At 43.1% G+C, this 72,089-nt stretch overlaps 1 protein-coding gene across 4 annotated transcripts; it reads left to right on the top strand.

The window, feature by feature from the left end:
- Positions 1 to 20,474: 20,474 nt before the first annotated feature.
- Positions 20,475 to 49,716, top strand: LOC142385497 (NLR family CARD domain-containing protein 3-like). 4 transcript variants are annotated; one of them, XM_075472099.1, is made up of 11 exons: positions 20,475 to 20,676; positions 24,291 to 24,401; positions 24,486 to 24,596; positions 34,768 to 34,884; positions 37,906 to 37,984; positions 38,147 to 38,354; positions 38,502 to 40,296; positions 42,559 to 42,732; positions 47,369 to 47,542; positions 48,003 to 48,049; positions 48,176 to 49,716. In XM_075472099.1, exons 2-11 carry the CDS (start codon positions 24,334 to 24,336, stop codon positions 48,763 to 48,765), a joined length of 3,363 nt encoding a protein of 1,120 aa, XP_075328214.1. In that variant the 5' UTR covers positions 20,475 to 20,676; positions 24,291 to 24,333; the 3' UTR covers positions 48,766 to 49,716. The 4 variants fall into 4 exon arrangements, with proteins under 4 accessions (XP_075328214.1, XP_075328215.1, XP_075328212.1 ...); XM_075472100.1 differs by lacking the exon at positions 42,559 to 42,732 and adding an exon at positions 46,588 to 46,761 and having other exon boundaries at positions 34,771 to 34,884; XM_075472097.1 differs by lacking the exon at positions 42,559 to 42,732 and adding an exon at positions 46,588 to 46,761 and having other exon boundaries at positions 20,476 to 20,676.
- The last annotated feature ends 22,373 nt before the right edge of the window (positions 49,717 to 72,089 follow it).

Genomic DNA, 72,089 nt, shown 5'->3' on the forward strand with positions numbered 1-72,089 from the left:
CCGCCGGGGAGACGGTGACTTTTTTGACAAAAAGAGAGGCGCCTAATATCTGCAATCAGAAAGTTGAATCTCTAGCTCCCATGAGGTAGAAGGCTTCACTAGCCCTGGTTAGTTTAATTCTCATATCCACAGAGTTAAGCAGGAGTCTCTCACAGAAAAAGACATCTCCGTGGAGAGGACCCATTTGATGTACTTCTCTGGAATTAGCTGTAGAGGTTGTTCTCTGGTTTAATCCTCTGTTTGGACCGTTATTGGTCACTATCGAGTCTATAGATCCGGCCGTATCTTTATAGTAAAGACCGGCGCTGAACTGACTCTTTAATGCATCTTCAGAAAAGTTGAGCAAAGTCTCAATCATGGCTCTATAAGGATGAGTGGCGCTAGACTGTGAAATTATTCTATCCCCCAGAGTAACATCGCATTGACTGAAAAGTGTATTGAGAGGATAATTGATGAGACCCACTGCAGCATCGTTGACCAGGTCAGTTCCATCTGCATTGGTGATCTTCACGCGGAGATGTAACAAGGTATCATTCAGATCAAGATATTTTTCACCATCTCCCGGTATAAAAAACTCAATCGGACCATTCTCAGTAATGGCCGAAAGAGGCCTAATTTCCGTGTTGACCTTATCCTCGATAGAAAGCTGAGTCATAGGTACTGAAAATAAGTCCAGTTCTGCCAGGGTGCATTCCGGGGATTTGTGATGCAAAAGAGCCATGTTTTTATTCTCTCGCCCCTGCTCCTTCTATTTATGATTCAGTGAAATATATCTCTGCTCTGTGTAGACTTCCTACCCCTAGGTCTGTTTATCCCGACTGACTTCTTCTTTTTTGCCCTCCTCTGTATTTGTAACCCTCTCACACGTTCACCGGGCGGTCGCTTCCTTGGTCTTCGTGAGAGAACCATTATCCCTGACCCGTCTTGACCTCCCGATATTTTTGTCATGGCTTTACCTACAACATCTGAGGCTATGTTTGTGGCTGCTGTCTTAAGAAGTGGCTTGGCTATAGCGAAGCCTTTTTTAACTAAGGTCGCAACGAAACGGAATAATTTTGAAAATATAGACCCTATCCCGCGACCGTACATTACAGGTGCTCCATAAAAGCCGGGCAAGGTCCCGCCTACCTGGTTCTCGTAATAGTTTACAAAGCGATGAGGGTCATCCCTCATGTTCATCTTAACCATGTTGCTTTCTTTTGTTATCCTTTTTTCTTAACACAGGCGTCACCTAGGGGCTTAATGTTTGCTCAATGTCTTCCTCTCTCACTGATATCTGAGTGAATGACCATCATTTCATAACGTGCTGCGTTTTCACTGGTCGGAAATGTAATCTCACAGTGGTTTTCCCGTAAGTAAAATTTACCGGAACGTTTTGGTCCGTTTTAATCTCTATGTGGATGTTTTCAATATGTCTCTTGGCTACAGGAAGATAGTTGACTGAGTTAAAAGTATGCGTGATTATATTGCCAAACTGCCCCTCTACTCTAACCGTACGCAAGAGGGGAGCATAAGCATCACCGACTATCTGTGGAGCAACCACATAGCAGTAGCAATAAAACTGGTAGAAACCTGATCTTAAATCCATCGGATAATGGCTCTCCTTTTATCAAACACAATCCATTCACCAGACTCCACTCCTAAAATGTAGCTCAATGGTGGATAAAAGCGTAGATAATACTGGGCACCTGCCTGGTACTTGAGTTTATTTTCAAGCGTATCCACGAAAAAGTAAATATCAGAACCTATTTTTCTAAGCTGGTTCTCGATCTCTGTCTTTAGTTGAGTCATTTCCTTAAAGTATCCACATCCTATATTCTGGCGATGTATCTTTTCCACCCCAACCTTCTTCCACTCAAAATAAGCCTGAGTCTTTGGGACATTGTGCCATGTGTGTCGATAGGAAATCTCTGTCAAGGCCACTTGCCACGAACCTTCCAAGTCAATATGTTGTGCTAAAACCACACGAAAACTGGAGCTAGAATTATGCTTAAAGACGTCGAGACTGGCGTTAGAGGGCAGGGTGATATAAAACCCCTCGTCCTCTTCCGTTCAGTTCATGATGTAAAGTAATTGGTGGGGAGTAATGAAGGCTTCTTTTTATACGCCGTGAAGATCGCTGGCTCTGACCCAGCTGTTGAATTTCTCAGGACAATTTTTCCAGCAGACAAAGACCTGTTTTATACCTCTGACGGTGCGTCGTTTTAATACCTCCTCCACTTGGTACATCTTGTCTTTATTCAGTTTAACTTTTTGGAGTTCCTCGGCATAAAAGGAACCTTCAAAAGGCTCTCCATCAAAATCTTTGAATTTGTATACACGAGGAGATCGGGCAATCTGATCAGTCACTGTAAACACCTCGTCTGTAAAACTTTGTTCATATTTTTTATCAAACACACCTCGCAGTTTAGATATTTGTACACTATCGCCTATTTTAAATCTTATCCTGGAGTCTGCGCGTCTTTGACCTGAAGTACTACCGTACAGGTTTTTAAACACTTGAAGGGCATTTTCTAAAGTCACCTGCATAGGCATCATTTTTATGCTTGAATGGTAACTATGATTGTAACTTTTCACAAGATCCTGCAGGACATCCAGGTATCGGAGCGTGTTATTAGCGGTAAAAAAATCTCCACATTCTCGTTTTTAAAGTACGGTTAAACCTCTCAATCACAAACGCTTTTACTTCGCTAAGTGTAGCAAAATGTTCAATGCCATGGCGTTCTAGTAAAGCCTTAAATTTCTTGTTGAAGAATTCTTTACCAGCATCTGTTTGAAGTTTTTTAGGGGTCTTACTTTCTCTAAAAACAGATTCAAAAGCTTTTACACCTCTGCAGCGGATTTTCTCTTGAGAGCACGAACGTACGCCTTTTTTGAAAATATGTCAATGACGGTTAATAGGTATTTATAACCGTCATTATGTTCCTCCAGGGCCTGCATGTCGCAGAGATCTGCCTGGAATTGTTTTAAAGCGCTGGTGATAAAAACTCTGTTTCTCGGAAAACGGATTCTTACAGGCTTATGTAGAGTATAGGCGTCTTGCCCTGATAAAAACTATTGAACTTTTTCGTACATAACTTTCCTACCACTTTCATCCTGCACTGCTTTACGTAAACTCTTTACTCCCCCAAAACTACCTGGTCGACCAGGATCGTGGTAAACCTTTTTCATTAATCTCATTTCAGTCATCTTATCTTGTGCAGGTTCAGACTTCTACTGATGAAAAAACATAAAACGCATGTATATTTCAATCTTATCTTTATTATATACACACATACATAGATACATACACTTATATGTTCATGAACAATGGATAAATGGCAGTAATTTAAGAAGTAAAAAAAAGTTAAATGTTATAACAACATCTTACGTGATTACATCATTAGTCTAAATACTTATAAATTGAAAAAATGTTACATCCCTCTTCTTCAGCCCTCCCAAAACTTTGTCATGGTTTGAAGTTGTTTCTCAAAGAAGTTTCTCAACATCCTGTCCAATCAGGTGTTCGTACATGTCCTGAATAGCTGTATTGATTTGTTTCATCACCGTCAGTTCATACAAGTAAGCTTCCGCCACAGCCGTGACTCTCGCGTCATCCTCACGAATCCTCCGCGCAGTCAAAAGATGCTGAATAGAAGCAACGAATCGATGATTATAAAGTTTCCGCATCAGTCTGTAGTAATGGACATGGAAGAAGTCCTCCTCCATCACATCCATACATTGATGTTGTCGTAAACTAGGATGGTCCACGGTGCATCCATAGCAGCATTCTACCATGAATTTTTTGATGGTCTCATTCAAGAGGTGTAACACTGCAGTTTTTACAACTTTGATAAACCCCGAGTGTACCCATCCATCAAATTCATCCTCACCCTCATCCCCCTCTTCTCCTTCATCCACGTCCTCCTCTCCTCGGTCATCCCGAGTTTCAGCCGATGCACCCTGGCCTGGTGGAATCTGAGAGTCCTCCAAGTTGTCAGACTAAGCTTCCTCCGGTATTACGGCCATGGTGTTGATGCTAGATCCTACCCGGTAGAGCGTTACGAGGCTGTCATCGGGTGCCGTGGGGGAGAACTCAATCTCGGGAGAAGAGGATGGGAAGTACTCGGGTGATATTGGTCATGAGGGAGGGTGGTACGGCTCCAGGTCATAGTCTGGTGATCGACACTGCGGTGATATGGATGCCTTAGATGGACTCCCTGGTTGCACCAAGAGCGAGGGAGAAGTATCCACCGAACAGCAATCAGGGATCTCCTCGCACGTGGTCCTCTGAACATTAGTACTCATCCTGCTCTCGGTGTTGGTTGCTGAGTTCCTGACTGTGCTGGAATGTATCTTTATAAACCTAAAGGTTGGGGGTGTGGTTAATGTCTAGGGGGGTGGAGGATGAGGAGGAGGTAGTACTTGATTGGCGGTATGTCTATACAGTCAGTGTTTTCTTGACTGCCAGAATTTCAACCCAGTTTTGACAGGCCCCAGAGTCTCATCATTTTCGTCGAGCTGATACAGACAGAGCTCGCCTATTTCATACCTGAACACATAACCCCATTTTCCACGCATTCCATAAGGCTCCAGCGACCATTCTTCCTGTAGAGATTCAGGCAGAGGCTGCTGCGTTCTGCACAGAAACACCGTACACCTCTTGGGAGCATCTGGCACCAATGGAGGATCTTGATATAACGTTACCGGAGTCTCACAAATGAGAGAGCGCCGAGTAAATAACCTCTCCCCCGTCTGCGAAGATTTCTCTTCTTCTTTCACTATGCTTCTTGTCCTAATCATCCTGAATCAGTTATCTTCACACTGATATTGCTCTCTACATAAGGACTCGTTCAGGGTTTTATACATTACCAAAACCCCACCCTTCTATCATCTCATTGGTTCTCAAAGTCACGGGTTATACATGACTTAATTACTTTATTATATTATATGAGGGTCTGCAAAGCTGTCAAACAGCTATTTTTCTTCAACCCTAGTCCCGACTCATAGGATACTTCAAAATGTTGTCACCTTTGCTCCTAAAACTTAAACTTTCCCCCTATTCCGTCATTAAACACTCTTTCATTTATACACTCAATAAATATTTAGACTTACCTAATTACTTTATACTATTTTCCCCCCTACAGGGATCTGCAAAGCCGCCAAACAGCTATTTTTTTGTCACTCCTAGTCCCGACTCATAGGATACTTCAAAATTTTGTCAGCTTTGTTCCTAAAACTTAAACTTTCCCTATTTTGTCATTAAACAATCTTTCATTTTACACTCAATAAATATTTAGACTTAATACATCCCTTAACCACTCCCCACCTAAACTCCTCCCCATAACTCCCCCCCTATAGCCCCTCCCCCACACCACATGACCTGGGGTCACTAGAGTTCACCTCGTGACCAGGGGTCAACTAGAGTTCACCATTCACATCCAATTAACTAATTAAGTTTGACGAAAGGGTGGGACTATACGTGTGTACTGCATATAACTGTCCAGTTTACTGACTTCATTTGGATTTAACTTTTCAATACTACAGACCACTAGGGGGCAATGTGGTTCCATATTCGGGTTAGTCACTTTTCGTCATACTTCCAAGAATGATAATGAAAAGAGTCTTAAAATACAGCTTGTGCTTTCGCTGAGAACCTGAAAAAATTTGTACAAAGATGTCAAACACATTTAATACAGTTTTAAGATTCGGATGAAAGTGAATCTGAGTAAAGTGATTTACAGTTCCAGTCTGTCTCCCATCTGGCTGATGAGAGTACCTGTCACCTTTGAATCACTTTGTGCAGATAAGATAGGGAGTGAGTTAGTCTGGTTTTTCTCCGATTTACTCTTAAGAGGGTTCTTTGTGTGTTCAGCTTAAATTGTTAATGCATCTCACAAATGGAAAATTCTGAAAAATGAAAAATTCCTTGAAATGCTCAATGGCTTGGGTAAACTGTCAATGAATGCTTTCTAGGGGCAAGGGACACATGTGTTGACAACATTCAGTGAATAAATCATTTTAAAACCACATTTCTATATGATTTTGGCCTAATTTAATGCAAAAAAATTAGGCGTTTTTTCACTTTTTTGCAATATTTTCATCTTTACTTCATTGGCAATCAACTTTTTCCCCAAGTTATGACATCAGACAATATGCCATTCTTTTCAGCAAACAGTATACTGATTCCACAGAAAAAACTGTGAAAATCCAACCAAAATCAATGGATCTGTGGTGATTTCACTTCTAGTTGATCAATACGCCCAGTTTCAGGCTGCAATCAAAATTCTGAAAGGCACACTGAGTACTCAGTAATAACACACACACACACACACACACACACACACACACACAAGGAGTTGGGGATCCTACAATGATTTGCACCCCAGTAACATGACACCCATTTATCTCAGGTAAGTTCTATGTTTTGCCTTACTCTATGGCTATGGCTTAAATGTCATGAAATGTATGCCATATTTGTGTGATTAAATCTAATTTAAGTGTGTTTATTTACAATTGACATACTACAATTGTGTACACATATCACTATCTGAGCTACAAAGATACATCTGTTAGTTTGCAAGGTAATTAGCTAATGCTATTACAGCTGGACGAAATTAATAGCTTGGTAGTTTGAGGTTACTGAAACATGAATGTTTTAACATATATCACCTAAATGTCTCAAAGGAAGTAGTCAATTATTTCTTGTCTGTCCTTAAGTTAGCATAATATAGTTTAAGGATTAACTTAGCATGCTGAGGCTAGCTGATGATGGCATGATATTAATGCCAGGGACACGTGCAGGCGAAAGGAGCAAAGCGAAGAAAGGCGAAATCTGGTGTTCCATTCTGACAGGTCAACAGTCAACAGGTCATAGCAGCTAATCAAATCGATTTAACATTTATGTTGTTGATTTGATTGGCCACTGCAGGCGAAATTCGCTCCTAATGTGCATATGAATGAATGGCAAATTTCGCTTTGCTTGGCCAAATAGCTGCATCTGCATATTTGATCTGTGCTCATGAAAAAGGACTGGAGGCATTGGCTGCAGCAAGAAGAACAGACAGTGAGAAAGTAGCCCAAATTAAACTTCCAACCTTTGCGGAAAAACCAAAGAAGTCCATGTCCATGGCATTCAAAACCAAACAGGTCTATGAGGAGGAGAGTGCAGTTATGAGGAACCTGTACTTCGTTCATGACTTAGAGGAAGACAGGAAGGTGGAGCTGTTTAGCCATGAATGGACAAGTTGCCCTGTCTCCTTGTTTGAGCCAGATTCATCCCTTGACCAAAAGTATGGTATGCGCAAAGGAAACAAGGCAGACTACCTGGCTGCAATTAAGACTGACCTTGGCAGCTCATGGGGGGAAGTGGACACACTACCACTGTCTGACAAGCCTGTTGTAATGGTAGTTGATGCCATGGCGTTCATTCAACATTACCAGCATCTTGGGAGCAGCACCTTCTATGAACTGCAAGGAAAGTATCTGAGGCAGCTACTTGGAATGCTCCCAGACCAGTGTGACTGCATCCACTTTGTTGGTGATCGATATGATTTCTCTCCAGATGAAAGTCTGAAAGGTGAGGAGTGAGAGAAAAGGATGAAGACCTGCCCCAGCAAAATGAAGGAGTATAAGCCACATGACACACTCCCTGTACCTGAATCGAAAGGCTTCATTCACAATCCACAGAATAAAGCTAATCTGTTGAACTATCTGGGAGTAGCATGGACTGCTCAGAACAAGTCACTTCCTGCAGGATGCACACTTATTCTTGGTGGAGTCTTTAGTGATCCTGGTCGCACTGTGTTCTTGTCAGCAAATTGTCAGATTGAGCTTCCAGAACTTTCCTGTGAAAAACATGAGGTGGCAGATACAAGGATGTTTGCTCACATTGCATATTCAGTACAAATTATGCACCACAAACGGGCTGTGGTAGTTGCAACTGACACAGATGTAATCATGATGTGCATGTACTACATCTCTCACATGGTTGGGCTGCAGGAGCTGTGGGTGAAGATGAAAGGCAACTTCCTACCCGTTCATGCCATGACAGAAGCTTTGGCAGGGAAACATGACACTGAACCTGCAGAATTTACATCCATTCTCCTCAGCACATACATACTTACTGGATGTGACACAGTAAGCTACCTTTACAGAAGAGGGAAAAGGCGGGCATACACAACTACCATTAAACATTTGACAGACCTTCTGCCACTCTGCAGGTACGGTGACCCAGAGAAAAGCCTTGATGTTCAGGAAGAGGTCATCACCGCAGCACGTCGGTACACGGTGTGTCTTTATGACAGGAGCGATTTTATTGGGACACTGGATGCTCTTCGAGCCCATCTCTTTGTCAACCTCAAAGGAGACATGCGTTGCCTTCCTCCAACTGAAGATGCCTTTTTATTACACCTTCGCCGTGCTCTCCATCAACTAGCTGTGTGCAAGCGGGCGCACCTGGTTCATCCAAGCCACCCAGCTGCTACTGAGTTTGGGAGGCAAGTTGTGAATGGCAAATTGGTGCCAGTTATGATGCTGAAAGAGGCAAAGCCATTGGAAATCAAACTCAGCAAATACTGCAAATGCAAGAAAAGCATGTGTGCCCGAGGATGCTCCTGTGCAAGAGCAAATGTAAGGTGTGGAATTGCGTGTCTCTGCACCGGGGACCCCAACAGATGTTCAAGGATTGAACTTGCACTTGAAGATGGAGACGTGTAAGTTGACTGTGTGTGTGAGAGAGAGAGAGAGAATTTTAAAAGCGCTTTATTTTGAACCACAAAAGTAGGAACACTAACAGAGACCAACTAGCCCAAACAAAACCAAAAACAATCCGTCAGTTTAAAAAATGGGAAAACAAAATATCCTCCTGGTCTGTCACAGAACAGAAACAATCAAAACTGCACCATTTGTCTTTAAAATAATCCATTGCCCCAGTAAGCTTGAAAAAACAAAAGTCAGCACTAATTCTGGACCTAATCTTGTTCTTCAGAATAGATACAACATTATCCCCACTCCCACCTTGGATTTTGTTTTTTCTACTTAGATAGATCGCCATCTTTGCTTCACCAATAACAAAATTTAACATTTCACATTTCGCTCTGTGCCTTTGATTATAAAAAAAACCAATAACAAAAGCCTGGTGAGAAAAAACTACACCAAATGAAAAAAGCAAAATGCTCAAAAAGGAAAACAAAGGGACAAGTCTAGGACAGTCCAAAAAACAGTGAAAAACAGTCTCCCTGCAGGTGCAAAAAGGACAGGTACTGCTAACCCCAGGGTTGATTGTAGACTTAAAAGCATTGACGGCAACAGCCCCATGTAGGACCCGCCACTGCAAATCACCAGCTCTTTTCGGTAAGGGAGGCTTGTACAGCACCCTCCACACAGGCTTTTTCTCCTCAGCGAGCTCCAACTTATCCCGCCACACAGTATCGAGTCTACCCTTCAGGGTGTCTTTGTGCAGTACCTTGACCATATTTCTGTACAGCACCTTCCCAGTTGCTGAGTACACAAATATGCCATCACAGTCAGGGAAGGTAAGTAAAGGGCTTGCAAAGCCACATTCACTCACATCAGGTGTAACAAGCATATTGGGAAACATATCAGGTACATCACATACAGTAGACCCACCACCATACCCCCGGAGCAATTGTCTCTCCTGCAAATTCAGAAGCCCACTGAGTCTCCCAAGAAAATTTGTCACATATCTGATGGACCTCACACCCAGAAAGGAGGCCATCACTTGAACATTTTGCAGATCACATCCAGCTTTGCAAACAACATCACGCAATTGAAAAACATGTTTACTACACAATAAGGTCATGAGACCAGGTAGTTCATTACATGACACATCAAAACGTGACCCCAAAATAACAGGCTCCTTAAGCAGCCAGTGAATTGAGGAGAGCCCCCCCACCCATTGATGCCCAAACAGACTCCACACTTTGAATAAACTCTGATAAAACACTGGCAGCCCAGCAAGGTTGAGCCGCCTGGGATTCATGAGAAACAGTGCAGTGTCCAGACCCATTCCACCAGCCCCACGCAAGATGCTAAGGGCCAACAGTCCCCAAGCCTGGTCAGTGGAAGCAGTGAGCAGCCTCAAGATGAATTGAAGTCTGTATGTGTCCTTCCTGCTGACCAGATCTATGAGCCCCTGCCCTCCATCCTCCCTGGGCAAGAAGAGTACAGCCTGAGGCACCCAGTGGAGCCCGTCCCAGAAAAAGTCCACCATATCCCTCTGGATGCTGCGAAGTAGTCCTTGCGGGGGCTCAGCACAAGCAAGCTTATGCCACAGCGATGAGGCCACCAGGTTGTTGACGATAAGAGCACGCCCCCTATAGGAGAGCTGGGGGAGCAGCCACTTCCATTTATCCAGGCGGCTCTTGACTTTTTCTCGCACCCCTTCCCAGTTCTTTTGAACATATGTGTCATTCCCCAAATACACACCAAGATATTTCAGGCCCTCTCTTCCCCACAGCAAACCACCGGGCAGGCCAGTGCACCTTCTTTCCCATTCCCCCACCCAGATGGCTGTGCACTTACCCCAGTTTACTTTAGCAGAAGAGATCAAATGAAAATCATGAACAATTTTCTTCAACACATTGATATCATTTTCCCCATTAACAAAGACAGACACATCATCGGCATAGGCAGATAAATAAAAACATTCATTAGTCAAAGGCACAGAGATACCCCCTAAACCAGTACGCAATCTGTGTAGCAGAGGTTCAATGGCAATGGAATACAAGATCCCTGACAACGGGCAGCCCTGCCTAACTCCACGCAGCACCCTGAATGGAGCCCCCAGACACCCATTTATTTTTAGAGTGCTTTCAATATCACAGTAAAGTACCCTAACCATGTTAATAAAGTTGGAGCTGAACCCAAAGGAGTCCATTGCTGACCATAGGTACAGGAACTCTAAGCGGTCATAAGCTTTTTGTTGATCTACAGATATCAGTCCCACGTTAAGACCCAGCTTCTCTGATACAGTCCACATGTCCCTTACAACAGCAATGTTATCAAATATGGAACGGCCAGGTATGCAATAAGATTGGTCATGATGCACCACCTGGCCTATCACTTTTTTAAGCCTTGAACCCAAAGCTTTTGCTAGGACCTTTATATCAGAGCATAACAGTGAGACTGGTCTCCAATTTCCAATGTTTTGCAAGTCGCCCTTCTTTGGCAAAAGCGTTATAACCGCCCTGCGGCAGCTTAAAGGCAGGCAGCCCTCTTTTAAGCATTCACAAAGTACCGCTAGGAGGTCCCCCCCCAGACAATTCCAGAACGCTTTATAAAAATCTATAGGCAGGCCATCTATCCCAGGAGATTTGCCATTTTCCATACTCATTAGCGCACTCTCGAGCTCAGAGAGAGTCAAAGGGCCGTCAGTTTCAGCATGACTCTCCTCAGACAGCCTAGGCAACCCATCAAAAAAATTACTTGAATCTAAATTCTCTGGAATGAGTTCACAGTCATACAGGTTAGAGTAGAAAGATCTGGCATAAGCTCTCATTTGCGCTGGGTCAGACAATTCCTGGCCAGACTCAGTCCTCAAGGAGTGCATAAGTCTACTCTGGCCACGCTTTCGCTCCAAATTAAAAAAGAATTTTGAGGGCGTGTCCATTAAAGAGACACCTTGGAACCTTGAACGCACCAGGGCCCCCTGTGCCCTAACATCCAAAAGCTCAGCAAGTGTGCTCTTCTTCCCCTCCAGGAGGTCCCTGGCACACATGTCACCCGTGGATAGAGACCCCTGGAGATGCAAAATCTCTTTTTCCAAAGCCTTGAGTGATTTAACAATATCATTTGTGACATAGGAAGTAAATTGTTGACACAACACTTTGATTTGAGTCTTCCCATATTCCCACCAATCTCGTAAAGAGGAAAAAGAACATTTTTGTCCCCGAAAAGTTCCCCAAAAATAAACAAAAGTGTCCCTAAAATGCTCATTATCCAAGAGAGAGGTATTAAAGCACCAATAGGCACTTCTTGGTTTAAAAGCCTTAACAGATATGCTGCAAGTAACAGCAGAGTGATCTGAAAAACCAGTAGGCACAATGTTACAAGACTTAATCATGTTAAGCTGAAGTGTAGGTGTATATATTCTGTCCAGGCGTGCAAAGGAAACATAATTGTCTCTACTGTGAGACCATGTATACTGCCTCACCCCCTGATAAGAGGCTCTCCATGCATCAACCAAATCATGATTCTTAACTAACTGAATAATAGCTCTTTGAGACGGGACATGGGGTTCCATGTGGTTTCTATCCACTTTGTCGTCTTCAGTACAGTTAAAATCCCCCCCCCACAAAGAGAAGAGATTCTGAATCCAAATTCATGAGCACTTCATTAATTTTATCAAAAAAAGCCACCCTCTCAGGGCCAGTAGTAGGTGCATACACAGTAATAAAAACAATAACAGTTCTATCAAAATAGGCGGTCACCATGAGAAGTCTCCCTTCCACTAGCTCCTGGGCACAACAAGAAAGTGGGAGGGAGCTTTTAGATAACAAAATTGCCACGCCCCCTCTCAACGCGGACCCATGACTAAAAAAAATCTGACCATCCCATTCTTTTTTCCAGTCAACCTCATTAACTGCATCACTGTGCGTCTCCTGAACCATTGCAACACTAATGTGCTTTAAATTAATGAAGTCAATAAGCGCTAGTCTTTTCTTCGCATCCCTAGCACCATTTAAATTCAGAGTTGCAATGTTCAGCGTGTTGGCCATGACATATTATGGTTGTGAAGAGTTAAGCGACGCACCTTGGCGAATTTTTTGTCGCAGTTTGCCCAGATATTTACGGAGGCGCGCAGTCTCCTTCGAGTCAAAAGCCTTAACCCTTATTAGGCAAACTGTGTCATTAATAAATTGGCAACGGTCAGGGAAGAACTGTTCCACTGCAACTTCACGTTTCCCCTTTGTGTCGCGCAGAAACCGGCTTATGGCATCCGCTGAGTAATGTACCTCCTTCTCCCCACCAAATTCAGCGAGGTCACTCAGCGAACCCATCGACATCGTCGAACACACTGACTCATTATCGCTATCACAGTCAACACTGGCGGCGTCAATTTTCTTCGACTTATTGGGGTTACAATCAATATCAGTAGTCCTACTTTTTTTTTTAGGCGGCTTAAATTCACCGTCCGTGTCCATTACATCAACTTCTGACAGCGCATCCAAGCCCATGCTACCGGCAGCGCTCAATGAGACACCCACTTTACTCAGAGCATCAAGTTCTTTAGAAATCATGTCATTAACGGCAACGTTAATCGGGACAGGTTCAGATAAGGGCAAAACAACATCAACATCTGTGGCCATAGTGACCCCGTCTGTAGCAGATGTACTGGCCAGATTAAGATCACCGACAGCATCACCCGACCTGGCGGCCTCAGTCAGAGGCGAACTAACATCGGATGTCTGATCAGCAACAGAGGGTAGTGGGTCGTTATCAGTAGGTGTGGTAGGAAAAGGATCATTGGGGGCCGCAGGTGCGGTAGTTTGGGAAGGCACAGTCGAAGTACCCGCAGTGGAGACACCTGCTGCATTCGCAACACCCCTCTCTGGTTCAATCACACCAGAGGCCGGCTGAGCTCCACTGCGCTTTTTACGTGGACAATCGCGGATCACATGGCCTGGCATGTTACAGGAAAAACACACTAAAGCAGTGTTGGACGTTGCGTAAATTGCATAATCAAAGCCATCAACCCTGAGTTTAATGTGTAATTCAAGTGGCACATCACCTTGGTCCAACACCATGTACGTCTGCCTTCTAAAGGAGACGACATGTTTTAATAAGGCCGATTTACATCCCAAGGAAATCTTTTTCAAGGGGGAGACAATTCTACCATACCGTTGCAAGTGGGCCTCAATCAAACCATCATCAATGAAGGGGGGGACGTTAGAAATTATGACCTTCTTAGCTGGAGTACTAAGAGGCAGAACAGGTGTGAGCGTACCATTTAAGACAATGCCTGAAGCAATTACCTCCCGAGCTTTGTCAACTGACCCAAGAAAAACAATAACCGCGCTGTTCATGCGCGAGGCAGATTTAATATGTTCATGGCCAACAATTTCGCCAATAGCTAGGCTACAGTCCTCAACGCTCGCAGAGCCCTGAATTTTAACACCATGTCGTCTTGTGAGTTCCCCAAACTCCATTGTCCCCGCGGCGGCCACGCTGCCAACTAGGCTGTGGGCGCCGCAGAATGGAGAACTAAACAACCAAAACCACCCAAAGTATTTGGCTACGCCATACACCAAAAATAGAAAATAGCGCAGCAAAACACACAAAAAGACGCACAAAAAGTCAGAAAGTAGAAAAAGCCTAAGAGGCTGCACTCACGCTCACAAAGCGCTCCCCACACTCGAACCTCGCACATGCGCAACGAGAGAGAGAGAGAGAGAGAGAGAGAGAGAGAGAGAGAGAGAGACACAGAGAGACAGATCAAGAGAGAGAATGTTTGTTTGTGTGTGGACACGTGTGTACATGTGGAGGGGCATCTTTTTTCCAGCTGCTGTTTGACCCACCCTGTCCGTCTTGTTTGCTGTCTCATCAGGTGAGAGGATCTGCAGTGTGCCACCTCCTGATCAACCCGATTCACAAGGACCTGCACACGGACCCCAAATTTACTTCTAAATTACTTTGTTCTATTAAAGTTGTCAGTGAGTCAATAAAATTGTTAGATAATAGGATATATATTTTTTTAATTTAATTTAATTTAATTTAATTTTTTTTTTTTCAATTTAAATGTAAAAGTCCCTAGGCTATGATGTTAAGTAATGTGAACCTTAATTCAGTGTTAAGTGCACAGTATACCTTTCGGAATTTTGGGAGTGGCCTAAAATTCTATTGAGTTTCTGAGCCTGTTGATCACCAACTAGAAGTGAAATCACCACAGATCCATTGGGTTTGGTTGGATTTGCACAGTTTTTTCTGTGGATTCAGTATACTGTTTGGTGAAAAGAATGGCATATTGTCTGATGTCATAACTTGGGGAAAAAGTTGATTGCCAATGAAGTAAAGATGAAAATATTGCAAAAAAGTGAAAAAACGCCTAATTTTTTTGCATTAAATTAGGCCAAAATCATATAGAAATGTGGTTTTAAAATGATTTATTCACTGAATGTTGTCAACACATGTGTCCCTTGCCCTTAGAAAGCATTCATTGACAGTTTACCCAAGCCATTGAGCATTTCAAGGAATTTTCCATTTTTCAGAATTTTCCATCAAAAAATGAAGGGTACATACACTAAGAGAGGCACAACTTTTTTTCGCGATTTTTTCCGACAGAGCAGACCCTCCAATTATTTGTCCTTAGGGATACAACTATCAAAAAAATCACAAATAAAAAGTATAACAAGCCATGTCAGGTTCAACCCACTTTTGGGACTTTGGCTCCCCGACTACTGTGTCTCAGTCTTCTTCAGCTCTGAACAATCTGTAAGTTCAAACTTTCCTGTTTGTTTCTGCTCTGTGATGTTGGAGAACATGTTCACTTCTTATTTCAGAACAAAGTTTGATCAGTTTGTGGTTGAAGACAAATCTACATGATTATCAGATCATATGTTTATGTTTCATGTTTTCATTTAATTTAATTTAAAATATATTTATTACATTCATGACCAGAAAAATAGCCGTAAAATCTGAAACACCCCTGAGGTGGATCGTACCATTTTCTAACAGGTTTGGTGATTATTATCTTAAAGGAGCGACAGATGTGTCATGTACAGATATGTAAGGCTGTCATGTTATAGTCATATTGTAATGGGAGCAGACATAACACAGTGGCGGGCATAAAGCATACGGTATTTACGGGACTCCGCTCACACCCATCAAAGACATAGCAGACAGGCGCTGCCTGTCCAGACCCCACCAGATCCTCACAGACCCCACCCACCGCAACCATGGACTATTCCCCCTGCTGGTGTCCGGCAGAAGGTTCCGAAGCATCTTCTGCAGGACAACCAGATTGAGGAACAGTTTCTTCCTGCTGGCCATAAGACTGCTTAACGCACACCCATCCATCTCCCCCACATAACAACAACCCCCCCATTGGCATGGACAATTACTCGCACATCTGTACTTTACACACTTCTGTTTGTGCAATTTCCCTTAGGCTGAGTGCAATATTTTAGCAACACTTTTGCACTAAGTGCATTTTATTTATTTTTTTATATTTTTATTCCGAGTGCTGGCACATAGCACTTCCATACCGTTTTTATATTGTACAGTCTGTATAGCTTGAATATCTAGCGATGTTGACCGGAAGTCGAGGAACAATATTTCGTTGTCAAAACTCACTTGTGTTATTTGTGCAATGACAATAAAAGAATGTCTAAGTCTAAAGCTGTTATAACAGGTCAGCCATCTTAGCTGTGCCCTTATAAGGAGGGTCAGCTGTGTCATTAGTTGCTATGGAAACAGCTGTGTGTAAGAGCAGAGGAGCTCCGACTGACAGGGAGACCTTGGTGCTCAATACTCACGTTTGCCTTGAACAAACAGTCTCTGTTCAAAAACTATGAGTAATATCTGACAAATCCTTCAACTGTGAGCGCCAGAAGGGACGGCAGAAGCCACTGGTGTATTTTTTATTCTGCTCCTATTTACGGTATTTTTTTATGGCAGTTTTAAAAGCAGTCTTCACATTGATTTGATAATCAGATGAGGCGACCTGGTTATAATGGCCGTCAATGGCAGCCCGAGTGGTCGCTCTCTGCGTTCAGAGGTGATTTGAGAGAAAACCGTGAGGCCAAGCACAATGAAGGTGACTTTGGGTGTTGTACTGTTTGTGTAGAACACTGTTGGTTTCCATGTGGTTATCAATAGTCATTATTACTATTTTAATAACTACACTGAAGTATTTAAGTATTAAAAAAAACTAGGGCTGTGACTCGATTAAAATTTTTAATCGCGTTAACTACAGGCTTTGAAATTAATTAATCGAAATGAATCGCATTTTAATCGCATATACTTTATCCTTTAGAAAATTAACATTTTCAACAATATTTCAACAAACACAGAACATATCCCTATTTGAAATCTGAATGTAGCATGCATGAAAACACAGTATATAGAATCTTGGATGTTAAGCTGCTTTGGGCCCCCGTTAGCTTCCACGCTAGCTGCTACATGTCCGAGACACATAATGGCTCGGCGGCCAGCAATCGGATAAACCATTGAAGTGAATCAATCCTGTGAAAGAATGAAAACAAGTGAATGAAACCTGCACTCACCCATTATGAAGGTAACTCTACCAGCCCTTCCATAACCTGCTCAGCCAACTCCTTGACGTCGGGTATGGTTGGTAACGTTACGGCGGTTAGCATTAGCAACGAGGCTGCTAGGCTTGCTAAATCGGTAAGCATTAGGCTACTGAAGAAAGCTAGTCTTTTTAGCTACGTTATATTATCATCTTTCTTCTCGGCTATAACCTTTGTTTACGGCCACTGGCCCTAACCTGACGAGCTAGCTGTCAAATCACCGGAAGTTTTCACCGGAAGTACTCGCGCACACACAAAAGCTCTCTCCAGACATATCTTCCTTTCATGCCGCCCAGATGAAATTTAATGCCGCATGAAATATTGGCTACACAACGAGCCCCTCGTCAGCCCTCATTATCACTAAATTTCTGAGTGGGTGCGATCAGTCTTGCTTGACTTGCGTCCATCCGTCTGTATTTAAAAAAAAAAAAAAAAAAAAATTATAGTGTGCGATTAAAATGCGTTATTTTTTTAAACGCGCTAATATGTGTGTAGTTAATTAATCGAAATTAACGCGCTAAAGTCCCAGCCCTAAGAAAAACACATGAGTGTTTGTTTGTTTGTTCACTCTGAGCATCATGAGAAGGGTTAATGTCTTCAGATGTCAGCATCTGACTTTAACCGAGTCTGAGCGGTCCGACGACATATTTTCACACTGAAGAGATGAAGGTGTGGCTGTCTTAAAGATCTCATAGTTGGATAAACAAGGTTTAGACTTTACATAATCATCCTGTAACTTCAGTTATTCTGTAACTTTCCTCTATTTACTGTTAAATGAAAGTAGCTGCTGAATTCAAGCTCAAACTAACCTATGAGGCAGATTAGCTTGAAAGCTCTCAGCATTACATCATGTAATGATGTGATGTGTGCTAATCAGATCAACTCCTGGCTGTAATACTAACTGATGGAAATTGATCAACCTGCTTTCTTTTTGGCCTTGTCTCACATTGAAACAGAAGCTACAGAGCTCCTGCACAGAACAAATCCCAGTTTAAACCGTGGTTTTAATGTTTCTGATGGCGATTCGGGAGAATCTCAGAGAACATTCAGAGAGAACGGCTGAATAAATATTTTCAGATCAGAGTTTGTTGTTCAGGAACTTGGAGGCTTGTTTTAACATGAAAGCCACTGGTTAGACAGGTTCTATCTGTCCCGCCTCCATTACAGGTGGACTCGGCTCTGACTGGTTCCAGGAAGCAGCTCACCTGTGTCTCAGTCTGTGGAGTGGAGAGTCTTTTTCTTCAGCTCTGAACAATCTGTAAGTTCAAACTTTCCTGTTTGTTTCTGCTCTGTGATGTTGGAGAACATGTTCACTTCTTATTTCAGAACAAAGTTTGATCAGTTTGTGGTTGAAGACAAATCTACATGATTATCAGATCACATGTTTATGTTTCATGTTTTTATTTAATTTAATTTAAAATATATTTATCACATTCATGACCAGAAAAATAGCCGTAAAATCTGAAACACCCCTGAGGTGGATCGTACCATTTTCTAACAGGTTTGGGGATTATTATCTTAAAGGAGCGACAGATGTGTCATGTACAGATATGTAAGGCTGCCATGTTATAGTCATATTGTAATGGGAGCAGACATAACACAGTGGCGGGCATAAAGCATACGGTATTTACGGGACTCCGCTCACACCCATCAAAGACATAGCAGACAGGCGCTGCCTGTCCAGAGCCCACCAGATCCTCACAGACCCCACCCACCCCAACCATGGACTATTCCCCCTGCTGGTGTCCGGCAGAAGGTTCCGAAGCATCTTCTGCAGGACAACCAGATTGAGGAACAGTTTCTTCCCGCTGGCCATAAGACTGCTTAACGCACACCCATCCATCTCCCCCACATAACAACAACCCACCCATTGACATGGACAATTACTCGCACATCTGTACTTTACACACTTCTGTTTGTGCAATTTCCCTTAGACTGAGTGCAATATTTTAGCAACACTTTTGCACTAAGTGCATTTTATTTATTTTTTATATTTTTTATATTTTTTATTCCGAGTGCTGGCACATAGCACTTCCATACCGTTTTTATATTGTACAGTCTGTATAGCTTGAATATCTAGCGATGTTGACCGGAAGTCGAGGAACAATATTTCGTTGTCAAAACTCACTTGTGTTATTTGTGCAATGACAATAAAAGAATGTCTAAGTCTAAAGCTGTTATAACAGGTCAGCCATCTTGGCTGTGCCCTCATAAGGAGCGTCAGCTGTGTCATTAGTTGCTATGGAGACAGCTGTGTGTAAGAGCAGAGGAGCTCCGACTGACAGGGAGACCTTGGTGTTCAATACTCACATGTTTGCCTTGAACAAACAGTCTCTGTTCAAAAACTATGAGTAATATCTGACAAATCCTTCAACTGTGAGCGCCAGAAGGGACGGCAGAAGCCACTGGTGTATTTTTTATTCTGCTCCTATTTACGGTATTTTTTTATGGCAGTTTTAAAAGCAGTCTTCACATTGATTTGATAATCAGATGAGGCTACCTGGTTATAATGGCCGTCAATGGCAGCCCGAGTGGTCGCTCTCTGCGTTCAGAGGTGATTTGAGAGAAAACCGTGAGGCCAAGCACAATGAGGGTGACTTTGGGTGTTGTACTGTTTGTGTAGAACACTGTTGGTTTCCATGTGGTTATCAATAGTCATTATTACTATTTTAATAACTACACTGAAGTATTTAAGTATTAAAAAAAACACATGAGTGTTTGTTTGTTTGTTCACTCTGAGCATCATGAGAAGGGTTAATGTCTTCAGATGTCAGCATCTGACTTTAACCGAGTCTGAGCGGTCCGACGACATATTTTCACACTGAAGAGATGAAGGTGTGGCTGTCTTAAAGATCTCATAGTTGGATAAACAAGGTTTAGACTTTACATAATCATCCTGTAACTTCAGTTATTCTGTAACTTTCCTCTATTTACTGTTAAATGAAAGTAGCTGCTGAATTCAAGCTCAAACTAACCTATGAGGCAGATTAGCTTGAAAGCTCTCAGCATTACATCATGTAATGATGTGATGTGTGCTAATCAGATCAACTCCTGGCTGTAATACTAACTGATGGAAATTAATCAACCTGCTTTCTTTTTGGCCTTGTCTCACATTGAAACAGAAGCTACAGAGCTCCTGCACAGAACAAATCCCAGTTTAAACCCTGGTTTTAATGTTTCTGATAGCGATTCGGGAGAATCTCAGAGAACATTCAGAGAGAACGGCTGAATAAATATTTTCAGATCAGAGTTTGTTGTTCAGGAACTTGGAGGCTTGTTTTAACATGAAAGCCACTGGTTAGACAGGTTCTATCTGTCCCGCCTCCATTACAGGTGGACTCGGCTCTGACTGGTTCCAGGAAGCAGCTCACCTGTGTCTCAGTCTGTGGAGTGGAGAGTCTTTTTCTTCAGCTCTGAACAATCTGTAAGTTCAAACTTTCCTGTTTGTTTCTGCTCTGTGATGTTGGAGAACATGTTCACTTCTTATTTCAGAACAAAGTTTGATCAGTTTGTGGTTGAAGACAAATCTACATGATTATCAGATCATATGTTTATGTTTCATGCATTTTATTTATTTTTTATATTTTTTATTCCGAGTGCTGGCACATAGCACTTCCATACCGTTTTTATATTGTACAGTCTGTATAGCTTGAATATCTAGCGATGTTGACCGGAAGTCGAGGAACGATATTTCGTTGTCAAAACTCACTTGTGTTATTTGTGCAATGACAAAAAAAGAAAGTCTAAGTCTAAAGCTGTTATAACAGGTCAGCCATCTTGGCTGTGCCCTCATAAGGAGGGTCAGCTGTGTCATTAGTTGCTATGGAGACAGCTGTGTGTAAGAGCAGAGGAGCTCCGACTGACAGGGAGACCTTGGTGCTCAATACTCACATGTTTGCCTCGAACAAACAGTCTCTGTTCAAAAACTATGAGTAATATCTGACAAATCCTTCAACTGTGAGCGCCAGAAGGGACGGCAGAAGCCACTGGTGTATTTTTTATTCTGCTCCTATTTACGGTATTTTTTTATGGCAGTTTTAAAAGCAGTCTTCACATTGATTTGATAATCAGATGAGGCTACCTGGTTATAATGGCCGTCAATGGCAGCCCGAGTGGTCGCTCTCTGCGTTCAGAGGTGATTTGAGAGAAAACCGTGAGGCCAAGCACAATGAGGGTGACTTTGGGTGTTGTACTGTTTGTGTAGAACACTGTTGGTTTCCATGTGGTTATCAATAGTCATTATTACTATTTTAATAACTACACTGAAGTATTTAAGGATTAAAAAAAACACATGAGTGTTTGTTTGTTTGTTCACTCTGAGCATCATGAGAAGGGTTAATGTCTTCAGATGTCAGCATCTGACTTTAACCGAGTCTGAGCGGTCCGACGACATATTTTCACACTGAAGAGATGAAGGTGTGGCTGTCTTAAAGATCTCATAGTTGGATAAACAAGGTTTAGACTTTACATAATCATCCTATAACTTCAGTTATTCTGTAACTTTCCTCTATTTACTGTTAAATGAAAGTAGCTGCTGAATTCAAGCTCAAACTAACCTATGAGGCAGATTAGCTTGAAAGCTCTCAGCATTCCATCATGTAATGATGTGATGTGTGCTAATCAGATCAACTCCCAGCTGTAACACTAACTGATGGAAATTAATCAGCCTGCTTTCTTTTTGGCCTTGTCTCACATTGAAACAGAACTTGACTCTGTTAGTTTTCTCATCTGTTTTACTCTTATTTTCTAATAAACATACATGATATTTTCCTTTAAATGTTGAAGGTTCAGAGCTGCATGTGAAATATCTGAACAAAGAAAAGGAAACCAGCAGACACTGAAAAGTCATGGAAAGATCTCATCCAGTTTGTAGGAGATAAATCAACTGCAGTTTACTGTAAATCTGAAAAACTGTGGTATTCATGTCTCCTCCCATCATCCCCATCACAGCACCACTGTTGGAGCTGATACAGATACACAGGAGAGAGGACTTTTAACAGTTTATTAGTATCTGTTTCACACACAGACAGCTGGATCCAGGATGACTATGATTGGTGTGCAGACCAGAGAGATGTCACCTTGATGTGTTCACAGTTTGTCACATGTTGACAGACGTTTTTAGTCTACCTGCACACATCTGGTGCATCTGTAGCAGCACTAAAGCTACAGAGCTCCTGCACAGAACAAATCCCAGTTTCAACCGTGGTTTTAATGTTTCTGATGGCGATTCTGGAAAATCTCAGGGAACATTCAGAGAGAGCGGCTGAATAAATATTTTCAGATCAGAGTTTGTTGTTCAGGAACTTGGAGGCTTGTTTTAACATGAACTCCACTGGTCAGACAGGTTCTATCTGTCCCGCCTCCATCACAGGTGGACTCGGCTCTGACTGGTTCCAGGAAGCAGCTCACCTGTGTCTCAGTCTGTGGAGTGGAGAGTCTTTTTCTTCTTCAGCTCTGAACAATCTGTAAGTTCAAACTTTCCTGTTTGTTTCTGCTCTGTGATGTTGGAGAACATGTTTACTTCTTATTTCAGAACAAAGTCTGATCAGTGTGTGTTTGAAGACAAATAAACATGATTATCAGATTTTTAAAAAAAAATGTTTAATCAGATTATCAGAATATTGATTTACTGGAATCAATCAACATGATGATCAGATTATATGTTTATGTTTCATGTTTTTATTTTATTTAAGTTAAAATATATTTATCACATTCATGACCAGAAAAATAGCTGTAAAATCTGAAACACCCCTGAGGTGGATCGTACCCTTTTCTAACAGGTTTGGTGATTATTATCTTAAAGAAGAGACAGATGTGTCATTTACAGACTTGGAAGGCTGCCATGTTGTAGTCATATTGTAATGGGAGCAGACATAACAAGGTGGCTGGCATTAAGCTGTTATAACAGGTCAGCCATCTTGGCTGTGCCCTTATAAGGAGGGTCAGCTGTGTCATTAGTTGCTATGTAGACAGCTGTGTGTGTAAGAGCAGATAAGCTCACACTATGGCTCCAACTGACAGGGAGACCTTGGTGTTCAATACTCATATGTTTGCCTCGAACAAACAGTCGTTGTTTGAAAAGTACGAGTCATATCTGAAAAATTCTTAAACTGTGAGCGCCAAAAGGGACGGCAGAAGCCACTGGTGTATTTTTTATGCTGCTCCTATGTACGGTATTTTTTTTATGGCAGTTTTAAAAGCAGCCTTCACATTGATTTGATAAAGCGATCAGGTGACCGAGTTATAATGGCTGTCAATGGCAGCCCGAGGGGTCGCTTTCTGCGCTCAGAGGGGATTTGAGAGAAAACCATGAGGCCAAGCACAATGACGGTGACAGTGGGTGAAAGAGGACAACAATACCTACATTTTGAAGTATATTTTGTCAGGCTGCAGCAGATATTTTGGACGTGAGAGATGTTTGTTTGAGTGATTTTGGGATTAATTTCAAGCTGGTAAAAATAGAGTGTGAGACCCCAGGACAGCAGAGTGAGAGGAGTCCTGATTTTTCCTAAAAGTTAAACTGCTGTTGTGTCAAAGCTTTACAATATATCAGCAAAAACTTTAGTTCAGTTACAGTTGATCAACTGTCTTTCCTGACCCGTTTAAACTTTGAATGATATCTCTGTGATTAAGTATGGCTCCAAATGGGGCTATTTTGTCCCATTATACATGAATTTTAATGCATTTCCAAAGGGCCAAAATTCCCAAGTTTTGATTTAGATTCAATTTCAGCTCCTTTTTCTCAGTATTTAGACTTTTGATCAGCTTTATTAAGCTTTATCCCGTCATCGGGATCATGAGGTGTGTGCTGGGCTGTAGCTGTATGCCTCCATCTAGTGGACAGGTGGTGGAAGCACAGCAGCTGATGGCAGCTTCCTCTGCCTCAACACTCCTGTCTGACTGCATTCAGCTGACACTGATATGAAACAGAGAATCAGAGCCAATCAGAGGAGGAGGAGCTGATCTTTTTACAGCACAGATGATGGAAAGGAGGATGTGAGTTGATGTGCAGATGAATGATGTGTGTTTCCTCTGCAGATGAAGGTAGAAAGTGTGTGTGAGCTGATGTGAGTTCAGCAGCATGGATCAGTGTGAGGACACTAAAACCTCTCTGTGTGGGGAACATGAGAGCCAGAGCAAAGCTCAGAGGTGAGAGGACCATCTCTAACTGTCCATGACTCTTCTCCATGTCAGAGCTCAGCACTCACATCACCAAACCACCTTTATTCACAGGAACCCACCTGGATCAGCTCCTGAACCTGAACCTAGCTGTGTGTCCTTTAAGAGCGACAGGTCCAATCCTCGGCTCATTAATTTCCAACATGATGTTCCATCAGACAAACAGTGAGTAGCTGTCAGTGTTCAGTGGAGACTGCATCTGTTGTGGAGAAATTAGAGTCGAATCCCGCGTTGGTCAGCCGTCCATTGGGGAGTTTATTGAACAAACCGTCACAGCAAATGTGCATACAGAATGTACAAAATGTCCGACGAGCTCATCTGGTGACACCCTTTTATACCGTTTTATCATAACAAGTGTACGTGGCCCTCTCTAGAGGCGCCTAGCTTTCGCAGTTTATCATAAACACGCTCATTCTAACTATCAACAATATTCATATGAACCAGTCAACAAGGCCCAGGATGTAACTAGGCCAGAAGTCATGAGCATGTCATGACATCCTTCTCCCACATAGTCCCCCCTGAAATCACTTATCAGTGATTTAATAAAGAAATAATCTAAAATGAAAGAAAATCATCCCACATAGTTAATTAAGAATTAATTAACATAATCAACAATAAATCATCCAAATAATTCTACAATATCAATCAACGGGACCATTTTGAATAAATGAAAAGGAATATATATATGTGTACTCGAATCACATTAAATGATTAAATTAAATTAAACGATATTGAATTCACCAACACTACAAGTTTTACATTGCCATCACACTTGTCCACTGTTCGCAGTGCATAGGTGCGAAAAACCCACCGGCTGCTACTTTCGTAACTCATGTTCTTATCTTGGGAAAACTCACCTACGGCCCCACCCCACTGGCGACCGACCACTTTACCAAAGGTCGCACTCCGAACAGTTGACCGACACAACTGGCAATGCACATATTAGTGATCAATTTTGATTGATAACACACATAGAATGAATACACCACCATCAAATCAGTTAATCACCGTTTTGTATCAAGTACAATACATAAAATGATGGATTATCACACAACAATAGTAATAAAATGCAATGTAATGCAGCTCCTCCAGTCCCGTCCCATCTCCCGTACTCTGGTGTCGTCTGCTTCTGGCCGAACATCCGTCCGGCTGGGTCTGGAACTGCTAAGCTAACTCTGGGAGGAGAGGTCGCCAGTACGTCACTCCCAATCAAAGAGATCTTCAGCATCTCTTCTCCCTATTAGACTAACCTTGGTTCCACCCTCGAGGAAAGAATCATATGAACCGTCCGTTGATAACCTTCATTCGTTGACCCGCTCTCCCATGCGTTGGTCCTCAGACCTGGTCTCGCATGGTCATCCGCCTCCTGATTCCCTCCACTGTTCGTTTGAACATCACTTGCAGCAAACACCTTCTCAGAATGGGTATAATGCAACACACCAATAGGGAAACCATCCTCATTATCAACAATATTGCTATTCCCGCTTTAACTGTCATCGCTCCCCCTTCTCCCAAAATCCCAAACAGACCAGTCCACCACCGTTCGCCTCCACCAGCATCACACGTCAGCTCCTCTCTCCGTTCTCTGAACTCCTTCACGGCCGTTGTAAACGCTCCATGAGCTGCAGTGTTCCCGGGTATAAATGTACAACATTTTCCCCAACCATCTGGCAAACACCAATTTTCCCTTCTAATATCCATTCTAAAACTTGTCTGTTCTACCAAGCCATCATACTCGTCTCATGTAGTTGTTCTCCAAAGCCTGCAACCCCTTCACTCGTGTAATTAAGAATTCCCTGTCGGTTGTATTATATGTAATTAGTCCATTCCCCATTTTGTTAAATATGATCCACGGCAAAATAGACTCAAATCCAGCTGCAATCTCCCTGCGTGCTTTGACCAGTGCCCAAAGACCTATCTCCCTGTTGGGTAACACATTTAACATCATCTCCACACATCCAGTAACTCTCAGCTACCGATTGTGTCTGATCCCCAAAAAGATATAGCGTTAAAATTATCATTTCTATATTTTCGCATTATTGGTCCAAATAAATAAATCCTAATAAATATTGGTTCCATATTTGCGTGTGGAAACCAAGACAAAAACCCATGCGACCTTGCATTTAACAGTAGTATTACCTACGTGAGTTCCAAAAGCATTCAAACTCACAATCGTAATCTGCTCTATAATCAGTCGGAGGCCCATCCTGTGATGTACTCAGATTAAATTCAGCACAAGAAGACTCCAATCTGTGGCCCTCCCTTATTTTGAAAACAATTATGTAATTTATTTGGCCCAACCATCAATCTGCACTTAATACCACACATAGGAAACAATAACCATTTATCCTCTGCCGATGTGAACCTACCTTCTCTGCATTCCTGTTGCTGGACCACCGCACAGTCCCTGAAGGTGTGTGGCTCTGGAACAACAACAGACAATGCTCCTGGAGCGTCTGCACATATGAGACACTCCGTCGCTGTCAGTTCTCTCGTAGTGTACCATGCCCATCTATACCACATATCCTGTGCTGCCTTAACCCATTTTCCACAGTTGCACTGTTTTCCTGACTCCACCTGTGCATGTACACTCCGTCTGTTATTGGGTTAACATGATTATTCTGTCCTGTAGTGCTAATGGTATCAAATCCCCCTAGTCTTCCCCGAAAAATCTTTCTTTCCTTACAACCATTGTGAACAACTACTTCTGACCCGATCTGACATGATCTTACCAGATTGCCCCTTTGTCGCGGCGTCCAGAGGCGGTGATTTGGTCGTCTCCTCCTCCGGACCCATGATCCACACTTCCTCACACTTACCCATACTTACTCATACATACTTCCTCACACTTCCAACATCCTTTATCCCTACGTACTTAACTTCAAGCTTAACATATCTTCTTCACGACCAGCTCTAGTGTGTATTGCTGGAAAAGTTTGTGGCGTGGCATGGTCTGAGTGGGTGTGTATTGTTGCATCATACTCATCTGACCCAGGCTGGCTACTTCCCCTGCAGGGTGGCTTCATCACGGGACCCTTCCAGCCTCTCCTGGATGCGGGATCCCGTCCCACATCTCCAGGCTTCGTTCTCCTGAGCCCATGCTGTCGGCCAACACCCACACCTGGATGCTCACAGTGTCAGAAATCTTAACCTCTTCCTTTTGTTCATCCTTTCCCTCGGACTTAACTCCGTCTGTGTCTTTAGCCCGAACCTTAGTGCAGTGATTCAAATGGTACCATGTGTTGCTACCTTCCATTTGAACTGCCGTCGGCGTTGCTCGCACCATTGTGTACGGTCCTTCTCGTCTTGGCTCGTGCCACTTCCTTCGGAACACTTTGATGTGCACCTGGTCGCCTGGCACCACTGGCCTCTCAACCAGCTGCTCGAGACTCAAGTCTCTGGACTCCTCCTGTAGATAGATTGTTCTGTGGATTGCAGTTAATTGCTTCATGTAAGCTGTCCACTCTGTTTGCACCTGCTCAAGTGGGGGCCCTCTAAAGGGACCTCTCGACTGAGGTGCCAGCATGGGTCGACCCGTTAGCATTCTATGCGGTGTTAGTGCATGACTCTATGAGTCTGCATACGAAAGCTCATTAGTGCAAGCAGCAAAGCATCTAGTTAGTTTAGTTGAAGCACAGATTCAATTCAATTTCACTTTCCAGGTTCCTTTGATCCTCTCAACCATCCCTTGACTCTGTGGATGATAAACGGCCCCACAGCGCTGCTTGATTCGCAGCTGCTGCAGAATGCCTCTTGCACTTTTCTAAACAAACACTTAACCATTATTTGAGCTAATCTCTGATGGAATGACAAACAGATGAATCAATTCTCTTACCAAAAAAATTTACGACTATTTATCCAATATGTATGACCAATATCCTTGTGATGGCGCGACCTCTGGCTCCAGTAACACCATTGGTGCCAAAACAGCAAGCTGGCACTTTGATGCTACTCTCGCTGCCTCATCAGCCGCATTATTACCTTTATTGACCATTTTGTTACATTTACGATTATTTGACACTTTATCACTGCCAATTTTCAATTTTCATGACTGCAATCAGCTCCTTCATTTGTACCTCATGTCGCACTGGACTTCCGTCTGACCTCCTGAACCCTCTCTGCTTCAAAACTGCTTCAAACAAATAGCAAATATCATGAGCATATGCATAAACTGTGTACACATTCGTAACCTTACCTTTCACCAGTCAACATGCTTCCGTTAGTGCCTTCAGTTCAGCCAACTCTGCCGAACATGGCCGTTCACACTTCTCCGCTTTCACCGTCACAAAGTTTTCCACCTTCCTGTTTCACAACTGCAAAACCTGCATGATTACCCAAATGATCTCACAACATGAACTATGCACAACATAAGTGACATCAGCCTGCACAAGTGAAGTTGCTCCTAAGTCAGGTCTCAGTTTAATGTATCTCACAGCTCTGCCACACGCTCATGTGGTTCTCCTTCAAACTCACGTGGAATGACATCCACAGATCCCGATGTAGTACACTTCTGTATTCTCACATCTAGACGTGTCAAAAGATGCACAACCTGCAAACATCCTGCCTGAGTCACAACATACCTACCCTGATTTATTAGTTCTGAAATCTTATGGTTTTTATTGGAGACATATAAGAAAAAATGGCTTCTCATAGACTAGTGTTGGCCGTTTTGGATGACTTTTGCTAATTTCGTTTCAAACTTTCAAAGGCTAACTTAGCCTCGGTTGTCCTCTCCAGTTGTGCTTTCAACCTTTGATCTTTGGATTTTTCATGATTCCTTCCAGAGGAAGCGCATTTTATTGCATAATCCTCCCAAAAGAAGATCATACTTGTTGTATTTTAATTTTATTTATTTATTCATTAGTTATTTATTTATTTATTTTGGACATGGCGCTTTTCTTACTCCCTCCAAGTGGGATGGAGAGATATCAGTAATTCCCTATGGGCTAAATAGGTACTCTAATTTAGGCTATCAATGCTAAAAATTAAATTAGAAACTTTGTTCCGTTCAAATTTTAGAACTTCGTAATAGTGGCACATTTAAATTTTAAATTCAGAAACTTTGTTTTGTCCTAGTACCAGTGACCTATTTACATTTAAGTTTTAGAAACTTAGTCATAGTTTTGTAATAGTAATAGTGACATATTTAAATTCAAGTTTTAGGAACTTAGTAATTGTGACACATTTAACTTAAAAACTTTGCTTTGTTTTGTAATAATGACACACCTGAGGGCGGTTTTTAAACCCTTTTGAGTACGTCTGATGTAAGTGTACTTCTTACCTCTATATGTCAATGTAAACCAATACTGGGATTCCTCTGCCAGAGGAACGCCTTGGACCTGCCGGGCCACTTGCTCCGCCCCGCAGGGACTGGCCACGGTCCTGCCGAACACTCGGGTTTCTCGGTGCTCTCGGACAGCTGTAAACAAAGTGTCCCCTCTCGCCACAGGCCCAACATGCCCCCGAGGACCTTTGTCCTCCAGGTGCACCTCTTCTTGACCTTTGACAGGGTCGACGATGGACTTGCCCCTGTGATGGCTGTTCAGCGGCCCCCGCTGTTATGGCCTCATTTCGTACTTCTTGCTTCGCTTGCAGTTCTTCTAACTGCAACCGTGCAAGTTCCCTTTGCATATCCTTCTCCTGCTCCTTCCGTTTCAGTTCTTTTCTGTATTTGTTTACTGCATGCACCACGTGGTCTCGGAATTGTCCATGTGACATTGAATTCAACCCCACCACATCCTCCAGCCTCCCCTGAACTGGGGCAGGCAGAGCCTCTTTGATGGAAACTCTGAACAATGTCACCCAAGCTGGGCTCTTCTCGATTTCTCCCTCAGACTCTTGTCTCCATTTCTTCAATTGTTGTGCAATGTACACAGCCGGACTCTCTGTTCCTGACAGTGGCTCCCCCCTTAATGCTTCGAGGTCCACTCCCGCAGGAAACTCAGCTCGTAACGCTCTCCAGAGTGCAGCTCGATATGCATTAAAGTCAGTTCCATCAGCTCGGTGGCTCAACATCCAGTCATTCTCACTGTGTCTCAAAATGCCCTCCATGGTAGAAGTTCCAAAACACAGTGCCCACACTGCCTTAATGTGTCCAACAGTCAACAGTTTATGCACAGTCTCTTGTTCAAAAGCTCTTATCCATCTACTTGCACCTGTGTGAATGTCCGGCAGTCGAGCAACCAGCCCCCCTAGGACGAGCGTCTGCCACGGCACATACTGTCCCTGCGTCATTTCTATCAAACTCGGTGCTGACGCTGTTGGACTCTTATGTTCTTCAGAAGATGCCTTTTGAACTGGAGATGCCAGTTCTGGTGATCTTTGGTATTGTGGGAGCTGTCCCCTTGCCTGATCTGAATTACAGACGGCGTCTGGCTCAGGAGCTCCATGACTGCTTGATGTAGCTATTTGTGGTTCTGGACGTTCATGAGATATTTTATGATCTTTTATTTCAGAATCTCCTTGTATGTTTGCTGCTCCTGGCAGTGTTGGATATAGCTCTGCATTTTCAAAGAAATGTAAAACTTTTAATTCAAGCTCTCTTTTTTCCTGTCTCTTTTTGCTTTTGTCCTTTGGTTTGTAAGCTTTAATCTTACAGGTAGTTACATTGAAAGTGCCACCTTTTGGCCAGGGGGAGAAATTATTTTTTGTTCGTTTTTCCCATTTTAGAGATATCTTTTTAATATCTTTGGAATGTTCAGGATGTTTGGCGCTGATGGTTATTGTTGGTGTTACATCCATTGTTTCAACTAGTTAGTTCCCTTCTATTGACTTTTGACTTTTCCTTTTTATTTACTTATCTATTTTCTAAATTTTCCTTATTTATTATTCGTATTCCCCCTTTTTTTTTTTTTTTTTGAAAGTCACTTTAAATTAACTTAATTATTTAACTCTAATCAATGCTAATTTAATGCTCGGCTAAATTTAGCTTAGATGCAGCTAATTATTGGATTGGATATTGTCAATGCTAATGTTAAGGTTAGCCTATGTTAGCTTTAAAAGCTTATGCTCTAGGTTGTTTTTTTTTTAAATTAAACCAATGTTAATTCAATGTTAGGCTAATTTAGCTTTTTGACTTCTAGTTTGGAGTTCGGTTACTATTATTGCTAATGTTGATGTTTGCTAACCAATGCCAATTGCTGTTAGCTTCCTAGCTGTTGCTAATAAATGCTAACCTATTGCTAATTAAGATTTAAACCAATATTTGCCTTATTGCTATTGCTAATCAATGCTAATTGTATTTCTGATCAATGCTAATTATGGCTAACGAAATGCTTATTGCTAATCAATACTAGCTTCCTTGTTGACCAATGCTAATTGAATGCTAATTATGCTATTCAATGCTAATTATGCTATTCAACGCTAGTGATTGCTAATCAATGCTAGTTATTGCTAATCAATACTAATTATTGCTAATCAATACTTGCTGTATTACTAATGCTACCCAATGTTAATTTCTTGCTAATCGAAAGCTCAGTTAATGCTTACTCTGTTTGAAGTGACTCAGGCTAAAGGCGTTGCCCCAACCTTTGCTCACATCCGGATGCTTCCGATCCAATCCACACACAATGTCCTCCACCAATCCAGATGATCCAATGTACGTCACAGCTACGTCAATTCTGACCAATGAAATAAAAATCTTTTTTGACCAATGAAATCTGAACACACCTCTAAATCTATCTCCAATGAAACACGTCTAAGACACGTAACTTCTAACCAATAAAATATGAACACACCTCTAAGCCTGCCTCCAATGAACCACGTGAATTTCTAACCAATCAAATATGAACACATCACCACGTCTACTTCCCAGGCTGTTATTAACTCCTCCCAAACATAACAATTGAACCAGACATAACAATTGAACCAAACCCCAACTCAAAATGGCGTTTGTCACACTTTTTGTTACAAGTTAAGAAAGAGGAAGAAATACAAACTATCCAGCTGGACAGAGAAAAAAATACAAACCAAACGACACAGAAATAACAGTTGCACTATTCTTCACCTCCAAATGGCATTTGTTAGTGAAGAGAAAGAAATACACTTTAACGAGCTGTGAACAGAGAAAATACAGACCAAAAGATACAGAAACAATGCATAAGCGAAAAACTTCCTTTATCAGGAATGTTAACATTCACTGGACTAGAGACAGAAACTCTCCTCTAGAATTGCGAAACCCTCATTACTCGACCGATAACAACTCTGCAATTAGCACATTACCTAAATAAAGCTAATAATTATTACAGTTCAACCATAAATTGCCCCTGGAAGACACAAGGAAAGAAAATGCGGTCACACACAAACATTTGAAGCAGCAGAAAAATGTCAAGGACAGAGCACGCGCCTTCACACCGGCCGCGTGGACGCGCAGCACCCTCTGTCCCCCTGAAAGCCAAAACACCTTCACTCGCCTGTTGAGAATAGAACTTTAGAAACTTAACACCAATCACAGCACTATTCAATAATTCAATAATAACAAGATGCACTCAACGAAAATACAGAATCTTAAAGAAATAAACACACAGCGTTTAAAAATCACAGCACATTACTGCAACAACTCCTTATCTCCCCAAGTTATTAATGTGGCAACTATAACAATTAAGCAAATTATAACAATGAAGCAAATCTGAGTTTAACTTAAAATACTACGAATACTCAAAAGTCAAGGGATGAGATGAGTTAGAACTTTTTCCTTTTCTTCTCTTTCTTGATTCACACAAACCAGCAGGACTCCACACACACATTGACAGACAAACAGAGACCGGTCCCACACACTCACACCAAGTCAGTCGATCAAAGTTTTTGTGTCAGTCACCGTTCAAATCTTCACATTTTTAAATTATCAATTTCTTTCATTTAGACTTTTAATTTTTCAGGAGATGTTGGTGTCGGCAATATATGGAATACAAAATGTGTTTTCCCTACAAGCCTTGTGATATGGTTTCTTGACCAAAGCAACAGATGCTGACGTGTACTTTACCAGCTTCGCTGTGACCTCTCAATAATAATCTCCTGTGGCCTATTTCATAAACGAATTTGAACTTTCTTCTAAATGTCTTTATACTGAGGTCTCGGATAACTCCAAAGAGTTCTAAGCAGATATATAAAATGATATAAACATATATACTTAAAATGTGCTCCTCATAGAACTGGATTTTTTCATTTCAGAGTTTTTTTTGAAAGCCTGATTGATTCAATCGTTGAACTTTAATGTTCGCCAGTCAATCAATTATCAGTATTCGTTTTACTCCTTGACTAGTGAAAGTAATTTTCACGTATGTTTAATGAGTCTAGTGTACCCCGTACTCCCGTCAGTATTCCTCCCCCCAATGCATTGAAGGATGGCTGATAGGGTGCAAGAGGTACTATTGGTGATTGCTCAACAACCTACCCGCTTCTTTACAGCTATTAATTAATCCAGTTTGAATTCATCCGATCCACAAATTGCCGGAGCGCGGCGACTATAGTCCTTCTTAATTACCAAAAAAATACAATACAACCACACAAGCCAGACCAACTGACCACAGCTGTCTGCTTTACAACACACATAAGCTGCTGTTTACCCAATTTTTATCCCAATTCACACATATGGCTCCTCTTGGCCCAAAATTTCAACAATTACAATTTCAGCAGCCCCCCTGCGCAGAAGTAACAATGAAATGCTTACCGAATGCAGGATCCGTCTCTCTCCTGTGTTCTTTTAAATTTGGGGAAGCCGGAAGAAGCCGTCAGCTGTGCTCCACTAACAGAGATCAACTGTAATGGTAGGAACAAAATCCCACCTGCCGGCTTGTTACAGCTGATGTCGGTTGTCGGGGCACAGAGGACACGCTCCGCCGGGATCCAGATGCAAAATCTCACGAATTCGGGGTCACCATTATGTTGTGGAGAAATTAGAGTCGAATCCCGCGTTGGTCAGCCGTCCATTGGGGAATTTATTGAACAAACCGTCACAGCAAATGTGCATACAGAATGTACAAAATGTCCGACGAGCTCATCTTGTGACACCCTTTTATACCGTTTTATCATAACAAGTGTACGTGGCCCTCTCTAGAGGCGCCTAGCTTTCGCAGTTTATCATAAACACGCTCATTCTAACTATCAACAATATTCATATGAACCAGTCAACAAGGCCCAGGATGTAACTAGGCCAGAAGTCATGAGCATGTCATGACATCCTTCTCCCACACATCATGTTTGAGATTCAGCTGATTTATTTGTTTAATTTTATCTTGGTTTAATATTTTAAAACCAAAATTCACATTTTTACTTTTTAATCCAAACTGAATTTTACTGAACATGTAAACTTAAATGAAAAGTGTTTTTTTCCCATTAGCAGCTATCAGAGACCTGAACCTGAACCTGGACCTGAACCCAGCTGTGTGTCCTTTAAGAGCGACAGGTCCAATCCTCGGCTCATTAATTTCCAACATGATGTCCCATCAGACAAACAGTGAGTAGCTGTCAGTGTTCAGTGGAGACTGCATCATGTTTCAGATGAATTGTTTCAGACCTGGATCAGTTCTTGATGTTTTTGATGAGATTAATTAGCTGCATCATGTGTGTGATGTGATGTTTACTTTAGTCTTGAAGCTCTTTATTCAAACAAAGTGTAATTTTCAGGAGAGGGAGATGATTAGTTCAGGTCAGAGAATGAGAGATTTATCCAGGTGATAGTATCGGTTGGCTCTGACTGAGAGGAGGGGTTCCAGTATGGAGGGGAGGAGGCTGGCTGTTGTGCCGTGGCTCTGAGTCAGCAGTGGGACGAGTAGGCAGGTTGGTGTCTTGGAATCCACAAAGAATGCTGAGACGTTAGTTTAGGAATCCAGAGCGAGGAGAACAATGAGGGAAACGGCAGCGGGAACACCAGAAGGCAAAGGAAAGTTACTCTGAGGTGATATTCCTGAGGAAGCACAGGAATCGGCCTAATTACCACTGAATGTAGTGAGACAGTCTGGTGAGGGCTGGTTGCTCCTGTAGATCCTGAAGAAGGTGTCTGGATGAGGGCAGATGAGGAACAGGTGTGACAGCAGGAGCTAACCAGTACCACCCGGGCTTCCTGGAAACCTGCTCAGCCCCACCTGAGACCCAGAAACACGTAAAACACCACAGCCGAGCATAATATTGACACTGATGAGATTAATTAGCTACATCATGTGTGAAAAGTGATGTTTACTTTAGTCTTTCTGCTCCTTATTGAAACTAAGTGTAGTTTTCAGTTTATTTTATTTAAAATCAACAACTTTCTGTCACATTTTTACTTTTTAATCCAAACTTAATTTTACTGAACATGTAAATATATATTAAAATAAACTAAAAATTAAACTAATTAGTTTTTTTTCCTATTAGCAGCTACTGAACATGTAAATTTAAATTAAACAAGTGTTTTTTCCCTATTAGCAGCTATCAGAGACCTGAACCTGAACCTGAACCTGAACCTGAACCCAGCTGTGTGTCCATGCAGAGCGACAGGGCATTTGGTCATTTTATTAACTTTGAAGCAGACCAAAGTTAACGGCCTCAGAGGCAGTGGTGTCAAAAGTACACACATTTGTTACTTAAGTAGAAGTATAGATACTGCAGTTTAAAAACACTCTGGTAAAAGTTGAAGTATCAACTTTACCTCTTTACTCAAGTAAAAGTGAAAAAGTATTTGCTCCAAAACCTACTTAAAGTATAAAAGTATAAAGTAACCTTTAAATAAAAAATTAAAAAAAAAAACACACACAAAAAGGTAGATGCCACTATATGAATTGCAAGCTTAATTTGAAAACTGGTTAGTTCTACATGTGGCCCAATACAACAATACAATACAACAAAGTCACTCAAGGAGCATGTTCTTTCTCAAACTTGGAATTGGAATTTAATTACACGTGAGGTAGTATTCAAGAGATAGGTCGTGAGGTATTCATGTTCGTCCCATCAAAAAACAAAAAAAGTCTTACTGCCTGAAAATTCAAAGAAAAAAGATATACACACGCACGTTCCCCCCTTTGTCATAGCTGACAGTCAAGACAAAAACTGAAAGGAAAATTAGCTCTTTAACACTACATACAGAGCACCTAAAACGGTCTGAAAATGGCAGGGAGTAGGAGAGTGCAACAATTTTGCATACACACTAAGATTATGTTTGTAGAACACCTGCTTGCTTCTGACGAATGACGATTTCCTCGTGTGTCAGCACAAATTTGACAAATAGCCTAACCGATGAGTGTTTGCCATTCATCCAATTACACTCGTTCTCACTAGGTGTGGATGGCGCCACTGATCTGTATTGGATGGCGCACATGATGTGAAATACATAAAAATTAAACTGAAGCCAAGAGTTAAAACAAAAATTAAATAAAACTGAAGCCAAGAGTATCGAAGCTGTTTGTTTTTTAAAATGAAAGGAATAGAAAGTACAGATACTTGTGTGAAAATGTAATGAGTAGAAGTCAGAAGTAGGCAGAAAAAAAGGTAATGGAGTAAAATACAGATACCTAAAAAGTGTACTTAAGTACAGTAACAAAGTATTTGTACTTTGTTACTTGACACCTCTGCACAGAGGTGAGCTGTGTGTAAATGGTGTAACACTGTAAAATGTACCAGAATCAGTTTGAACAGTTCTTATTCCAACTTGTGTTTAATGTGAGCTCTGATTCACATCCATTTCATGTTCACATGTGAAACTGTCAAAGTGGAAAGAATGGATGTTAAAACAGGTCTCTTTTAGGGAGTAAAATTAACATTTTGATGCTGAAAGACCAAAGTTCTTTACAATCTTACTCTGAGAAATATTTGCTGAACTTATTGATGATTCTCTGATGGAGTTTGGCCCAAAGCGGTGAGCCACAACCCATCCTAGTTGGTGGCACTAAACCTTTGGTGGATGCTGCTGTTATACCCAATCCTGACACCCTCACCTGTCAGCAGGTAACGTGCTGGTTGGAGAAGCTTCCAGAACGCTGTCACTGTAGATTCTGTAAACTTTCTGTCTTTCTGTGACTCCAGAACAACTTTTACTTTCATCAGGTTCTACATTTGGTTCTGTTTTCTAAATACAAAGAAGTTGGTCAGTGAAGACTCTGAAATCATTTGTTTGGACTTGTTTCTGTTCAATAAATTTGGAAACCAATGAACTAATTCCAGATTGAAGTTTTTGTTGTATTTTAGAAACTACAGCTACGATCCAACCAACACGTCAGCTGGACTCCTCACAAAGAAACAAATCTTTTGTCTGTTCACACAGTTCTGTATCCCTTCCTCCTCACACTGCTTCATCTGACATCAGCTTCCTCCCACTGTTAGAAACACACTGAGCTCTTATCTTCTGGAACACAGATGCTGATGATGTGCAGCTTCAGAGTTAATCAGCTGCTTTATGGCTGCGTTCACTGCTCACATCCACACATCCCTTCATGGACCTTCACCTTGTGTTGCTCTCTGTGTGGACAGACACAATGTGAGCTCATTCTTCATGATTCCTCCACAGAGTGGACCAGCAGAGCTCAGAGGGTCCCAGTGGTCCGTCTGCCCAGCAGCATCAAACACAGCTGGACTCCATATTTATGGTCTGTACATGTACAACAACTACTTTTCCATCTGTTCTGCTCACAGTCATCTCCATGCTGCACTCTGTAGACCAGTGGGTTGTCAGTGTGTCCAACATGGATCTGATGTTTGGCTCCATGGTTTCAGTCTGATTGGCTCATTCATATAGTTTTCTGTTCCAGCTGCTGGAGGACAACATGCTCACTTTTGTGAAGGAGGAGCTGAAGAAGATGCAGAAGGTTCTGAGTCCAGATTACCCAGAATGCTTAGAGAGTCAGAGGGAGGGTGAGGATGAAGAACAGAGGAGCAGCAGAGAGGCATTAGTGAAGATCACAGTTCACTTCCTGAGGAGAATGAAGCAGGAGGAGCTGGCTGACCATCTGCAGAAGAGTAAGAGGATTTTTCTAAAGGTTTAACCTGCTGGATAAATGACACATTTACTGATGTCTCAGCACACAGAACAGCAGATGTTCAGATACTCATTCTGTACAGGGTTGAAATGTCTGTTTACTGATGTTATTTCTTGTCTTCATTCAGAATTGTATCGACGTAAAGTGAAATGTGCTCTGAGGAAGAAGTTCCAGTGTGTGTTTGAGGGGATTCCTAAAGCAGGAAAGCCAACCCTTCTGAATCAGATCTACACAGAGCTCTACATCACAGAGGGAGGGACCGGAGAGGTCAGTGATGAACATGAGGTCAGACAGATTGAAGCAGCATCCAGGAAAGCAGGCAGAGCAGAAACACCCATCAGACAAGAAGACATCTTTAAAGGCCCACCTGGAAGAGATGAACCAATCAGAACAGTGATGACAAAGGGAGTGGCTGGCATTGGGAAAACAGTCTTAACTCAGAAGTTCACTCTGGACTGGGCTGAAGGCGAAGCCAACCAGGACATCCAGTTCATGTTTCCATTCACTTTCAGAGAGCTGAATCTGCTGAAAGAAAGAAAGTTCAGCTTGGTGGAACTTGTTCATCACTTCTTTACTGAAACCAAAGAAGCAGGAATCTGCAGCTTTGAACAGTTCCAGGTTGTGTTCATCTTTGACGGTCTGGATGAGTGTCGACTTCCTCTGGACTTCCACAACACGGACACCCTGACTGATGCTACAGAGCCCACCTCAGTGGATGTGCTGCTGACAAACCTCATCAGGGGGAACCTGCTTCCCTCTGCTCGCCTCTGGATAACCACACGACCTGCAGCAGCCAATCAGATCCCTTCTGACTGCGTTGGCATGGTGACAGAGGTCAGAGGGTTCACTGACCCACAAAAGGAGGAGTACATCAGGAAGAGATTCAGAGATGAGGAGCAGGCCAGCAAGATCATCTCCCACATCCAGACATCACGAAGCCTCCACATCATGTGCCACATCCCGGTCTTCTGCTGGATCACTGCTACAGTTCTGGAGGATGTGTTGGAAACCAGAGAGGGAGCAGAGCTGCCCAACACCCTGACTGAGATGTACATCCACTTCCTGGTGGTTCAGGCCAAAGTGAAGAAGCTCAAGTATGATGGAGGAGCTGTGACAGATCCACCCTGGAGTCCAGAGAGCAGGGAGATGATTGAGTCTCTGGGAAAACTGGCTTTTGAGCAGCTGCAGAAAGGAAACCTGATCTTCTATGAATCAGACCTGACAGAGTGTGGCATCGATATCTCAGCAGCCTCAGTGTGCTCAGGAGTGTTCACACAGATCTTTAGAGAGGAGAGAGGGCTGTACCAGGAGAAGGTGTTCTGCTTCATCCATCTGAGTGTTCAGGAGTTTCTGGCTGCTCTTCATGTGCATCTGACCTTCATCAACTCTGGACTCAACCTGATGGGAGAACAACCAGAAGAAACACCCTATTTTTGGTTAACAATGTTTTACAAACCTAATCTAAAATATCTCCATCAGAGTGCTGTGGACAAGGCCTTAGAGAGTCCAAATGGACACCTGGACCTGTTCCTCCGCTTCCTCCTGGGTCTTTCCCTGCAGACCAATCAGAGGCTCCTAAGAGGCCTGCTAACACAGACAGGAAGTAGCTCACAGACCAATCAGGAAACAGTCGATTACATCAAGAAGAAGATCAGTGAGAATCTGTCTGCAGATAGAAGCATCAATCTGTTCCACTGTCTGAATGAACTGAATGATTGTTCTCTAGAGGAGGAGATCCAACAGGCCCTGAGTTCAGGACGTATCTCCAAAGATAAACTGTCTCCTGCTCAGTGGTCAGCTCTGGGCTTCATCTTACTGTCATCAGGAAAAGATCTGGATGAGTTTGACCTGAAGAAATACTCTGCTTCAGAGGAGGCTCTTCTGAGGCTGCTGCCAGTGGTCAAAGCCTCCAACAAAGCTGTGTAAGTACAGAGATAAATATATATAAATAAAATAAATATAAATAATATAATAATAATATATTAGAAATGATCATTTTATTATAAATTATATATGTTTTAAATGCTCTGTTTACTTGTTAAAATGAGAGAAAATAACTGAGTTATTTCTCAGATAATTTCAGTTTGTAGATAACAGATTCACAGCAAACAGTTCCATCAGATCAGTTTATATCAAGAGGAAAGAAACACGCTGCAGGAATGTGGCAACACTTTATAATATATAACTAGAAAATTTCGGAAGAAATTTTGATGGGTGCCGATCTACTGCCCGCCCTATGAACAAACCCTTTATTTCAGTGAAAGTTGAGAGTCCCCTGTCACATATAAACTTTGAATGAGGTTTCTGTGATGTCGTATGGCTGAGTTCTGAGGTCTCCAAAACAGGGCATATTCAGATGATGAAATACTGACTTGCCATGGTGAAACCTGCCTGCTTTATTCATCATAAGTGAGGGAAACACAGAAGGACGGCCTAAGCACATTTTAAAATAAAGGTTTTATGGCAGTTTGAAAACTCTTCTCACTATCGGTGTAAAGGAGAAGGAGAGGCTGTTTATCATGGAAATGATGGCAGTGAATGATGGCGCTGTCTGAGGTGATTTGAGAGAAAACTATAAGGTCCAGCACAAAGATGGAAAGAAGACAAACATAGCTCCATTTTATCCAGGTTTACAAGACATTGTGGATGTTAGAGAAGTTTGAGCCTGTTAATTGTTTCATTAATCTGGAGGCTGTGAGTTGTTTCCTTATTAAAAGCAGCTATTTTAATAGTTTTAAAGTCACAGTGTAAATAAATAGTTAACCTGTTAATAGCAGAAAGGTGTCCTGAAGACTGTTAGTGCCTCATAATTAGGTGGATTATTAGCTGGTTGAGCCCCAAATTGCTTAAGACGGGTCTGCTGAAGACAGTTCTGTCATTTTTTAATCTAGGTCCTGAGAAGTTGAGGGTCTCCTGTCACATATGAACTTTGAATGATGTGTCTTTGATGCTGTATGGCTGGATTATGATGGCTGCAAAATGGCCTTGTTAAGTGCTTTTCAATGCATTTTCCCATTGCATTGTGGGTATTTTCAAACTTCCCTTCACTATCAGTTTAAAGGAGAAAAGCAGATCAGATTTATAACATTAAGCTGTTATAACAGGGCATCCATCTTAGCTCTGCCCTCAGAAGCAGTCTTAGAACAGAGCAGGCTAACAAGGAGCAGGTGCGGCTCCTCTGTAATTTTGACTGCACTTGACTGTCTCAAACAAACAGTTGCTGTTCGAAAAGTAAAAGTCGTATCCAAATAAAACTTGAACCGTCAGCGACCCAAGAGACGGCATAAGGCAGCAGTGTAATTTTCATTTGGCTACTATGTGTGGCTAATTTTTTATTGCAGTTTTAAAATAATTATTCACCTAAATTTTACAATTTTAGTCGTTTATAATGGGCGGAATGTCAGCTGGAGGGCTGACTCTGCACTCAGAGGCGATTTGTGAGAAATATATGTGGCAGAGCTAAATGAGTGTGACTTTGTGTGAAAGAGGACAAGAATGCCTACGTTTTGAAGTAAGATTTGACTAGATCGGACAGATATTTTGGACATTAGAGACATTTGTTCGAGGAATTGATGCAGTATCGAATTTAGAGTGAGAAACAGAGTGGGAGACACACCTCGGCCAAGATGTAGTCTTCTTAAAACGTAAACTGCCGTTGTGTCAAAGCTGTATAATAAATCAAAAAATCCTTTAGTTCAGTTAAAGCTGAGAGTCTCCTGTCAAATATAAACTTTGAATGAGGTCTGTGTTATGCTTAATGGCTGAGTTATAAGGCCTCTAAAATAGGACATTTTGGCGCTCGTTGAGCTCGAAAATGCATCGTTATGGGCTTTTCAATGCATTTTCCATTCCACAATTTTCCCATTTTTTCCATTTTGCTGGAATTCCTTTCGACTAATGAGAGCCAAACTTAATAGCACACCATTCCCGGTCGATGCGCACGCTGTGGTGTGCTTTTTATTCCGGTCGGACCATCGCTGCTAGACTATTAGTGCGCCGAACTTTAGGGTGGAAGCGGGAGAATAATAAGAGTCTGGCAACAGAGTAATATGTGTGTCTAATGCCTTTGGCATTGGCACCCATAATTAGGATAAATGTAATAATTATTTATTAATTCAACCATCTTTAATTTGAATAATGAATAACTACATAACTTAATTCTCTTCCTGTTTTTCCCTCCTCAGACTGAGTGGCTGTAACCTCTCAGAGAGAAGCTGTGCAGCTCTGTCCTCAGTTCTCAGCTCCCAGTCCTCCAGCCTGACAGAACTGGACCTGAGTAACAACAACCTGCAGGATTCAGGGGTGAAGCAGCTTTCTACTGGACTGCAGAGTCCAAACTGTAACCTGGAAGCTCTCAGGTCAGGATTCATTCAACTGTTCAGCTGCTTATCATTTTAATTCTGCTTTACAGTCATAGATGAACAGCTGACCTGTTCAGGATGGTTTTATTATTATTTCTTTATTAAACCTTTATTTAACCAGATAAAAGACCCGTTGAGATCAAGACCTCTTTCACAAGGGTGACCTGGCCAAGAAAGGCAGCAGCACACGTCATGGTGGACCAGACAGATGGACAACAATTAGATACACAAACATTAAAAATATAAAACAGTTTTTAATCCAATGCCTCAAACACATCATTAAAGCTTTTAGGGCAGCAGTAGCAGTGCTGTGCTGCTTTCTAAAACCTGACTGGAAGGTTTAGATGGTTGTTTGATTCTAAAAACTCCTTCAGTTGGTCACGAGCCAGTATTTCAAATACTTTCACCAGAGTACATAATTTTGAGATCTGCCTGTAATTATTCACCATTGAGCTTTCGCCTCCTTTTTAGCAGTGGAAGGACTGATGCGGATTTCCAAACTTTGGGAAGTTTGGTTGTGCTGACGCTTAGATTAAAAACACAAGCTAAAGGCTCAGCAGTTAACCCTTTAAGCGCCAAAGTCGCAATATTTCGACAAGAAGCGGTGTTGACTTTAACAGACGATAGAGCCAAGCAGAGTGTCAAATTTGCCTTATACTCCCGTTTACTAGTTGGCAGACTTCCCGAACTTATACTTTGGCTCGGAATACGTCACACTGTAACGTAAAATGTTCGAGAAAGTCCTTTCCACGTTCTAGGAGAAAAAAACGGAGAAAGTGTGCCACGGATCTTGATTGCTGAAGCGGTATTGCTGGATTACAAGAGTTAGAGACAAAATAAATAAAAGATGACTGGGAAAAAGTTTACTTATAGTGATGTGATGGGTTTCCTGTTCGCCGATTCTGATTCAGAAGGGGAAAATCTTTCTTTTGGAGATGACGGTCGGTCAACTGGTGAGCTCGCTAAGCATGGTGCGTCTTTGCATGGCAATGGCGGTGCTGGGCAAAGCGAGGAAAATGTACTAGCACACAACCCTTTGCCTAACAAAGTTAGTGGAAAGGCTACTAGGAGTGTTGGTATTCGTAGGGGGGCTGGTGGGAATGGTGGAAACAGTGTAGGTGAGAGTAGCGCTGGGACCAGCGTGAGTGTCAATTCTTTCTACTGTGCTAGCCATGGTGGTGCTTTACTGCGCGTCAATGCTGCGGCTGTGCAACGCACCAATGTCTCCAAAGCACAAAACACTACATTTTCCAACTCTTTGCCCAACACAAGCAGGGGTAAACGGGGGCGTAGTGTCCGTAGAAGGGCTGGTGGGTGTCGGATTGGCCGCAGGGGTGGTCTGAATAGGGCGGAAAGTAGCGAAGATGAAGCGTTGCTAAATGGGAGAGGGGGTGAGAGGAATGAACGTGGCCGGAGTGCCCGTGGGAGAGGTTTACGTGGTAGAGGCAGCTGGGGGAGGCTAAACAGGGCTGCAGATGGTGACGGTAATGGTGACTGGGTCTTTTTGAGAGACGAGGAAGTTTTACAGGAATGGATAAAACCCTTTGATGAGGCAATTGGCTATCGTGGTGATAGAGAAATTCAGACTGAATCACAACCTCTCGATTTTCTGTCCCTCTTGGTGTTTACATGTGTTTGCTACTATATGGCACAGCAGTAGTCAAAATGTACAATTCTTAGTTTTATTATACTGTTTTCCTGTCCATTTGTTTTGTGGTTAGCGTAAAAAAGGGACAAGGAATAATCTGTCTAAACAATTTCAACATCCATTCAAAATATCAATCTTGAAAGTTGGCCGCCATTATCTGGTGTCAAAGTATGCAAATTAGATTAGTAAATTATTCCCCACATACACTTAGGGTGATTCTCAATATTGTGCCAACTGTCTGTGTGCTGTGCCTTGCCATGAGAGGTTCCACCACTCTAAAGAACTACAAACTGTAATCTGGATAGATGGGCACAGATAAGGCCTCTGCTTCTGAAAAACGCCTACTGTTTATGTGTTTTGTGGTATAATAATGGTTATAATTTGCAACATTTGTTTTACAATTCACTGTTTGCTTGTCCATTTGATATGTGGATAACATAACAGATGGATAGAGGGGTGGATATGATGAAAAAAGTTCAACACAATCAACAATATCATTTATTTCCTGAGAATTATCAAATTCCAAAATGGCCGCCACCATATGACGTCATAATATGCAAATTAGATAGGAAAATTTACAACCTACATGAAATTCAGGTCAATCCCAATATGTTTCTCATTTATACTTTGTCTCTATCTCTAACCATTTAGAAGCCACAGCCTTTTGAAATTTAGATGTCAAAATCTAGTCTTTTTTTTAAAAAAACCTGGCGCTTAAAGGGTTAAGTCAGCAGCCAGCTTTAGAAAGAATGGATCCAAACTATCATCCAAAATGTGCATTAAAATAGTTTAACACAGCACATTTATCAGTCAGGTTTACAGAATCTTTGACCAAAGTTCACCAGAAGCACCAGAAGCAGATCTCACGATAATCCAAAATTTCTTGGGATCATTTATATTTTTGGGGGTTTCAGGTAAATAAAATCCAGATTTAGCCTTCTTAATTAAGGAGGTACACTTGTTGCGGAGGACCAAAATGATCTAATCAGACTCTAATTTGGTGTTTCGTGCCTTGGTCCAGGCATGATCTCTTTCTTTAAGGAGGTTTCCAATTTCAGTGGAAAACCAGGGATTATTTTGCCTTTTTATCCTAAATTTAAACAAGGGAGCATGTTTCTTGATGAGCTTCTAGAATTCATCAGGAAAGAATTTCCAGGCCAACTCAACATCATCAAGGAGGAGATTCGTTTCCACTCAAAATTAGACAGATCGTGCAAGACAGTCTGCTCATGAAATTGTTTAAAATCTCTTTTGAGTAGAACTTGTGGATTAGTTTTGGGGAGTTTGGCACTTCTGACCACCGCAATGACACAATGGTCACTCAGATCGTTCCCAAAATCACCAGCATCAGTATACTTGTGGAGGGCATTTGTTATTATTAGATCAAGGAGCGATGATCTAGAAGGATGTTTAATGTCAGGGCGAGTTGGGCTGACTATTAACTGGCTGAGATTCAGCGAGTCACCGATTGATTTTAGTCTGGAATCAATTCAAATTTAAATTTAACCATATAAATTTTAGGAAGCAGGCTCCGGACATTTAGCTTTAAGATACCAAGGCCTGATCTGGCTCTGAGGTCATCAGGGGTACGAATGTTCTTCAGAGAGGGGCCTGGGTTAGACTGAACATTGGCAGATAGTGAAAGAAGAAGAAGGATAAAACATCTTAGTTTTTGGTGTCTGCTGTTTACTTGTTAAAAGGAGAGAAAATAACTGAGTTATTTCTCAGATCATTTCAGTTTGTAGATAACACAGATTCACAGCAAACAGTTCCATCAGATCAGTTTACATCAAGAGGAAAGAAACACGCTGCAAGAATTTGGCAACACTAGGATAAATGTCATCATTATTTATTAATTCAACCATCTCTCATTTCAATAATTAATAATTACATATCTTCAGTATGAGATCACATGTTCTCTCCGGCTTCCTCCCAGCACCCACAAACATACATGTCAGGTTAACTGGTGACTCTAAATTATCCATAGGAGTGAGTGTGAGTGTGGATGGTTTGTCTCGTTTGTCTCTGTGTGGCCCTGTGATGGACTGGCGACCTGTGTAGGGTGTATCCTGACCTATATCTATATCCTCTGACCCAGTGACAGATGGGATAGGCTCCGGCCCCATGACCCTGAGTTGGATTGAGCGGGTATAGAAGATGGACGGATGGAAAACTTACTTCTCTTCCTGTTATTCCCTCCTCAGATTGAGCGACTGTAACCTCTCAGAGGGAAGCGGTGCAGCTCTGTCCTCAGCTCTCAGCTCCCAGTCCTCCAGCCTGACAGAACTGGACCTGAGTAACAACAACCTGCAGGATTCAGGGGTGAAGCAGCTGTCTGTTGGACTGCAGAGTCCAAACTGTAACCTGGAAGCTCTCAGGTCAGGATTCATTCAACTGTTCAGCTGCTGATCATTTTAATTCTGCTTTACAGTCATGGATGAACAGCTGACCTGTTCAGGATGGTTTCTGCTGTTGGAGTCTTTATTTAACCCAGTGATGGTGTTTAAATTAGAATTTTTCATTATATTCCCAAATGTCCTTTTTTCTCATTAGTTTTCAATCACTGATGATTCTTTAATATTTCTCTTAACTTTGACTTAAAATGTTCTGGGACACAATGAACCTGCTCTAAATCTTTCATATTTATTTGAACTACTTGTAATTCAAACAGCTCTAAACAACTTTGTTTTGGACACACGTGTTTTAATGTTTGCACATTAGGCAGACTGTCAGAAAACCAATATTCTAGAACTGCTCTCAGTTTATTTTGAGGATGACGTGGATGATTTAGGATCATTTTTCATGAAAGTTAATTAATATACAGAAGTTGGGTTCTCCAGTTAAAACAACAACAAAATGAAGCAGAAGTGTTCAGAGAAGGTGCTTCAAACACTGTGTGTGATTTAACAGGTCACATTTGATCAAATTCAGCTTCAGTTTCAGAGCAGTTCTCTCAGTTTCTGCCATTTGTGTTGTTTCCTGCAGCCTGTCAGGCTGTCTGATCACAGAGGAAGGCTGTGCTTCTCTGGTCTCAGCTCTGACCTCTAACCCCTCCCATCTGAGAGAGCTGGACGTGAGCTACAACCATCCAGGAGACTCAGCAGTGAAGCAGCTCTCAGCTGGACTGGAGGATCCGCAGTGGAGGCTGGACACTCTCAGGTATGGAGAGCTCTGCTGCTTTAATAATTTCCCTTCTAACCGGCTCATGAGCTGGTTAGAAGTGATGCCGAGCAGCGAGGGAGGAGCAAACCTCTGTGAGGAGGAGGAGGAAATGTCTGCCAGCATTAGCCAGTGTCCCCTTAAAACAGCGTGGATCTGTCAGAATGATGGAGGTCTATCGTTTCATTTCTCAGATAAATGGGCCCCAAAGAAAACATACATACCAGCAACCATCTGCTGGTTAATGCACTGCCTGTAAGGAAACATATTCAGCAGATTCAGAGACTTTATTCATCCAGTTAAAGGGACATTTCTGTGTTTCTGAAGTGGGGCTGTGTGAAGTCCTCATGAGCAGTCAGCATCTCTCTCAGTGTAGAACAATGTGTGTGTGAGAGCCATGTAATGTCCATGTTTGATGCTGAAAGAGACGGTGCTGCTCTGACCCCCCTCCTCCTTTCAGGGTGGAGCCTGCTGGAGAACGATGGCTGACACCAGGGCTGAGGAAGTGTGAGTGTGTTCTTCATCTGATTCATGACATTCGGCCATCTTCACACTGTCACATCACTCATTGATCAAAGTGAACAGATGATAGATCAATAACTGCAGCTGGGCTGTGTTTGTTCTCTCCATCAGATTCCTGTCAACTCACAATTGACACAAACACAGTGCACAGAGAACTGAAACTGTCTGACAACAACAGGAAGGTGACATGGGTGGAGGAGGTTCAGTCATATCCTGATCATCCAGACAGGTTTGATGACTGGCCTCAGCTGCTGTGTAGAAATGTTCTGACTGGGCGCCGTTACTGGGAGGTCGAGTGGAGAGGAGACGTTGATATATCAGTGAGTTACAGAGGAATCAGGAGGAGAGGAGAAAGAGACTTTCTCTTTGAATACAATGATCAGTCCTGGAGTCTGAGGTGCTCTGATGGAGGTTACTCTGTCTTGCACAATTACAGTGAAATATCCTCCTCCTCCTCCTCCTCCTCCTCCTCCTCCTCCTCCTCCTCCTCCTCCTCCTCCTCCTCCTCCTCCTCCTCCTCCTCCTCCGTCTGTAACAGAGCAGCAGTGTATGTGGACCGTCCTGCTGGCACTCTGTCCTTCTACAGAGTCTCCTCTGACACACTGATCCACCTCCACACCTTCAGCACCACATTCACTGAAGAACCTCTGCATCCTGGATTTGGGTCCTGGTCACCTGGTTCCTGGTTGTCTCTGTGCTGAGTATACAGAGTGTCCTCCTGTCAGAGAATCCATGTTGAACAGATAGTTCAGTCTGTTCATGTCTGTCTCTTTCACTCAGAAACACCTTTTCAGATTTATGGATTCAGTCAGTTTCTGTTTGAAACTCTTCTAAATGATTCCTTGGAAACTTCTTCCTCTTCCAGTCCTTTAAAGATGGAAGCTGCCATTCTTCCAGGATGTTGTTTTTCTGGGTGTTTTCAGTCAAAGCTTCACACTGAAATTTGCGTTAGAACTTCTTGTAGTTTTTCAACTAAGCTGTCCTTAGTCGTTGGCAAAAGGCAACAGTTTGGAGCTGGACCTTTAGTTGTTTGGAGTTCAGAGGTCAGCCTCCATGTGGGGGATGGGCCAGAGGAGAATTTCCCATCAACAAAGTTACAAACAGAAGCAGCCAGACGGGTTTTTTACCCCAACACGCTGCAAACTGTGGATTAACGAGATGGTAACAGTTGATTTATTATATTTTATTTTGTTAGGTTTTATTATTGATATTTCTTTATATTTCTTTAAAAGTTATTAGTTGGGACTTCCGGTGGAGAGAGGAATGGAGTAGACGCATGCATCGCACTCTCCCGCACTGACCTGAAAAAACAAAACTTTTTATATCCCAAATCCGACACGACTCTCTAGTAATAGTGAGTAATATCTCCTACATGATTCCTGGCCTCCAAAAACAAGCAGATTAAGGAAATAGACACCAAAAGAGACAACTTGTCCGCTGGGGCTGGCCAGATTAGCATGCCTGCTCTGAATAGCTTGCTGGAGGAGCACTTCCGGTCCATATCGACAGCGCTGTCTGCTGAGCTCAGGTCGGCGTTTGCCTCTCTTGAAGCTAAACTAGACACAGTACAGGCCACAGTGATTGACTTTGGTGAACGAATTGCGAGTTTGGAGACCAACGCCAATTCAACTGAAGGACGTCTCCAGGGCCTTGAAGTATCATGCTCCACCTTAGCAGAGGCTTGTGATAAGATCAAAAGCAATAGCATCGATTTAGAGGGACGAAACCGGCATAACAACATCAGGATTGTAGGCTTGCCAAAGAGGGTCCATAGAGGGTCCACAACCCATGACCGTTTTCTCTGAAGTCCTGATGGAGATATTCGGGGACCAAGTGCTACAAACCCCACCAGAGCTAGAACGGGCCCACCGCTCCCTAGCTGCTAAGCCGCGACAGGGAGACAGGCCAAGGCCTGTGATAATATGTTTTCATCGACACCAGACCAAAAAGCTGATAATCTGCGAGGGCCGCAAACGGAGGAATGATTTTTTTATTAGGGGTAATATTAGTCAAACGTTTAATACAAAGATGTCTGGAGTTCTGATGAATGTTTTAATTGTATTCTTTTTATGTAACATGAAGATGCAGCCTCTCTATTTATGTCTTCTATTTATATTCCTTGGACATGTCACCCCTGCTCTAAAGGGATGGCATAGCGGGAAAGCTTGCATTGTTATCTCTTTTTCTAAAAATACTCTATGGAAATTTTCAATAATGACTGTTGCATTTGTTTATGCTCACATATGAGTAGTTTGGTTTTATACCTTGCAATGTGGGAGGCACTTAAAACTTTCTTGGTTATTGTCTGACTGTTTGTGTGCTATAAGGGTTACATTCTGTCCCAAGGGAGTGGTGAATTTATGGGGATCAGTGAGTATAAAAAAAACTGGAAGCTATATAGGGGTTTTAAATATGTTAATAGCTTTTTTTTTCCTCTTTTGGTTCTGCGTCACCACTCGCAACTGTTTGCTGATGGGCAAAACACTGAGCGAACCGAGGAAGGGGGAATTGGCCAGACTATGTGCGGAGCCAAAATCTTTGGGCGGAAGTACGTAGGATGGCGTCGCCAGGATATATACAGAGTGTCCTCCTGTCAGAGAATCCCTGCTGAACAGATAGCTCAGTCTGTTCATGTCTGTCTCTTTCACTCAGAAACACCTTTTCAGATTCATGGATTCAGTCAGTTTCTGTTTGAAACTCTTCTAAATGATTCCTTGGAAACTTCTTCCTCTTCCAGTCCTTTAAAGATGGAAGCTGCCATTCTTCCAGGATGTTGTTTTTCTGGGTGTTTCCAGTCAAAGCTTCACACTGAAATTTGAGTTAAAACCTTATGTAGTTTTTCAACTAAGCTGTCCTTTGTCGTTGGCAAAAGGCAACAGTTTGGAGCTGGACCTTTTTGTTGTTAGGAGGTCAGCCTCCACCTGGGGGAGAATGGGGCCAGTGGAAAATGTCCTATCAATAAAGTTATGAGTTACAAACAGAAGCAGCCAGACGGGTTTTTCACTCCAACACGCTGCAAACTGTGGATTAACGAGATGGTAACAGTTGATTTATTGCATTTTATTTTGTTTCATATATTTCTTTAAAAGTTTTTAGTCGTGTTTTATTTGTTGCACATTTTTTTTATTTTTAGTAATGTTTCATGTACTTAGAATGTTTGTGACAAACTGTGAAATCAGATAGGAATCACTGAGCTGCAATCAGCCCAGATGAATTTCAACCTGCTGACAGATCTTCATAGCCTAGAAATCTAGACGCCCCTAGCGGCCGCAAATGGAATTTGCTCCGGGGCCAGTCTAGGCACTTGTGGTCGTTTTGCAACGTTCCAAATCAATAGTTGATCGAGCCAATCAAATCGTGAGGAGCGGGGTCGGAGGCCGGGCTACCTAGTGACGACAGAGGTGCGACGTTTCAGTGTGTAGTTCCAGAGAGAGGTTAAAAAAAAAAAAAAAAAGTTCAAGAGAGAGGTAAACAATGGCTGCGCCCGGCGAACAGGCTTTCCCCAGTCGATTGCGAGCATGATGTACCGAAGACAGCGGGCCGATCTTCGTCTCAGAGCTGACAAAACTCTCCGGTAAGGCATTTGAACGGTCAAATTCCGTTAACGGGACGAGAGCAGTCAAAACCGGAAGTGCGTTACTCACTGCGGCTAGCTTTAGCAGCGCTGAATTCGTCTGAACAAAATTGTAAATAGCCGGTATTTTGTCAGATTTTCAACACCTTCGGGGTCTAAACGACTACTTTCTCGCCTGAAAATGTTTCAAATGTTGCTAAAGTTATATATTTACAGAGTTTAGAGCTTAAGAGAAATCAGCTTTTCAGGCCATAGACTACAAACCACGTCACGTTGACTACATAAAACTTCTTCATTGCTCTGATTGGTTGTTGGGCCATCCTATTGCGTGGCGTTGAACTTGACGGACAGCCGTTTATCCCGCCCACACTGCTATCCAGCGTCACTAGACCCCTGTACAGCTATTTGCTGTACGGGTCTGGCTTGCTAGGCTAAGATCTTCACTGATTCTGCTCCAATGAGCAGAAGTTTGGTGAGCAGCCAGGGTTCATCCTGATGATGTGCGATTATAGACTGTATTATTGATTTCTTCTCTCAGACATTTGATATTTTACATAATTTTACATCATTATTTTTAAAATTCAGTCTCACAATGTTTGACTTTGTCTTTGAAATGTTGAATTTTTAAAATCTTCAATAAAGATTTTCAAAAATCATTTTGATATTTTCTCTTTTAAATTAAATTTGTATTTAGTACCTGAACATTTAGACTTTTTAATGATTTTAGACTTTTTGATAAAATGTTTAATTTTTTATCTAAAAACGTCACTTTATTGATGAAAATGTATAATTTTATAAAATTGGATCTCAGATGTTTTCGTAGCCCTAAGCTGCTTCCAGAGTCCCAATGACCAAAAAGGCCCGATAGGACTCCTTCTTCAGCTTGACGGCTTCCCTCACCAGCGGGTTTGGGGGCTGAGGCCATGGCAGGCACCAACCACCTTACGGCCACAGCTCCGGTCAGAAACCTCCACAGTGGAGGCACGGAACATGGCCCATTCGGACTCAATGTCCCCCACCTCCCCCGGGACATGGTTGAAGCTCTGCCGGTGGTGGGAGTTAAAGTTCCTTCTGAAAGGGGTTTCCGCCAGATGTTCCCAGCAGACCTTCACAATACGTTTGGGCCTGCCAGGTCTGACCAGCTTCCTCCCCCACCAGCGGAGGGAGCAGCAGCAAAAAGTGTGGGTACTCTCAACTGCTGTTTGGTGCATAAGCACAAACAACAGTCAGCCTAAACGTCAAATGCCCCCCCACCCGAAGGCGGAGGGAAGCTACCCTCTTGTCCACCGGGGTAAACCCCAATGTATAGGCACACAGCCGGGGGGCAATAAGTATGCCTGTATTACTGTAAGTCACTCCTTAAGAATACAAAATGATGTCTGTGTGTTTTTAAAAATCTCTTTTCCCAGAGTTACCTTCAGCCAAGATATGCATAACAATAAACAAAGATAGGATGGTTTCGGTCCACCGACCTCTGGGTTATGGGCCCAGCACACTTCCGCTGCGCCACTCTGCTGCACACCTGTGATGAGACTCAAACCCACAATCCCTGGCTTAGGAGGACAGTGCCTTGTCCACTTGACAATTCAAAATAACATACAGAATAAAAAGAAATGGGGTACGATCCTCTAATCCATTGAACAAAAGTATGTAAAATTTCAGTCTTTTGACACTAATTATTTTTTCTTAAATATATCAGAAAAGTGGACTTTGGAGGACACTCGTGAGCACACCAAAGTAGTTTGCATGATGTTTTCCAGTTTTTTTTTAATGAGAGATGTTGAGTTTGATTTGAAAATTTATAAATAGCAGAGGATGGTTTCGGTCCATCGACCTCTGGGTTATGGGCCCAGCACGCTTCTGCTGCGCCACTCTGCTACACACCTCAGATGGGACTTGAACCCACAATCCCTGGCTTAGGAGGCCAGTGCCTTATCCACATGACTATTCAAAATACCAAACACAATAAAAAGAAATCGGGTAAACAATCTTCTAATCCATTTAACAAAAGTGAAAGATTTCAGTCTTTTGACACAATAATTCTTTTTTCTTACTTATATCAGAAAAGTGGAAATTGGAGAACGCTTTTGAGCACAGTAAACTAGTTTGAATTAAGATTGTGTTGAAAGGCTTTCAGAGTTGGTCAAGTGTCAATTGTGATGCTGTGAATGTTACATCATCTTTTCTTTAATGAGAGATGTTGAGTTTGATTTGAAAATTCATACATAGCAGAGGATGGTTTCGGTCCATCGACCTCTGGGTTATGGGCCCAGCACGCTTCCGCTGCGCCACTCTGCTACACACCTCTGTTGGGACTAAAACCCACAATCCCTGGCTTAGGAGGCCAGTGTCTTACCCACTTGACAATTCAAAATAACATACACAATAAAAAGAAATGGGGCACGATCCTCTAATCCATTGAACAAAATTATGTCAAATTTCAGTCTTTTGACACAATAATTCCTTTTTCTTAATTATATCAGAAAAGTGGACTTTAGAGGACACTCGTGAGCACACCAAAGTAGTTTGAATTATCTTTTCCAGTTTTTTTTTTACAGTTTTTCTCTATTGGTTTGGCTCATTTCTTGAAACAGAAATTACATTATAAAAATAACATGGACAAATCTCCAAACCACCTCGCAATTGTTCACAACGCCAGAATGGCATTTCTCATTGCTTTCATCAAATTGCAATTGTCTTAATACATGTGTCAATTGTTTCAGTGCATCTCTGCAAAAGATTAAGTACAAGTAGCCTACAGTTTGCACAGTTGGCCTACATTTAGCACATTTTCCAAGTGAATAGATTTTGGTGATCTGAACTGATTAGTTGATTCTTGGTCTAATGGTTCTTCTATCCAAAATATGTCAGCATGATTTCATTGTATAAGTCATCACATGCACAAAAATCTGTTCAATTGTCAAAATGGGCCAAGAACATGATACCATCAATTCCATATAGAATCTCATGTAACATTTGATAAATTCATGACAGTAATTGACAATCAGGTGAAACTAGAACTTTACTAACGAAGAAGGAGTTTCAAGCACCTCAGGTGACCAATCAAATGGTAGGCATAGTTAGTTACCTGACAGATGCTGTCCATGATTGTGAGTGCTGCCAAACATGTAGGCCTATATAAAGAGCTTGACCAGGACCAATTTCTGAACATGGAGGCACCAGGCCAAGCAAACGAATAAGGGCAAGTTCCTGCTCGAGGAAGAGGAAGAAGAAGAAGAAGAGGAGGAGTGAGGATGCATGATGGTGGAATAGGGGGAAGAGGCCGAGGAGCACGAAGACACCGTGCTGTCCCAGATGAAATTCGGGCCACAATTATAGATCATGTCATCAACCATCGCCTCACAATGGCGGAGGCAGGTCGCAAAGTGCAGCCTAATGTGCCTCGCTCTACAGTCTCCTCCATCATACAAACCTTTCGCAGGGAAAACAGGTATGTACTTGCTCAATTATGGAATTGTATGATGTACAGGACACTGTTTAGAGTAATATTCCAGTCACTGTGCAGTGATGCATTATAGTTGTGGTTACTGTAAGCACTACAGTACATGTAAAACAATACAATTACATTGGTAACACATTCTGTAAGAAAAACACAAGGCATACAAATACGAATTGTACTGTACAGTACAGTAATACAGAGTTGTCCTTTGGATTCTATATCTAGGATTGCACGACAACCTCGCATGGGTGGCAGAGGAAAACTTCTCAGTGATCAACAAGAACAAGAGATCTGTAACATGGTGTTGGCAAATAATGCCATCACATTGAGACAGATCCGCACTGCCATTATTGAAGACAATGCCATATTCCACAATATCAACTCCATACGCATTTCCACAATAGACCGGACATTGAAGAAGCATCACATGACCATGAAACAAATTTACAGGGTACCCTTTGAGAGGAACTCTGATAGAGTGAAAGAGCTACGGTACCAGTATGTAGAAGTAAGTCAGTTAGTGCTTGTCTATCGTCGTAACCTTAAAGGTGGGGTAGGGGATCTTTTTCTGGAATTTTTTTTTACATATTGCTTGAAATACTCCTCACACCCCCATTGCAACCAATTAATTAAAAGTTTTGACACAAATATGAAAAGTTTTAGTGGCCTCTAGAACGTACAATCTAGGAAAAACACTATCCAATCATACTGAACGGACCGTTAACAATGATTGGATTCTGATGCCGTCTATCAAACTGCAATCTGCTCCTCCCTCCCCCTCCTTCCCCCTGTGCGCGTACCCTGCTCCGTGAACGAATTACGCGTCCAGAAGCTTGGCAGGAAGCTAAACTAAAGCCAGCTTGGCTACCACCTAGCATTATTAAACGTATAGTTAGCATATACTAAATACTAAATACGGCAACGATCGATGCTTGCTGTCAGAACAGCGCTCGTGCACCTTCGTGCTCGTCCGCGTTCATGTACTCTAGAGGCGTGCCTTCGGGGGGAAAGTGAAGAAAAGGGTTGGGACTTTTTACCTGTGTATTTTCAAAATGCAGCTTCGCTGGACTCAAAATCCAGGATCTCCTACCCTACCTTTCACTGTAAATACTGTAAGTAGTGGTTCCTAAACTTTTTGGGCTTCTGTTCCCCCTTTACCTGATTTCAGATTTCCAAGTATTTGCTTAACTGTACCTGACATCAACATTTTGGCTAAAAACTGCAGCAGAAAACTACAGTTTACTGTATGATACAATTATCATTATAATCCTTATATTGAAAGGGGTCAAGGAGCTGCAATTACTGTAATGCCTCCCAAGTACAGTAGCCTACTGTAATACATACAAAATTTCAGTACAGTAAATCTTCAGTATTTCTCTCTTCTTTCTGTCAAATACCCCCTGCAGTACCTCTGTGTAGGTCTATCCCTAGATACATATAGGATAGTCAAGGCAAGGCAAAATGAGACCCCTCACATCCTCGTGTTTGTAGATGAAGCCGGCTTCAACCTGGCCAAGGGGCCAAGACGTGGCCGCAACATTATTGGCCACCGGGCCACGGTGGATGTTCCAGGCCAGCGAGGGGGCAATATAGCTATGTGTGCTGCCATTTCTGAGAATGGTGTGGCCACTCACATCCCCACTCTTGGCCCATACAACACACAGAAGCTCCTCTTCTTCTTGGACCACCTTTATACTAATTTGGTCCCTGAATATGAGTGAGGTCTTCTTGAGTCTCACCTACCACGCTACGTGATTGTGTGGGACAATGTCAACTTCCATTGTGGTCCAGTCATCAGAGCTTGGTTCACTATGCATCCAAGAATGATGATTGAGTTGCTCCCACCTTATTCCCCTTTCCTTAATCCTATTGAGGAGTTTTTCTCTGCTTGGAGGTGGAGAGTGTATGAGCATCATGCTCAAGACCAAAGATCCCTGCTCCATGCAATGGACGCTGCATGTTTAGACATTACAGGAGATCAGTGTAGGGGATGTTTGCGGCATGCACTGCGTTTCTTCCCGCGTTGCATTGCAAGGGAAAAATACATGTTGCGATGTTGATGAGAATCCGTGGCCAGACAAACAGCAACGTCTGGATGGCCAGGAGGGTGAGGACAGTGGTCATGAGGGAGGGGTGGGGGAGGGTGAGGGTGAGCGGGAGGGGGACGACAGCGACCAGTAAATAGTTGCTATAGTGTTTTCTGTAAGCTGCAGATTTATTGACAGTACTGTAGGCCACATCATTTTGCTTGTTTTTTGTTTGTGTTTATATTACAGTATATGTGTGCTATGTATATTTTTCATTTCCTTCTACAATACTATACTGTATGGAAGTTACGTACTTCACAGTATTTGTGTGAATTAAAATGGTTGGTATGAGTGTATTTTCTAGAATGCGCTGCTGAGGGTGGCAGCACGTTGGAGTAGCTCTGTACCTCACATTGAGATTTATTCTTTTTTCTAAATTTCATTCCTGTTTTTTCTTGGAAGAAATTGCATTTTTTGGACAACTGTTCCTTCCTGCCTTGGATGCTGTGCAGCTGGATTGATTTTTCCCAATACTTTTGTATATTTTGCTCTTTTGTTATGATGCATAACCATAGCAACAAGGTGGTTTACAACAGGGAGCAGCTGATTAACATTGGAAAAGCAGAAATAATTCGACAACTGAAAACAGAAATCCCACTGGAATTGAAAAGGAGGCGTTGTGGATGCAGAGCAGGAGCAAAGAGGAGAGAAAGAAAGAAGAAGTTCAAACCATCTCTGCCATCCGTCATCATGGGCAATGTAAGATCGTTAGCTAACAAGTTGGATGAACTTCTAGCCTTGACAAGGACTCAGCAAGAATATCGGGAATGTAGCATTATGTGTTTTACTGAGACATGGCTGCAGGATCATATCCCCGACTCCAGCGTCTCTCTGCCGGGCTTCCTGACTGTACGAGCAGATCGAGATTTAAAGAGTAGCAGGAAAAGGAAAGGGGGTGGATTGGCAGTGCTTGTCAACAACAGATGGTGTCACCCAGGACATGTTACTGTGAAGAGTCGTCTCTGCAGTCCTGACATTGAACTATTGGCAGTAAGTTTTCGTCCATATTATTTGCCAAGAGAGTTCACCAGTGTTGTTTTGGTGGCTTTTTACATTCCACCCTCAGCTGTTGCCGACACTGCATGTGATGTCATCAGTTCCATTGTTGCTCAGATACAGACACAACACCCCAATTCTTTTGTGGCAATATCTGGTGATTTTAATCATGCCTCACTCTCTGCTACACTGCCAACTTTTCAATAGTTTGTCAGCTGCTCTACCAGAGAAAACAAGACATTGGATTTGTTTTACACAAATGTCAAGGATTCATACATTTCCAAATCAAGACCACCCATGGGTAAATCAGATCACAACCTTGTTTTTCTCTGTTCAGCATATAAACCCCTTGTCCAGAGACTACCTGTCACAAAAAGGACTGTTAGAAAGTGGTCACAGGAAGCTGAAGAAGCCTTACAGGGTTGTTTTGATGCAACCGATTGGATTTCTCTTTGTAAGCCACATGGAGAGGACATTAATGCCATGACTGAGTGTGTGACTGACTATATAAACTTCTGTGTGGACAACACCATCCCCACCAGAACAGTGAGATGCTTCCCTAATTACAAACCCTGGATCACCAGTGAGCTAAAGGAACTATTGAACAAGAAAAAAAGAGCCTTTAGGGAGCGAGACAGGGAGTTACTGAGGAGTATACAGAAGCAGCTCAAAGTCAAGATCAGAGATAGCAAGGAGGTGTATAGAAAGAAGCTTGAGAGTAAACTGCAGAGGATCAATATCAGAGATGTGTGGTCAGGAATGAAGAAGATTACAGGCCTCAAACAGAGGGAGGATCGGATGGATGGAAGTCTGGACGGAGCAAATGAGCTGAACACGTTCTTCAACAGGTTCAGTTCAGGAACAAGCTCACCATCCTCCCCTCCTGTTCCCAGCCAAAGAGACATCCCACCCCCCTCTGACCCACAGCTTTCCTGTAACATCTCCACCTCCACCTCAGTCATGGATTCTTCTGCTTCCACTAGTTTGTCTTCAACCCAATCAGGAGATGCTGCTGTCCCCTTTGCCTCCCCCTCCCACTTTTCTGTTTCTAGAAGTCAGGTGAAGAGGCAGTTGGAGAGACTGAACCGGAACAAGGCTGCAGGTCCAGATGGTGTCAGCCCCCGAGTCCTGAAGGCCTGTGCAGAGCAGCTCTGTGGGATTCTGCAACACCTTTTCAACCTTAGCTTGACCCAAGAGAAGGTACCACTGTTGTGGAAGACATCCTGTCTGGTTCCGGTACCAAAGAAAACTCACCCTTCAGACATCAATGACTACAGACCTCTTGCCCTGACATCCCACATCATGAAGGTCCTGGAGAGACTCCTGTTGACCCACCTGTGTAAGCAAACCAGCACATATCAGGACCCCCTGCAGTTTGCTTATCGCCATGGAGTTGGAGTGGAAGACGCTATCATACACCTGCTTCAACAAACCCACTGTCATCTGGACAAAGCAGGCAGCACTGTGAGGATCATGTTCTTTGATTTCTCCAGTGCATTTAACACAATTCAGCCTGATCTGCTTCGTCTGAAACTCCAGAAGACTCAGCTGGAGGCCTCAACAATCACCTGGATTAATGACTACCTGACAAACAGACCACAGTTTGTCAGACTGAAGAATTGTGTGTCTAACCAGGTGATCAGCAGCACAGGAGCACCACAGGGGACTCTACTCTCACCATTCCTTTTCACTCTGTACACTTCAGACTTCCAGTACAAGTCAGACTCCTGTCATCTACAGAAATATTCAGATGACTCTGCAGTTGTCGGGTGTATCAGAGATGGACAAGAAGCTGAGTACAGAGAGCTGGTGGACCGCTTTGTGGCATGGTGTGGGAACAATCATCTCATCTTGAATGTTAACAAAACAAAGGAGATGATTGTAGATTTCAGGAGAAACAGGGTCAGATCAAACCCTGTTTCCATCATGGGAGAAGAAGTGGAGGTGGTTGAGGAATATAAATACCTTGGTGTTCATGTGGACAACAGACTGGACTGGAGACACAACAGTGAAGCCATCTACAAGAAAGGACAGAGCAGACTGTACTTCTTGAGGAAGCTAAGGTCCTTCAAGGTTTGCAACAAGATGTTGCAGATCTTCTACTAGTCTGTTGTTGAGAGTGTCATTTCCTCTTGCGTCATCTGCAGCATCAGAACCAGGGACCTAAAAAGACTCAACAACCTGATAAGGAAGGCTGGTTCTGTTCTGGGGACGACTGTGGAACCTCTGGAGACAATAATGCAAAGAAGGATTTTGCATAAAATCAAGAGAATTATGGACAACCCTGAACATCCTCTCCATGAGACTGTTATCGGAAAACAGAGTCTCTTCAGTCAAAGGCTTCTTCAGTTTGGATGCAAAACGGACCGCTACAGGAAATCATTCCTGCCCACAGCCATCAGCATCTATAATAACTCCTTGATTTAATTGAGCTACATCAACATTTAATTTCCCTCTGGGATAAATAAAGTATTTTTGAATTTGAATTGAATTGAATTTGAATTGTGTCTGCTTCTAAATTCAGGCAAAACTGAAGTCGTTATCTTTGGACCTGAGCGCTTTAGGGAGAAATTGTCTAGCTATCTAGTTACTCTAGATGGTATTTCCTTGGCTTCTAGTTCTACAGTGAGGAACCTTGGAGTTATTTTTGACCAGAATTTATCATTTGACTCACATATAAAACAGGTTTCTAGGACTGCCTTCTTTCACCTTCGTAATATTGTTAAAATCAGGAACATCTTGTCTCAGAGTGATGCTGAAAAACTAGTCCATGCATTTGTTACTTCAAGATTGGACTACTGTAATTCTTTATTATTGGGCTGTCCCACATGTTCTCTGACAAGCCTTCAGCTGATCCAAAATGCTGCAGCCAGAGTTCTGATGAGAACTAACAGGAGAGATCATATTTCTCCAGTTTTAGCTTCTCTTCATTGGCTCCCTGTTAAATTCAGAATAGAATTTAAGATTCTTCTCCTTACATATAAAGCTCTTAATGACCGAGCTTCATCATATCTTAAAGATCTCATTGTAAGATATTTTCCTAACAGAGCACTTCGTTCCCAAACTGCAGGTTTACTTGAGGTTCCCAGAGTTTCTAAAAGTAGAATGGGAGGCAGAGCCTTCAGTTATCAGGCTCCTCTCTTGTGGAATAAGCTGCCAGTAAATGTCCAGGAAGCAGACACCCTTTCCACTTTTAAGACCAGGCTTAAAACTTTCCTTTTTTATAAAGCTTACAGTTAGGGATGGCTCAGGTGATCCTGAAACATCCCATAGTTAAGCTGCTATAGGCCTAGACTGCTGGGGGGCCTCATCTGTCACACCTTTCCTCACTTTACTCTCTTTATGTATATGTGACATTATTGTGGTCATTAACTCGTGTTTCCCTGTTCCAACAGTTATCCTTTGAATGGTGTTACAGTGCTGCCCCCTCCCCCCCTTTTCGTCTTCTCAAACCCCAGCTGGTCGAGGCGGATGGCCACCCTTCCTGAGGCTATGTACACACGTAGCCGGGTATTTTTAAAACCGAATATTTCCCCCCCTCCGTTTATAAAATAATTTGTATTCACATTACCTCGTTTTCGAAAAAAACGCCTTCCACATGTAAGGCAGTTACCTGTTTACGCCACTGTGGCACTGTGACCTTGTGACCTTGCTCACAGGTAGTTTTTTGAGGTTTGTCCTGTTTGGGACGCCATGTTTTCTCAGTTTTCCTCTACCTTTGTCCCAAAAGGTAAGCATGGTCAGGCGTCCTGCATTATAGTAAAATATTATGTTGTAACGGTCCTTTTTTTTTTGTTGATTTGTTCATGAGTGTTTGTCAGTCATATTTTAGACTAATGGTCGCTGTTATTATTAACGTTGTATATTTTTGTTACTGTTTGAAGTCTCGGTAAGATGTGGCTGTGAGCGTGTGGCAAGCATGCTAGTGTGTTCTGTGTGAGCCGGGCGGAAATGTATGTTGTGCATTAGCGGTTTATTTATCCAGAGATGCTGTATTTTGTCTGGTCGGGCAGCAATGATTATTTTTACTCTGTGATATATGTTTTGTTTTTTATGTTAATTATTGTTTGACGAGGAGATTTATTATTTAAGGAGTTTTCCTCTACCTTTGTCCCAAAAGGTGTTACCGCGGCCCGCGGGTAATAAAAGGAAACATCTCTGACTCACATTCCAAAGAATCCTGTCTCCGGTGCCTCCTTCCCTCTGCAAAATACTCCACGACAAATATATAATAAATCACAACGCAGAGTCCAGGGAGGGTCTGGCAGCGGACGTGTCGAGGCAGTGGGTTACATCTTTGGTGCCGTGGCCACTGGAATTGTGACGCTCCGAGACCGAAGACTGAGCGCGAGTGTGAGTGGCAGTGCGCTGTGGCAGTGAGCCGTCCCAAACGGCTGGGTGTCCGGTCTGCATGACCATCAGTGAGTGGACTGTGCGCCCCGTTCTTAGCTCGATCGACAAACTGTTAAACTGTGTTTAAAAAAAAAAAAGAAATGAAGAGAAAAAAAAAAAAAAAGACTTTGAAGGGACAGTTGCTTTCCTGCTGCATTCCTGTTTCAGGAGACTGCAGTGAAATAACATCCACCTTCAACAGAGTATCCTTCCAAATATCGAGTGGGACATTAAAGTGCATGCAGGTTCTTAATTTTTTTTTTTTATAGAGAGAAATAGGGATAGATAGTAAGACAAATCTGGTGTGTGATTATTTGATGAAAACTTCATTTATTAACAATATTAAAACTGGTATTGCTATTGCTTGAGATTTAAGAAAGCTATATACAGGCAAATAGAAGTTAATTTACATGTGGTGTAAGTTATGGATAAGACGTGATGTGAGATGTGTTGCACATATTTCATGACAAGATATAATACTTTCACACCCACACAGTCTCACGTACAACATCAACATACTGAAGTAACCTCACAATATCCCTATTCAGCCCTGGTTAGAGTGTATTGAGAAGAGGAAAAAACAACAACGTGGTGTGGCTACATAGATTCCCCATTAAGGCTGGAGGCACCGTCTGCTGCAGCCTCAAACATTCAATCCTCCCATGGTCCTGCAACCAGCCCCTACTGTGGCACAGATGGAACCCAAATCCACCCTTGGAGTGATGAGGCAATGGCTGACCCTGGCACGGTGAGCCCACAGCACCACATCCAAGACCCCCCCTCCCACGGGCGTCCCGCAGGGCCTGACGTAGACACACAGCTAACTCCATTGTCCCCAGTGCTGTCACCTTATTGGACTAATCCTGCCAAAGCACCCACCATTACAGGCTTTGGAGCTACAATGCAGGTCCCCTGGCCCAGGGTTGATGGCACACCAGCCACAGGACAGATACGTCAGACAAACAGGTCAGATCACAACTTGCCAAGTGTCATGCCTCCTGTGTCCCAGCCAACATTGCAGGCTATTACGAGCTCTGTTACCCCACCTCAAGCTGGTCTGTATGGGTCCCAAGTCCACCTGCCTTTTCACAGCCCCCCACATTCCATCCAACCAGCAATGCAAATTGAGCCACAGCCTTCCATGAAACACTCAGCCGCCCTTCATTACCGCACCCAGCCCATTAAAACTAGCTCTCAAAGTTACACTGGCTACTCACACTCTGATCCTGCCCCACAGCTCCGTACAGAACCAGCCCCTGTTCACTACCCTCTAGACCCGAACACAACAATGCCTAGGCCTCTGACTATGGTAAATGCAGCTTTCAGCAACGCAACTCCTCTTCAGGCCCCCACTTCAGTGCAGCTACAGACACCAGCAGTCAACCCTCATGCCATCATGTATCCTGGCGCATCCTCACATACCATGCCCATGCCCCAACCCTCAAACCCACTCATGCAATATTCCCCGCCTGACCCACCCCCACAGAACACCACAGCTAACCCAAGCGTCTCACAGATGACCTACGGTGGGTTCATGCAGACTCATCAGGTCAAGAATGTGCAAGTATTCACAGGTAACGCAGATAGCAAGATACTTGTCGATGATTGGACACGTGATATGCAGTATCTTCTTGAGGCAATAGATTTGCCCACACACCTCAGAAAACTGGTTCTGAATCTTCCTCCCCATGAACAGACCCCAGAGAAGGCATTTGATGAATTAAGAGCAGAGTATGGTGACACACAGGGCTCTTTGGATCCACTAGCCGACTTCTATGAGTGCAGCCAGCGGCCAGGGGAGGCTGCCTGCTCTTATGCTATTGTGCTGGAGTCTACATTGCGGGCTGTGGAGGAGAATCAAAGAGGAGGCAGGCCCTTCCCTGATCGTGACAGTAAACTCACCCGGCAGTTTCTGAGAGGACTTACTGATGAGGAGGTGTATACAAGGATTGGACCAATGAAACCCAGACTCTTAAGCTTCCGAGAGCTGCAAGTTGAACTGAGAAATCTAGCAAGAGAGACTAAAAAGTTCCAGGCACAACATAAATCAAATTAAAAAAAATTTGCACAAGTGCATGTTGCATCTGAGTGTAGTGCAAATGTGAAGACAGAGAAAACAAGATATGCCTCAGAGTTATCAGAACTGACAGAGATGGTCCAAAAGTTAGCTGTAAACCAACAGGAGCACATGGCTAAGTTGTCTCACCTTGAAGCAAGAATAACTGCCCCCTCCCTAATCCCCCCCCAAGACCCCAACCACCTCCAATGAATCCCATCCCCAGTGCAAGTGTCACATGCTACCGGTGTGGGAAGCAGGGACACATAGCCCGTGTCTGCAGAGAAGTGTTTCCCAACCCCAACCCAGCAAGGGCTCAGCAACCTCAACCAGTGAGCCCTGGAGAGGGGAACACGCCTTGGCCTTTAAATGCCTAAAGCCCATGGTAGCTGGGGAAACCATGGGCGAGCCTCAAGGTCCCCTACTACAGAAAAAAGAGACCAGTGATGGAGTAAAGCCCCCCCCCCCCCCCCCCCCCCCCCTTAGTGGGTCCCAGGAACGAGGGGGAAGTTGAAGTCAATGGAATAAAGTGCAGGGCCCTCATCGACTCTGGCTCCCAAGTAACAAGTATTACTTACAGATATTGGCGTAACCACCCCATCTTTCGCAAGCAAAAGCTAAAGTCCTCTAAAGTACCCATAGAAGGCGCTGGAGGCCAGAACGTGCCCTACCACGGTGTCCTGTGCATTGAACTGAAGGTACTGGGAAAAGAGTACAAGACTGTACCAGCTTTTGTCGTTCCAGATTCTGAATATCGCTCCACAGTCCCTCTGCTTGTAAGTACCAATGTCACTCGTGCTGTCAAAAGCCATCTCCAAGCAACTCATGGCCAGCAGTTTCTCCATCAAGTCAAAGAAAGTCATCCAGAGTGGTACACGTCTCTGCTGGAGGTTGGAGACACCAAACAGAGTGAAACGGATGACATAGTGGGCCCTGTTGTGTACACTGGTCGTAAGATCTACATTCCTGGAGGAAAAGAGATGGACTTAAGGTGCAAGATTAAAGCAGGCCCTCAAAGAAAGACTTACACAGCCCTGATTGAAGGTCACCCTTCTCTACAGCTCCCTCAAAACCTCTTGGTTGCCAAAGTGCTTGTGGATGTGAAAAGAGCCTGTGTCCCTGTCAGAGTAATGAACCTGTCCCAGCGTGCTATTACAATCAAACCGCATACATACCTGGCCAATGCTTCCCTAGTGGACAATGTTGTGGAGTTTCCTGATAAAAAGTGTTGTGGAGAAATTAGAGTCGAATCCCGCGTTGGTCAGCCGTCCATTGGGGAGTTTATTGAACAAACCGTCACAGCAAATGTGCATACAGAATGTACAAAATGTCCGACGAGCTCATCTGGTGACACCCTTTTATACCGTTTTATCATAACAAGTGTACGTGGCCCTCTCTGGAGGCGCCTAGCTTTCGCAGTTTATCATAAACACGCTCATTCTAACTATCAACAATATTCATTTGAACCCATCAACAAGGCCCAGGATGTAACTAGGCCAGAAGTCATGAGCATGTCATGACATCCTTCTCCCACATAGTCCCCCCTGAAATCACTTATCAGTGATTTAATAAAGAAATAATCTAAAATGAAAGAAAATCATCCCACATAGTTAATTAAGAATTAATTAACATAATCAACACTAAATTATTCTAATAATTCTACAATATCAATCAACGGGACCATTTTGAATAAATGAAAAGGAATATATATATGTGTACTCGAATCACATTAAATGATTAAATTAAATTAAACGATATTGAATTCAACAACACTACAAGTTTTACATTGCCATCACACTTGTCCACTGTTCGCAGTGCATAGGTGCGAAAAACCCACCGGCTGCTACTTTCGTAACTCATGTTCTTATCTTGGGAAAACTCACCTACGGCCCCACCCCACTTGGCGACCGACCACTTTACCAAGGTCGCACTCCGAACAGTTGACTAACACAACTGGCAATGCACATATTAGTGATCAGTTCTGATTGATAATACACATAGACTGAATACATCACCTTCAAATCAGTTAATCACCGTTTTGTATCAAGTACAATACATAAAATTATGGATTATCACACAACAATAGTAATAAAATGCAATGTAATGCAGCTCCTCCAGTCCCGTCCCATCTCCTGTACCCTGGTGTCGTCTGCTTCTGGCCGAACATCCGTCCGGCTGGGTCTGGAACTGCTAAGCTAACTCTGGGAGGAGAGGTCGCCAGTACGTTACTCCCAATCAAAGAGATCTTCAGCATCTCTTCTCCCTATTAGACTAACCTTGGTTCCACCCTCGAGGAAAGAAACTTGTGACCCGTCCGTTGATAACCTTCATTCGTTGACCCGCTCTTCCATGCGTTGGTCCTCAGACCTGACTATGTGGGAGAAGGATGTCATGACATGCTCATGACTTCTGGCCTAGTTACATCCTGGGCCTTGTTGACGGGTTCAAATGAATATTGTTGATAGTTAGAATGAGCGTGTTTATGATAAACTGCGAAAGCTAGGCGCCTCCAGAGAGGGCCACGTACACTTGTTATGATAAAACGGTATAAAAGGGTGTCACCAGATGAGCTCGTCGGACATTTTGTACATTCTGTATGCACATTTGCTGTGACGGTTTGTTCAATAAACTCCCCAATGGACGGCTGACCAACGCGGGATTCGACTCTAATTTCTCCACAACAAAAGTGGCATGATGGTGAAAAGGAAGGGGACAGTAAGGCATGTCTGAGCTTTGATCAGGTGGTGGCGGGCTGTGCGGTGGATCTTAGTGAAGCAGCGGTGGAGGATGAACATCAGCGCTCCCTCCTTAAAGAGCTGGTGGAGAGGAATGCAGGTGTGTTCTCACAGCATTCCACAGACCACGGCCACACAAAGACTGTGCAGCACGAGATCCCCCTGGTTGACTCCAAGCCCTTTCGACTTCCATATCGCAAGATTCCCCCTTCCCAGTGGCAGGACGTCAGACGATTGTTGAGTGAGATGGTGGATGCAGGAGTCATCCGGCCAAGCAAGAGCCCATATGCATCACCTGTAGTGTTTGTAACTAAAAAAGATGGGTCACTGAGGCTGTGCATCGACTATAGGAAGCTCTCCTGCAGCACAAGAGACGCATTCCCTCTGCCACGGATAGAGGAGGCCCTAGAGGCTCTGGGTCAAGCAAAGTACTTTTCCACTCTCGACCTCACGTCTGGTTATTGGCAGATGGAAGTAGCGGAGCAGGACAGGCACAAGACAGCGTTCAGTACCCCCATAGGGCTGTTTGAGGCCAACAGAATGCCGTTTGGGCTACAGAATGCTCCATCCACCTTTCAGAGACTCATGACCTGCTGCTTTGGTGATCTCAACTTCACACACCTCCTGATTTATCTTGATGACCTCATTATTTTCTCCAAAACCTTTGATGAGCACCTTGAGAGGTTGCAGCTGGTGTTTGATCGGCTTCAGGAACATGGCTTGAAGTTAAAGCCCTCCAAGTGCTGGCTGGTGAGAAAAGAAGTGCAGTATCTGGGCCACCTGGTGTCTGCGGAGGGCATCAGGACGGACCCAGAGAAAATCAGCAGGGTCAAGGAGTGGGTGAGGCCTACCAACCGGAGAGAAGTGTTGCAGTTTTTGGGGTTTGCTGGATACTACAGGCGGTATGTGCAGGGCTACTCCACCTTAGCTGCTCCATTGTACCGTCTCACCTCTGGTGACCCCAGGAAGAAAAAAAGAGGTGGAAAGAAAAGCGTGAACCCTGACCCACCCTTCTTGTGGACTAATGAGTGTGAGGAGGCGTTTCAGTCCCTAAAAGGAGAGCTGATGACTGCTCCAGTACTGGGCTACCCAGATTACAGCCTGCCGTTTCTCCTTCAGACAGACGCCTCTGGGGGGGGACTCGGTGCTGTTTTGGCACAGGTGCAGGATGGAGCAGAGAGGGTCATAGCCTACGCCAGCAGAGGTTTGAGTCCAGCGGAGACGAGGTATCCTGCACACAAACTGGAGTTCCTCGCCCTAAAGTGGGCAGTGACAAATAAGTTCTATGACCATCTCTACGGACGCAAGTTCTCTGTTCAAACAGACAACAATCCACTGTGATGACCACATCAAAGCTGGATGCTACGGGCCAGCGATGGGTGTCGCAGCTGGCTGCATTCGACTTCAACATCCAATACAGACAGGGTCAGAGTAACTCAAATGCTGATGCGCTCTCTCGCTTGTCCAACCAGGAAGTGACCCAGGTCCTGCAAACTTGCCCTCAGCGGGTGACCAGCGAGCAGTGGGAGACACAAACCACGCCAGAACCTGAAAGCCCTGCAGATGAGGTTGCTGCTGCCTCCACAGAGCCTGAACCCAGCCAAATCCCAGAATCTAGTGAGCCCTATGCGGCCGTTGGGACAGAGTAACTCCCTGCCATGACTAGGCAGGAGATTCGCACAGCACAGAAGGGAGACCCGGTCATTGGCCCAGTCTTACACTTCAGGAGCCGGAACCAAAAACCACATCGCAGCGAGAGGGTCGAAGGTGGTGGTCAAGTGTGCCTTCTCTTACAGGAGTGGAGGAGGTTAACGGTTAAGGATGGAATCATGTACCGCTGCATCCAAGATTGTCAGAGCGGGACAGTGGAGCAGCTTCTACTGCCAGAGGGTCTCCGCACATCAGTCAAGACTGCTCTTCATGATGACTCGGGGTACTTAGGATTTGAGAGGACATTGCAGATGATAAGGGAAAGATTTTACTGGCCAAGAATGTTCCAGGAAATCAAGGTATGGTGTGAGCAGTGTGAGAGGTGCTGTCTCAGAAAGACTCCTACTGCAGGCCTCAGAGCTCCCCTGGTCAGCATCCACAGCAGCACACCGATGGAGCTCGTTTGTGTAGACTTTTTGACTCTGGAGAAATCCAAAGGTGGTATTGAAAATGTGCTAATTGTAACAGACCACTTCTCCCGCTACGCACAAGCCTACCCCACCAAAGACCAAAAAGCCTGCACAGTGGCTAAGGTGCTGTGGAGAAACTTCTTCTGCAGGTTTGGTTTCCCAGCCAAATTGCATGCAGACCAAGGGCGCAATTTTGAAAGTGCTGTTGTGAGAGAACTGTGCAAGTGTACTGGCATCATTGTTGTGGTGAAAAAGCAACCTGACATCCCTGTATACGTGGTGCGACCAGAGGATGGAGGAACAGAGAGAGTGATTCACCGCAACCTCCTGACACAATGTATGTTTCTTCCAGTCGAACAGGTCAGAGGAGCAGTGAGAGTGGAGACTGAGCTCGATTTGGGTGTGAGAGATGCAGGCACTGAGTCGGATCCAGCTGAGAACCGGATGATGGAGGATGCAGAGGAAAATGTGGAGAGGGCGGCACCTGAAACAATAAACAGACAGGATGAACACACAAGTGCAGGGAACATAGACATGGACACAGGACAAATGAGTGACGGAGGGGAGACAAATGGAGCTGTAATTGGTGACAACACACCTCAGGGTCCCAGTTTCCTGAGGAGAAACCCACCAAGGCATAGACATCCTCCAAAGAAACTGTGCTATGAGTCACAAGTCATAAAGTCAGAGAGTGACCGGGAGAAAATAAGAAGAGGATGGAAGTTGTGGCAGCGGGTTAAAGCAAGACGAGCAGCAGGCCATGTGTAACACAGATGTAGTTCACCTGGGCAGCAGTAACATACACGCACAGTGATGACACAATCCAATCATTTATTCACCACACATTCATTTCCTCTGTTCTCTGTTTGAGCTCCACATATGTTCAGTGGATGGTCTTGGTGTTATTTATACTTACATGTTTGTTTTGGTCTGATGGCTGGGACGCCATCAATTAAAGAAGGGGCGGATGTAAGGCAGTTACCTGTTTACGCCACTGTGGCACTGTGACCTTGCTCACAGGTAGTTTTTTGAGGTTTGTCCTGTGTGGGACGCCATGTTTTCTCAGTTTTCCTCTACCTTTGTCCCAAAAGGTAAGCATGGTCAGGCGTCCTGCATTATAGTAAAATATTATGTAACGGTCCTTTTTTTTTGTTGATTTGTTCATGAGTGTTTGTCAGTCATATTTTAGACTAATGGTCGCTGTTATTATTAACGTTGTATATTTTTGTTACTGTTTGAAGTCTCGGTAAGATGTGGCTGTGAGCGTGTGGCAAGCATGCTAGTGTGTTCTGTGTGAGCCGGGCAGAAATGTATGTTGTGCATTAGCGGTTTATTTATCCAGAGATGCTGTATTTTGTCTGGTCGGGCAGCAATGATTACTTTTACTCTGTGATATATGTTTTGTTTTTTATGTTAATTATTGTTTGACGAGGAGATTTATTATTTAAGGAGTTTTCCTCTACCTTTGTCCCAAAAGGTGTTACCGCGGCCCGCGGGTAATAAAAGAAAACGTCTCGGACTCACATTCCAAAGAATCCTGTCTCCGGTGCCTCCTTCCCTCCGCATAATACTCCACGACAAATATATAATAAATCACAACGCAGAGTCCAGGGAGGGTGCAGAGGGTCTGGCAGCGGACGTGTCGAGGCAGTGGGTTACACACACATAACCGAACATCTGCGTTTTCACCTGTCTTGACAACCCAAACGCATTTGCTGTTTTGCGCAATCTGCCCTCGTCAGCTAAATAATAAAGTGTGCACGCAACTTTTTTGAGCACACTTACAGGTGATCGCATGACAGTTGACTGCCCCTCGATATGAGGACGTAATAATCCCGACAGCGACAGGAGTGAGGACCGGGACATGCGAAATTGTCACACCATTCCTCTGGGAGTACGACTTGGGCGTGTAAAATCAAGGCAGTACAGCGCCTGCACAATAATAACCACCACAGTTCTCAAGGCATCCATGCTTCTTCAGTAAACAAAGGTCGCACTTTAGACTTTAAAGCAGATTTGTTGTTGTTTTGGCGCATATTGTGACGTTCGAAAACGCAAAACTCCGGTTATCTCTGTCTACACGCAAATGCATAAACCTAGTTTTCAAAAATCTTCACTTTGCCCGGAGTTTTTAAAAACATTCGTTTACGATGCGTTTTTATGCGTTTTCATGTGGATGACAGGTCCAAACATAGAAAAATATATTTGTTTTAGCAGATACCCGGCTACGTGTGGATGGTTCTGCCAGAGGTTTCTTCCTGTTAAAAGGGAGTTGTTTCTCTCCACAGTCGCCTCAGGCATGCTCAGGACGGGAGATTGGACCGAAAAAGAAAAAAGTTTCAGTGCAATCTGTTGGTTTCCTTAGCTAGGAAATTGTTTTTGAATTGGCTCTATATGAACGAATTGGATTATTTTATGAATAATTATGATTATAATTAATTTAATTCCAATTGGCTTGAATTGGACTTTATTATCTAAGTGCCTTGAGATGACATTTGTTGTATTTGGCGCTATATAAATAAAAATGAATTGAATTTAATTGAAATAGCAGTGATCAGCAGGAGCAGCTTGGAGTCCAGTCTTCTTCAGCTGCTCCACAAAGTCC

The sequence above is a fragment of the Odontesthes bonariensis genome, chromosome 8, assembly GCF_027942865.1.
Source record: "Odontesthes bonariensis isolate fOdoBon6 chromosome 8, fOdoBon6.hap1, whole genome shotgun sequence".
In the NCBI taxonomy this organism is placed as follows: Eukaryota; Metazoa; Chordata; class Actinopteri; order Atheriniformes; family Atherinopsidae; genus Odontesthes; species Odontesthes bonariensis.

Excerpts from the sequence above, each read along its gene's own strand:
- LOC142385497 (XM_075472099.1), top strand. The coding sequence starts at position 24,334 with ATGGATCAGTGTGAGGACACTAAAACCTCTCTGTGTGGGGAACATGAG. Across the intron at positions 40,297-42,558 it reads AAAGCCTCCAACAAAGCTGT|ACTGAGTGGCTGTAACCTCT; the intron begins GTAAGTACAGAG and ends TTCCCTCCTCAG. Across the intron at positions 47,543-48,002 it reads TGGAGGCTGGACACTCTCAG|GGTGGAGCCTGCTGGAGAAC; the intron begins GTATGGAGAGCT and ends TCCTCCTTTCAG.